The 71,659-nt window shown below is 43.6% G+C and overlaps 3 protein-coding genes and 1 pseudogene across 16 annotated transcripts; 2 read left to right on the top strand and 2 right to left on the bottom strand.

The window, feature by feature from the left end:
* Positions 1-22,858: 22,858 nt before the first annotated feature.
* Positions 22,859-25,868, bottom strand: LOC136537059 (uncharacterized). The gene is made up of 2 exons (XM_066529153.1): positions 25,273-25,868; positions 22,859-22,931 (listed from the first exon to the last, which is right to left on the bottom strand). Exons 1-2 carry the CDS (start codon positions 25,866-25,868, stop codon positions 22,859-22,861), a joined length of 669 nt encoding a protein of 222 aa, XP_066385250.1.
* A 6,603-nt stretch (positions 25,869-32,471) lies between these two features.
* Positions 32,472-64,711, bottom strand: LOC136529852 (uncharacterized). 14 transcript variants are annotated; one of them, XM_066522966.1, is made up of 6 exons: positions 62,217-64,709; positions 60,324-60,818; positions 60,100-60,203; positions 59,615-59,698; positions 58,632-58,776; positions 56,407-57,726 (listed from the first exon to the last, which is right to left on the bottom strand). In XM_066522966.1, exon 1 carries the CDS (start codon positions 63,471-63,473, stop codon positions 62,304-62,306), a length of 1,170 nt encoding a protein of 389 aa, XP_066379063.1. In that variant the 5' UTR covers positions 63,474-64,709; the 3' UTR covers positions 56,407-57,726; positions 58,632-58,776; positions 59,615-59,698; positions 60,100-60,203; positions 60,324-60,818; positions 62,217-62,303. The 14 variants fall into 14 exon arrangements, 13 of the variants coding, with proteins under 13 accessions (XP_066379035.1, XP_066379010.1, XP_066379023.1 ...); XM_066522955.1 differs by having other exon boundaries at positions 60,100-60,323; positions 60,414-60,818; XM_066522960.1 differs by having other exon boundaries at positions 60,100-60,323; positions 60,592-60,818.
* LOC136537058 (5-pentadecatrienyl resorcinol O-methyltransferase-like) lies at positions 36,689-40,313 on the top strand. The gene is made up of 3 exons (XM_066529151.1): positions 36,689-36,931; positions 37,008-37,223; positions 40,260-40,313. Exons 1-3 carry the CDS (start codon positions 36,689-36,691, stop codon positions 40,311-40,313), a joined length of 513 nt encoding a protein of 170 aa, XP_066385248.1.
* On the top strand, positions 40,448-56,063 carry LOC136529930 (5-pentadecatrienyl resorcinol O-methyltransferase-like; annotated as a pseudogene).
* Positions 64,712-71,659: the final 6,948 nt, after the last annotated feature.

Here is a 71,659-nt window from a genome sequence, read left to right as displayed (position 1 = left end):
AACTGCATCGATGTGTTGTTTTCACGTGAGCGCTTTCTTGGTTGTCTCTCCATATCTACTCGGAAGATCCTTATATCAGACCAAAAGTAGTATAGTTTCCTTCTAAAGTTGCAAAGAGGAAAACCTTTGAAGAATAGGTCACTGACATAAATATTAACAGACTACAAGAGATGATAGACAAGTGACTCTACTTGACTGTCCCTATAATGATGTCGATCATCTAGTGAGCAACTTATGTGATCCCCGTTGGATCAGAAGGCAACACAATATTTAAAGTTGGACAAGTTATCAGTTGGATGATAAATGGACTGGGATATTATGTGCTGTAATAGGTCACCTGGTGCTCATGAGCTTCCTATCCAAGTTCTTAATCTTTAGGTGCATAAGGATCATGTAGACAAAAAACGACCTTCTTCGGTGTCGCTCCTTTTCTGCTGACTTCCAGGGTGACTATCTGTTTGCACATCCACTACAATTGTTGCCGTCAAAAAGAAGTTTTGAAGCGTTTTAAGTATTCAAAGACAACTAATTAGTTACCAGTAGGAAGGTTAATCTCTAGCTTGGTAACGACTCTTTGGTAACTATGAAGGCCAGATCTCATTGAACAATGTTAAGCAAAGAAACAGCAAAGCCGGTCATCAATGCCAGTACAACTTCCTTCCCAAGCCCTATGTCATCAAGTCAATTCCATCTTGGACAGTCACACGGATATTGTAGGATGTTGTATCAGCTAAGTAAAGAGCTAGAGAAAGCACATCCCTAGTCTCTGTTAGCATCATTATGTATATGGTGCTATCAAAAGATTTGTTTAGGACTCTATTGGAGGAAGTACAGAAGGGTAGTTGGAAATGGTCCCTTATCTTGTAGGACTGCCCCTCCGCGTGAAGTATGCATTGTGCCCTGCAAAAATAGCCCACTAGTCCAGTGCTTGTGTATCGTTGAGCTGGTACCTAAATCAATGGTTGAAGTTGTTCCCTAGGAAGCATATGAGGAAAACCCTAGCGTCCATCCTCAGCGAGAAAGCTACCACGATTATAAAGAGAATTAGAGAGTGCAGGAAATCTATCAAGGTTTTATTGCACTCCACTAGTTATCTTAAGTCGGGGATTAGTGGCTCAAACATGGTTGAAGTCACACTAAACTTGGTAATTTCATTCCTCACTTAAGGTACTTAGATGTCTTAAGTTGGTTTGAAAATGGGTTGAGTAAAGCATCAGATTTGAGAGATGTTTTGATAGTTTAGTCCCAAAATTTCATAACAAAGTAGTTTTGGTAGATGATTTGTTTGGATAGTCAAACAGTGTCCATTTGAGCTAAATTTGGTCAGTAGTTAAAAGACTCTTGGATCTAAATGCCTAACAAAGCTTGTGCATAATGGAGTCATAGTTTGTGAGAGATGAACTAAAAACCAAGGTGCATATAATCTAGGATTTCTCTATTTACTACTATCATCCCTCACATTAGAAACATTGTGTTTGTAATTGATGCCAAGATTAGCAACATGGTCAATGTTTTACCGTTAGATAATCCTTTAGGTGCCCTAGAGGAGACTCCTTGCACCCCTTTGTGGCTTGCTTTTGCCCTCTCATACAATGTTTTCCTAAATGCTAAACTATAAACAGTCGGTCACCTACTGTTTAGCCATTATTCGGGCAAAACGTCCCATTAAACGGGCTAAATGGCCAATTAAACGGGGTAAATGGGTGATTAAATAGAAATGGTGCACCACTGTGTAGCGTTTACACGGTGTGTAAATGGGCTAAACGACCGTTTAGGTGAATAGTGCTCTCATATCAACAATGCTTGAGCAGTCAAAGTGTTCTACAGGTCAATTTGTGCCTTTGCAAGTCAAAAACAATTTGAAAAGTGTCAAACAATAGATTTTAGATTTTTCTTATGAGTTGTTGATTGACATTAGAAAGGAAGCCTCAATGTCAAAAGTAGTCCCACAAAGCTAATTCTACGACAGTGCAAGTCAACCCAACTTATTATGCAACAGCACCATGAAGGAAAATTGTATTAGATCTTGGTAGTGTACTATTTCTCTGGATGGTGAATAACTGTAACCTTTGTTGTCCTCTAGGCCTCACTACCATCCTTCTTTGGCAAGGATTTCTAAGGTGGACTTGTTCTTTGGTACCTTCCATGTGTTTTTACCCAAGAGGTTGCATCAGATCCAACCCAGATAACTATTGCCGCTTGGATACAAGGATTCCCTCAAATAATAATCATCAAAAACGCTGAGTCAATAGAGTCAGCTATCACCTTCACCGCTCACTCAACGGACTCAGATAATAAAGTGTTATCATTAGAGAAGGAGAACTGCACACATGGAACATTATGTAGTTTTCCATCGATTGGCATCTGAGTGATTGAATAGTTATGACCAGCATAGACATTGTCTATTAGTTACTCTGTTTTGCACAGCCTTAGAGGATGCTTACCCCATCTGGGATCTCATCCCTTATGAAAGGTTGTACTCAAGCTACTTTGGTAGAGAACTGCTTTTCAAACTTTATGAATGAACATGGAACCATTGTAATGAGTAGCTTTCAAAAGCTTGCAGTCTAGTGCAAAGTTCACATGGTCCATGCTATATTCACTAGGGAAATAGAGATTGTGGGTAATTAGTTTATGCTCTGTAGTACTCTCCATATCCTGAGAATGAAGTATTGTGCTGTCTTAGATTCCTCCCAAAGTAACAATGCTTCATGAAAGCCAATGAAGGAAATTATTTGGACAAAACTTACTACGAAGAGCAAGTATTAGAAAGTGTCTTAACCAAATTAGCCCCTCTGATACTCCAAAATTAAGTAGCCTAATGCAATCACTGATGTTAGAAAATGGATGACATGCTTCTCTTCCCTTAAAAGTCTTTCGCACCGAATCTCGGGGCGAGATTCCCATAAGGGGGAGGGCTGTAATACCCTAGGTGTTTGTCACCAGTAAAGCAATGGGTTTGAGCTCAAACATAACATGTTAAGTGGTGATGAAGGTGAAAGATCAAATCTACAAGAGTGAGGTCCGACTTAAACTTGGAAACACACCCTTACTTACATGTGGACCCTTGTTAAGATTATGCAAGAGTAATGTTAAGCATGCTTATTTCATGTACATTACATCAACATGCATCCATCTTGACCAGTGGAAAAGTTTCATGAAGTTTGGAATCAAGAAGTCACATGAAATGATGTTATAATCTTTCTTGGATTGCTTTATTAAGTAAGTGAGAATATGAGATGTTGACCAAACCTTGCTACCTTTCCAAATGACTATAATTGAAGTGTACAGCAAAAGTCATGAAGGGTTCGTGTTGAGAAAATGTCAAGAAAATGCCTCAATCGGTCTAAAACTCTAATTGAAGTTTTACCGTGATGCTATTTTGACCTGTGTTGACCAATCGCTTATATTGCTTGCATGGAGTTGCACCTTAAATAAAAGTTGAAGTTTGGGTAGAGTAGAACAAACTTTGTTTTTGTACCAAGAGCTAGATCAGCTTGTAAGCAAGTCAAACCGAGGCTCAAAGATTGAATCAGCTACTGCCTTAGGCTCCTGGAAAATTTAAGTCTCTGAAGTGACAGCAGTAAGTTAACTTCTTTGCAACATTTTATCATCCAAATTCATATGGTAGCTCAATTGGATTCCTTAAAATGAGTTGAAGTATCTTTCATGGTGAAAACGATAGATCAAGTCTCATCAAATTTGGAGTTCATTTGGATCTTCAAAAATAGTTTTCAAAACAGCAAAAGTTTACTTTGTCACTTAACTGACATTGACATGTCAGCATTCCGCGTTCTCCAAATTTTGTTAAGCAACTTGATTTGGTCCCAAAATAAAAGTTGGAGTATACATGATGGAGAAGAGCATGTATAAAGATCATACTCGTTTGACTTTGTTTTGACCATCAGTTTAGATTTTTGGTTTGTCGCTGTCAATACGTTGACACTATCAGTTTGGAGCTTAATTACCTACTAATCCATAGCTCTAAGAGTCCTGCTCCCTAAATACAAGTCGAAGAGCATCTAGAGGAGAGCAACTTTGCTACAGGCGTCAAGGTTTGAATCTGCATGGAATATGCCAAAAATGGCATCCCAACTCTGACACTCCATCGCCCGCAGGTGTTCATGAAAATGGTGTCATGGCAACCATGCACCAGCAGTGCACCCCACCTCCCATGCCACGCACCCCTTCACCCTACTACCGATGGGGAGAGCCCTGTCGAGCTCTCCATGCCCTCTAGATCTCTCTGGCACTATCTCTTGCTCTGCTCTCCCCCTCTCGCTCTGAGCTTGCTCAGAGCTACTGCCATGGCCATCGGTGGTGCTCCCATGGCCACGGTGCGCTTGCCATCTAATTCTCCTCCCAGGCCAAGCCACCACCAGCCCAGTGACCTCCCTCTCTGCCCTGCACATGCTTACTGGAAGCATCTCGCCCCCGTTGCCACCCGTGCATGTGTCCAGGAGACCATGGACCACCTCGGGCCGAGCCAAGCAACCCTGAGGGTGCGCTCTGCCCCCTAGGTGCTCCCTGCCGCTACCAGAAACCGCCCGCCAAGGCTGGCCAACTCCGCTGCCACCACTGCCAGAGCTGCACCTCTGCGCACCACGCACGCGCATGGCCGGGCTGCCTTGGACCATCTTCAGTCAGGTTGAGCAGCTCGGTGGGTGCGCACGACTCCCCTAGTCCTTCCCCGCCACTCCATCGCCGCCGACGTGCCTCCTCTGGCCGGCAACGGTGATCCCCAGCGTGCTCCTCTGTTCTGACAGCATGGAGGGACCTCACACTCAAATAAGGGAAAAGGAAGGGGCCTAAGTATAGAAATCATGACTTAGTTGAATAGTGCAGAAGACTGTGGGTTGATTCAGGAAAAACTCGGGGGCCTCGATGCAATTATGTTTTCCTTTATTGCATTTACTTGGCTGAAACTTTGGAAAATCATAACAAATTGTATAAAAATCATAAAATAGTAAATAAGGACTTTTTGGAATCCTTGTGAAATTATATATGCAATGGATCTATAATATGGTATGCTTTAGTTTAAATTTTTTGCTGTAAAAATAATTTTATGCAGTTAGGTTTTAATACTAGTTATGTCTTGTCTTTTTCATAACTACAGTTGTTTTGCTCAAATAAATGTGAAAGTTTTATGAAATGCTACTCAGGTGATGGTTCATGTCTTGTAAAAATTTTAGGATTTTAGGCTTGATGGTTTAAGAGCTATAAAAATAACAATTGCCCTATGTTGCTTTGCTCCTATTCTGAATAGGCCTGAATGGTTGTGTTGATTTGGCTCAGATAAGTTATGAATCATGCCTTGATGACAATAAATCAGTTGTAGTACTTTTCTTAATATTTTCAAGAAGCTAAAGGGCATAATTTTTGGTTAAGTAGATTTTTAGTTATAGTTGCTTAAATTTCTTTGACTGTTTCTGCCCAAACCTAGACAGGGTTCCCTTATTGGTAATGTGCGGCCTTGTTAATAGTGGAATTATCTCTAGGTGTTTATAAGAAAGTTGTTTAGAATTTTCTAAGGTTTCTAAAAAGTCTAGAACAACAATTATTGGACATGTGGATCTCTAGTTATAACTATTTTAATTGCATATCAGATTATGTCCATGTTTTGGACAGAGATGTATTTATTAGAATAATTGACCTTGTTAACTGTTGAATCATCTTAAGATGAGAATAAGAAAGTTGTAGGTAACTTCATAAGATTTTGAAAAAGTTATGATTCATGTTTGTTGGAGGTCTAAAATTTCAGTTATGCTTCTCTGAATTTCCTATCAGTTTTTTGTCTATAATTGTACCACTGCTGTTTGGGCTGCATGTGCAGTTTTGCTTGTGAAATTATTTTCGTGGTGTAAATGATGTTTGCTATGGTTGTAGTGAATACCAAGGTTGTAGTTAATTTCATAATCTTGCTTGTATTCAAATGGCATGACCATAGGTCTGATAGTTTAGGAGTTATGAATTTGACAAATGATATGTCATGTTTGGTCTATGCTCTACGTAGATTTGAAGGATTTCATTGTTTGACCTAGTTAAGTATGAAATCATGTCTTAGTGATAATATAAGAGTTATATTTCTTTCCTTAATCTTTACAAATTATCCTAGATCACCCCTTTTGATGTTGTAGAGCTCCAGTTATAAGCTTGTGAAGTTGTATGGCAGAATCTATCGAAGTCTGGATAGAGGTGCTCAATTGTGCTTGATTGACCTTGTTAGTTATGGAATCACCTTGTGATGATAATAAACAGGTTTTAGATAATTTAATAATCTTTTTAGAAAGTTAAGGTTCATGCTTGTTTGATGTCCATAACTCTAGTTATGCATTTTGAAATTACTACTACTTTTCTGTCCTAGTTCTATGCAGATCTAAAACATTGGAATGTTTGACCTAGTTAGATTTGGAATAAGCTTTTGATGATAATAACAATGTTGTAGGAAATTTTATTAGCTTTCCAAAAAGTCTAGGATCACCTTCTTTGGATGTCTGGATCTCTAGTTATGGATAAAACAAATGACTGTTGTGCTGGTGTCTAGATTTCTATACATGTGCTAGGTGATTGCTTTAGCTTGCTCTTGTTTTGGCTAAACATGTTGGTTAGTTTTTGATCGATGCATGTGTGCAATATCTGAACCTAAGTTCACTTATGTGCCATGCCTAATATGCTTGCTATCCCTCTATAATAGGTTGTGTGATGTTTAGTTAAATAACTCTAGGTGTCTATGTCTTGCATGATCTTATGTTTTCCTTGAATGCTATTTTGTGATGCATGTCATATTACTATTCTTCATATTCATGCACTTGCATCTTACATCTCATCTAGGTTTGATAGATGAACCATGTGAAGGACGTGATGTTGGAGCTAAACCCGAAGACGGTGTATGGTGGACCTATCCCGAAGATGGAAGGACTAAGCAAGTGCTGAGATAGGAGATACTCACCAAGCGAGTGTCATCTAACAAATACTAACCTTGTGTTGGATCCTAGGCAAGCCTTGGAGCATTCTAAGCCTCCTATATTTTTTTATAAATATCACTTAAGTTCTTTATGTTTGAGACATTAGGTTATAAGAGTTGATTGGAACCACTTGATGCATAGAACTACCTTGTTCAGAAATATACCCTGAACCCTATGTAGGTCTAGGATTGAATGCATGTTTAGCGATGCTTAGACCAGTAGAAGTCAGGGGATTTCCTATCACCTACGAGATATAGGTCGATACCAAAGCATGGTTGGCTATATTTGCTATCGTGGAAATAATAATGTGTGATGAATAAAAAGGAGACCAGATGGGATTGTGATAGAGACGCAACAAGGCATGGAGGTCTTGGGTGCCTATCTATCCCCATCTATGCCAGTTAAGGACCGATTTGCTGTACGTCCTCATGTCATTTTGAATGCATGCCTATCACTTAGTTGGCTCGATAACTTGTTCTGACCATGAAGCCGAGTAGCTCAACTTAGGCCAGAAGCCGGGAAGTGAAAGTGCGCACTCTAGAGATGTTTGGCATAGGTTTGTTACTAAATGAAACTCCACATGTTTGGCATAGGTTAGTTGCTAATCTTGAGATGAATAGCTATAATTAACTTGGTTACCTAATTGTAAAATGTATATCTCAACTAGTGGCTTTTATGCAAAATTTTGTCAAGCGAGCTCCACCTATAAAGCCTTGCATACTCTTTGGTGTCACTTTATTTCTGGTTTATGACGGCTAAGTCTAGCTGAGTACATTCGAGTACTCAAGGTTTATCTCACCATGTTGTAGGTGAAGTTTTTGGCCTGCTGAAGATGGTGGCTAACCACCGATGGGCTCAGTGATTCTATATTTATTTCTTATCTATATGCTTTTATGAGAGGATGTCACTTATGCTAGTAATATATTTGGAACTTATATTAATGTAATCATTTGAAAGATATATTGTTTTCACCAATTGGTTTTGAAACCTAAACTTGTACTATTATTTGTGAACCCATTTGTAACATTATTTCTGCTGCAACTCTGTGTATGTGATATATATTTGCTTAATCATACGATCTTGGTTGTGATGTTGATTTACCGAGGTCCTTCGTGACACTCGGTGGACTACCGAGTTTATATAACTGAAAGTATGCGCGTGTCAACATGTTAGCGGGGATATCCGTACTTGATCTTGTATAAATTGGGCGGTTCTATCACATACACTACAATCTTCAAATAGAAATATTTGATGTGTGGGGCATTGGCTTCATGGGGCCATTCCCAAAATCCTAAAACTATGAGTACATCCTCGTTGTTGTTGACGATGTGTCAAAATGGGTGGAAGCACTACCTTACCGAGCTACTGACGCTAGGCATGCAAGGAAGATGTTCCATGAAGTGATCTTCCCTCGCTTTAGAACACCAAGGATGGAGATAAGCGATGGGAGATCTCACTTCATAGACAAGACATTCAGAGCATTCCTAAAAGAGCTTGGGGCTAAGCACAACATTGCCACTCCATACCATCCTCAAACCAGCGGTCAAGCCTAGACTTCAAATAAATAGATCAAAAACATCTTACAAAAGATGGCCAATGAGATGGGGAAAAGTTGGAAGAACAAGCTTCATGATGCACTATAGGCATACAGGATGGCTTACAAAACCCCCTTTGGCATGCCACCATTCTAGCTAGTTTATGGAAAGAGCCACCACTTGCCAGTTGAGCTTGAGCATCGAGTACATTGGGCGATCAAAAGCTGGAGTATGGATTTCAAGCTAGCCGGTAGAAACAGACAGAAACAAATAGCCAAGCTAGAAGAATGGTGAGAGAAGGCATACCATAGTGCCAAGCTCTACAAGGAAAGAATGAAAAGATGGCATGACCACTGAATCAAACTAAAAGAATTCGAGCAAGGAGACAAGGTCTTGATCTTTAATTCAAAAGTCAAGCTATTCGGTGAAGGAAAATTGCATAGCAAGTGGAAAGGACCTTACACCGTTATCAACACATCACCACATGGCGTGATCACCATCTAGGATAATGATGGTAACATATTAAAAGCCAACAGTCAATGTTTGAAAATTTTCCCTGAGCCTTCTCACATTATTAACTTTAACCAAGAAATTGATAGGATAGATTTAATCATTTTTTTATCAATTCATTCAAAACTTATAAAAAATTTAAAATAATTATGCTAACATATTCTTTCATTAACTTAAAATATAAAAAAATATTATTTTATCTATCTAAGCAAGTAATCATGGCTAAATGACCTTTATGCCCACACTAGACAAACCATGATCCTTGCTTATTCTTGTTTGATTTTCACTGATCACATGAATATTCACTCATTATTACAAAATCATGTGAATTTTGCAACATGAATATTCCTTTGATTCACCTTGATCATGTGCATCCCACACTATCATTCGCTGATACTACTAAATCAAAACCGAGCATCAGCATCCCTCAAATCCAGGCACATGCATATGCACCTGGATGAAATCTCAGGCCAGGAGGAGGACTAGGGGTGTGGCCGCACCACCCGTGGCTCTACTAGCCCCCAATCCTCGCGTGTATCTCTCTAATCCATAGTGTATCATGGGTATTGCGGTGCTTGATCCTTTTCTTCTCTATAGAGGTTGTAACACCTATTTAAGTCACCCCATAGCCTCTCTTCTTCTCACACCGAGCTCCACGCATTCCTCTCTCGCTTACAAAGCTCTCTAAGCTCTCCTAAGCTCAGCATGGCCAGCCATGCTCTCGCCTTGTACATGGCCTCCTGCTCCACCTATGATCTTGAAGGAGTACTAGCTTTGATTGACCTAGAGCCCAAGAGCACTTTCATGAGAAAGGAAGCAAGGTTGATCACTGAGGAGCCCCTTGCTATCATGCCACCACCAAGCTACGCTACTAGCGGTGGCACTAGCTTGAAGTCTATGGTGCGTTCCAAGGCGCCCCTTTGGTGGCACCGAGGAGAAGAAGGCACCCCCGACAAGACCAACTACTGGCGCCATCGGCCTCAAGAGGAAGGCATCTGAAGTTAGCGGACCTAGCAAACACGCTCTTGTAATGCCTATGGGCAATTTAGTCTCTCATGCTAGCTCATCCATGCATACCGCTAGGCTTAGTCTTTCCTACACTATGGTAGGTGTGTGCAAACCCGACGGGGGATACGGGAAAGCACTCATGTGTAAGCCCGCTAAAGAGATGTACACAAGCCGACCCTATTGGAAAAAGAGTCAGCGGAATCCTTAGGTGCACCTCTTAGGTTCAAAAGCATGGTATTGCCCGTAGGATTCTTCAGCGATAGTGACAGTGAGTATCCATCTAAAGGACCTACGCTCGCCTCACTTAGTACTAGCAACAAAAGCCTATGTGCAAGCATTAGAAAGGCCAATGATTGTCTCACCAAGAGTCTAGTGAAAATCAAAGACCTCGGTGATGAGATTAATGAGCTTCGCCGCAAATTTGGAGAAAGGGTTGCTAGGGTGGCAAAGGCGGCGGGAGTAGAACATGCTCTAAATCAGCCTATCTAGGGCACTCCCGCCAAAATAATTAGGCGCATGTTTATCCTTCCAAGTTTCCATTCCAATCATGTTTAAGTTTTCATCATGTAATGCGCCTCTCATTTTATAAATTGAATAAAGTTATTATTATTAGAAATATTTTGTTGCACTTGTTTTCTTGTTCCTTCTGTTGTCATAATAAAGGCAGGAAAGAAAACAAGTGTGGGGGAGGAACCACACTCACCTCCAACTCAGTTGCACAAAAGGTTGCCAAATTCAAAATTTTGGTTTGTGCAACTCTCACTCTCTCCTTAATAAAAGCTTTAAAACTAAATAAATTTTAAAATGAACTAAAAAGGAAATGCTCCATCTCCATGTCTTCCTATGATTAAGAATTTGCAGACTTTTTATTCCTTGCCAATATTCCTAAACTTGTGAATACTTATTATAGGGAACCCACTTTATCTAAGTAATTGACGAATGAGATATAGTAGGATGACATGACTCTTGCTCATTCTTGCAAAGTACTTGGGATTAATTTCTACAAAACAAAATTCAAAGTAGCATATTCCTTGAATGACATTCAAATACCTACTAAGGCCATATATGATCATACATGTCAAAACCTTCCACATATGCCTCTTACTTTGTATTGAGTATGGTCAAGTTCTGTGACCCCTGTTAAGAGATGTTTCATGCTCTCAAGATCAAAACTCACGTACACGCCATAAATAAACAACTATTCCTACACTAGGAATACGCTAAAACATATTTTTTCCATTGCTCGCAAAAAATAAATACTCCATGCTCTAAATTATGATCTCTCTAGCATATTAAGAGACAGAAAGGCTATGTAGAAAAGTATTAAAAAAGAAAGAAAAAAGGGGGACACATAAAGGTCCCAAAGTATAGAAAAAAATATAGGGACACATGAAGGTCCCAAAAGCATTGACAAAATGAATGAGCACATGAAGGCTCATAAAAAATATAAGCTAGCCATGTCTCCAAAAAGCTACAGATCAAATCAAACCAAAGAGTATATTTCCACCAAATTCCACACACTTGCACAATTTTGATCTAAGACTATGATGCTTCCCTCCGGTGAGGTCCGGAATTTGACTTTACAACATATGCAAGGTAAGTGTGCCTCAAAATTTTCAACCCTACCCAAAAGCTCCACATAAACTTTAGGAGTAGGATGATCAAAGAGAAGTCCAAATTTCAAAATATGCCTTGGTAAGGAACCACTTACAAAGTTGAGTGACTCAATCATTCAAAACCATACAAAAACCCAAGTTTCTAAGCAGGAAATTGTTCCATTTTCAATTACCCAAGATATTTTGGTAGACACTTGGAAGTTCACAAGTTAAGGTAAAGCTTGGAATAACTTGTATGTAGATTTTTGGATCAAGGAGATGAACCCACTTAGTCCTTAAAAAACTTTACTCAAGGACGAGCAAAGGACTAAGTGTGGGGGAGCTTGTTGGCGATGCTTAACTCATATTTCTATCACCAACATTTAAAACAAAATGAACAAATGTCAAGACCAAAACTTCAAAATAGGGCTTTTAACTAACATTCTCCATGAGTTTTAGTACATATGCGTTTTGCAGGGCAACAAATGAAAACACACTAAAATGTGCAATTGAGAAGGTGCATCCAAACAAAACACAAGCAAATCTCAAAACAACCGATGAATTTGGGCCAAGCACTGGCATGGGAGCTACCCAGGCCCAGCCAGCAACCCACTAGAGCAAGGCAATGGCAAGTGGGCTGGCCTAGGGTGCGGCTGCACCCATGGTGTGCCTGCACCACCCTAGCTCAGCTTGGCCCCACCTTGCTTAGGCGGTGCATTCAATGCACAGGGAGGTCGGTTGCATGGATGCTTTCCTAAAATACCTCACCAAACTGACCTCCTCGGGCTATAAAAATAGGCCCCCTCTTCACATTTGAGAGAATGATACACTTGAAGAAAGGAAGAAGAGCAAGCACCACTTCATATTAGCTCATAGCTAGATTAGTATAGGGAGTGAGAGGGAAGAGTCGGCTACCTCTACTTCTTGTACTAGGCAACTTGTACACATAGTAGAAGGAGTGTTGGGACTATCGGCTCCCTCCACGCTTGTACCTCTACAAACCACGTACTACTTGCAGTATAAGGTTCATGTTTATCTATGGTGGTGAGTTTCTACTTGAGTTAGTTTCATTCACTATAATCTTGCAGGTTCATCATTCATCCTTGTGGCGAATACTCTAGTAGAGGAGTCTTGATAAAGACGGAAGTTCCTGACCAACGCTAGAGTAGTAACTGATAACGTAGACATGGTGTCTAAGTTATACACTACTTTCGACTGCCTTGTTCCCCATGGTTAAGGGGTAGGCGATAGGTGGTGATAGACATGTCCATCCTTTGTAATCCCCCACGTTCAGGTTTGGCATAGAGCTACAGGCTAGCCTTGTCTGGCAGACCAAATGTGATCCGGTGCCTGAAGCAAGTTTCTAGTGGAGTAAACTTTCATCACATAGATCCTTTATCCTTAGATAAGCCCCACTACCCGAGTTATCCTTCTTCCCACCTTCTTGGGAGAACTAGTTAAGAGTCTACTTACACCTCTGTTCCTCATGGAAATATGATACCCTGAATACTATCGGGTGAAGTGCTACAACGCTATTTCCGTACGCTTGTGGACTTTTCTGCTTATGCTAAGAAGCACCAACAGACGATAGTTAGGATCAATCTGTTGTGCATATCATGTAACAAACTATGAATCCAATCTCTTAGCCTAATCGCCCTCTCTGTAACCCTACCCCCTCTGCCTATATAAAAGAGGGTAGGGACCTCGGGCTTGGGATCCATCTTCCACCATTCCAATCTACTACGTAGCTAGGAGCAACAGCCCTTGTAATTGAGCATATGAATAAAAGAGCAGCCACACCACTAGAGTAGGGTTTAGCGCGCCACCGCGCCTCTGTCGATATTTTACCACTGATAGCCTACCACGGGGGTACCCGAGATAGTTGTTCGAGCTTTGGTGAATAGTGGAACTCAGCAGTTACGCAAAGAGACTCATGATTTATACTGGTTCGGGCCCTTGACTTGGTCGAGTGATAACCTTACGTCCAGTTCGGCGTTAGCCTGTTTGCGTCGTATTGCTTTGAGTATTGGGTATGTGTTTAGTTGTTTACAAGGGATATCCTCACCAGCCCTTTATAGTCTAGGTGCTGAGAGAAGTTGTTTGTGTTCTACTCGGATACAAGGTCAAAGTCCTAAGCTATGCTTCGGGCACCTTTCCTTGTATAGTCTGAATTGGAGTTTTGATCTCGCACGTTGCTTTGCTCTATGCTCTTCTTGGCGATTGGGCTGTGGGCCTTGTTACCAAGGCCCACTTCCTTGTAGTATGGTCTATGGGGGGCCCATAGGGTTCCCCATCGATAAGCCATTGAGCATTTCATGATTGAGCTTCAAGGGGAGAGTTGTTGCAGACTTGATCCAGGTTCTTCTTGAAGTGAAATCTTGAGATGGTCTTCTTTGATTCTTCTTCTGACTGATGTGCACTTTTGCTGAAAAAAGTGCACTCAATGAGTGCAGCCCCCAAGCCTCAGCTGTTTGGCACAAAAAGCTAGAGGGTCTTTCTGCCTTGATGTCCTCCGAGTTCTTTTCCTTTGAGTGCAGCGAGTGCAAAATTGCACTCATTGAGTGTAGCCCCCGAGCCTCTTGTTTTTTGGTACAAAAAGTTGGAGGGTCAAAAAATTAAAAATGTACTTTTCTATGGTGGGTACTTGCAACCCCCAAGCCTTCTTCGGGTTCTTTTCTTTCGAAAAGAAATCGGATGAAGGGTCTTGATGTGTTGTCATTTGTTGTAGTCTTGAGTTCTTGTATTCTTGGTCCTTCATCTTTAAATCCGAGCCCCCGAGCATAGTTGAAGCTAATGCCAAACCCCCAAGCTTAGTGTTTGACTAAGCCATGATGTTCTTCTGAGTTGTTTTTATTCATCCAGGTCGTTTCTAGACTTCTCTGGTTCTTGATGTACCTCTTCTAGGTTGTTTGCACTTTGTCTAGGTTCTTTCTAAACTTGTATGTACCTCATCTGGGTTGTTTTCTGATCACTCCAGGTTCTTTTTTGTCTTGATTTCTGTTCCCAACTTGTCTGGGTTGTTTTTCTTCAATATGGGTTCTTTCTGATCTTGACTTGATCTCTGTCTCTCCTTGTTTGGGTTCTTTTCTGATCAATCCAGGTTGTTTCTTGACTTATCTAAGTAAAGTAGCTCTCAGGAGCATGTTTTTCCTAATCTCATGGTATAGATGTAGCTTTCCATCTTTGTTGGTTGTGGTTCCGCCTTGAGTAGGAATTTCTTTCTTCAATTCAATTCTTTCCTCATTCATAGATATGCTGCTGTGTGAGGTTGAGCAACCGCCGGGCTTTTGTATACTTGATAACTTTCGCGTTGGAAGTTAGAAGAGTTCTTGTGATGTGGCTTCCATGCTTGCTCTATCTGCCTGTGGAGGGTTGCAACCTCGAATTCCACTGGGTTCTTTGCTGCCACTCTAGAATGATCTCTTTTGCTTTCTTTATTGAATTTATCAAATCTTGTACTCCATTGTAATCTCAATGTTATCCGAGTGAAAGAAATAATGAATAAGATGGTTTCTACTAGAGGCCGAGTTGTCTATTACTGTATCCGAGTTCTTCTCTGTATCTGCATGCTTTGGCTGTAGTGTAGTATTGTTGCCAACTTGTTGTATCCTTTCTCTGCATTGCTTCCTTGTGAACGGTTTTGGCATCTAACCGTTGAGATCTGAAAGGACCGTTGCTTTCTTTTTCCGTTGTGCATGTCATTGATTGCGGAATAGTAATTTTTGGTGACCATTTTCACATGGGTTGCATGGGCCGTGTATTTTTCCCTTTATAAAAATGACTGCCCTATTATTGTTGCTCCACTTGCCTTTGCTATGAAAATTTCCTCAATCCTCGTTGCTGAAAAAACCTTAGCATTGCATCTGTCGCCTCAAATCTCTTGCTACTGCTACTTCATCTGGCCCTTGCTTTCAATTGATGGTGAAGAAGAACAAGGGCAAGGGTGAGTTTGTTGACGAGGAGAAAACTCTTAAGCAAATTGACAATCCTGAGTTTATGGCCATGAGACGGATGCAAAGGCAGTTCCCAAAGCCATCGACGCAGGAGGCGGAGCTGGATATGCATGTTGTGCATGGGCTCATTCAGGAGAAGTTTCTTTCCAATTACTTGCTGCTTGGCGAGCATGTGATTCCGTCCCCTTCTCCCGATCAATCTGTTTTGTTCATTCCTTTTGTGCGAGCGGGGCTCTGTTTCCCCCCGTCCAATTTCTTATTAGAATTTCTTAGATCTTATCAGATTCAGCTTCATCATCTTACCCCAAATGGGGTTCTTCTCCTTTCTACCTTCACACGTCTTTGCTAAACTTTTATTGGAATCCCGCCTCCTCTTCTCCTTTTTTGTTATTTCTTTCATATGCAGCTGTCTGATTCTAAAAATCCTCCTTTCTTTGGCTGTTGTCTCCTTCAATCTCATTAGGGATGTAAAGAAACTTTCCCTTCTCTTACTCTTTCTGATTCCGTAAGAGATTGGGCCGAGAAGTGGTTCTACGTCCCGAAACTGATCCCTTCTTTTTCTTCCAATATCTCTCTCACTCCGACTTCTCTTCCTATTTGGAAGGATAAACTTTCTTTGGTTGAGCTCATGGCACTTAAGCCTTTGCTTACTCGAATTAGCCTACTAAAGCAGGCTAGTTTGACTAGCAATGGCATAGTTGCCAGCTTTCTCCATCGCCGGGTGCAACCTCTCATGCAGAGGGTGCACTTTGGTTTTGAGTACACTGGTTCCCCAGATCCTTCTCGGCTTATTTTGGACACCGAGTTGTCTAAAGAAATCGTCCTTGAATGGTTGGGGTGGATTCTTAGTGGTGTCTCAGTGATGCCCGCCCATGTGGACGAGTATGATGCTGCTCATCCTCCTCCTGAGGTATGCGTATGCCTTCCTGAGTTCTTTTGTATCGGGTCTTTTTGATCTTATACTGATTTTGTCTCTTTTATGCAGGACTATGGTCGGGCTTTTAAGCTCATTGTCCCTATTGCTGCTACTGCTGATGTGGCCGAGGAGGAGGCTAAAGAAGACGATGCTGTCGCTGCTGCTGGCAACATGGTTGAAACTGTTGTTTCAGGGCCGGGTTCTTCTTCTGCCAGGTTGTCTATTGGCTTATTTGAAGGTCAACACTCCTATGTTGAGTATGTTCTTGATCCTCAGACTACTCGATATATCTTATTATCTAGGAAGCGGCGGACTAAGGCTACTTCTAAGCAGTCTTTGGCCAAGAGGCGACGTTCAGCTCGTCAACACCCTCCAACAGGTAATATTCTTGTAGGTGAGCTTGCGCTGAGCCTTTCCTGAGTTGTTTTCCTAGCTTTGTTTTGATTTGACCTACTTTTGTGTATTCATCCGAGTTCTTCTTATCTTCTAATAGATGGTCAGTCTGTTGCTGTTGATGAGGAGGTGACTGATAATGAAGTCCCCCTTAAACTTCGTTCGTAAGTTTTTACTTCTCGAGTGCCCTTGTATTTTGTAAGATTTGCTCTGACTGTGTTCTTTTTTTCTATAGTCGTGCATGGGCTCCTTGTGTCCCAAATGTAACAATTGCTTCTGCTTCTGTCCCGAAGGCCATCCTAATCCCTTCCTTTGAGGTGGTTGAGGATGATTTGTTTTTCGTGCCACTTCCCGACTTCATTTTCTCGGAGGTGGCTGGTGATTTTAAGAAGGTCATCAAGTAAGTTTTTCTCCTGGTTGTTCTCATTTTGATATCTTATTCTATTTTTGATAGACCCGAGTTCTTTTTCATTGTAGGCCTTCTAAGGATGCCTCGTCTTCTCTAGCCCTTGGTGCTGAAAAAGCTTTACAAGAATCTATTGTTTGTGAGCTCTTGTTCTGCCTTGCCTTTCTATCTCTTGTATAATTTATGTATTCTATATCCTTGTAGACTTATAATTCTACTTTTTGTAGCTTCTCCTCCTCGTGTTGCTCCTCTTGAGCCACATATTGAGGAACAGAATGTTGGGGCCCTGGTGTCCTCTCAGGAGGAGCACCGGGTTGTGGATAGTCCCTCGGGCATTTTTGCTGTTGCTCGTCTGCCACTTGGGTCGTCTCTGTTGTACTCCCTCGAGGCTGCTAGTCGAGTTGATGTAGCAGTGGGTGAGGGTTCTGATAACTACCCTCCCCCTGCTTCTGCTGCTGATGCTGATCGGCCGTTAGCATCTGGGTCGAGTACTCTTTTGCTAACTCATTCAGGAGAGGAAATGGCTCAGATTGGTCGAGTTGAACGGTTGGCCAAGTTGGCTTCTTCTTGGGAAACCTTTTCTGGTGCTTATGGCGCCGAGCTCAAGGTATCCGAGTTCTTTTTTGTCTTTCGATATTGGTTTCTTCTACTTCTGTCTCACACATTTTTCTTTGCAGTCTTTACTTCAAGATCAAGATATCTTGTTCGGTCCTTATGAGGCACAATTTACTGCCATTGCTAAGGCTAGTTTGAAAAGAAAGGAAGACGAGCTGGCTCAGGCTAAAGTTGTCCTGACTTATGAGAAGGAGCAGCGTGCTCTGACGAAGGCCACCCTTAATGCTAAGGTGCTTGATGCTGAGAAGGCGCGTGATACCGCTCAGGCTGAGAATTCTAACTTAAAGGAGAAACTGGCTGGTAAGTTGATCTTTTTGTTGATCGACTGCTTTTCCCTTGGTTTTGCTCTTTTTTCTTTTCTAAGTTGTTGATTTGCTTTCTTTCAGCTCTTGCTCGTGAAAAAGAAAACTAGTTGAAAGATAGGGAGGCGATGACTGGCACCCTCCGTACTTCACAAAATCAGGCTGAGTCTATAAGTACCCTTACTAATTCGAAGTTGAAAGAAACCCAAGATATTCTTGCTTAGGCAAAATTGATATGATCTGGCGCTGACCAAGATCTTGTTCAGGCCATAAAATCTATTCGAGATCTGCAGGCGAAGTTGAAGGCTACCCATGAGCAATTCCGGGCTCTTTATGCTGTAGTCGCTCCAATCATTGCTTTAGTCTGTCGGTGAGAAGACAGAGATCTGGGCCTTGGAGGCATAATACTGGTGCTTTCTTCCTGGTTTTATGATTTTGTAAGGGGTGGCTTTCACCGATGCATCAACAATGTGGTTTTATATGTCTGGGTTGTTGCTCCTGATGCCCCTCTTGAGTGGATTACTGAAGCTTCTGTAACGGCTGAGTTTTCAAGACAGTGGGAGGAGGCCAAAGTAGAGCTTAGTGGTCTATCAAACCAAATCTTGGAACAGATGAATGTGCTTCCTGCTGTGCCTCCTGCTCCTTAGATATTTTGTGTAATGAACTTGTGGTTTCTTGTAATATATATTTGTTTCTGTGAATATGATCAGGCTTTGCCCTACTTTTGAATCTATCTTTGACTGCTATGAGCAGGCTTTGACCTGTCTTTCTTTTACTGCATTTGTGTAATTTCTGAGTAGTCCTTCCACTTTGTGTGACTGGTTTTGTCGCTCTTCGGATAACAATAATGAACTGCATGTTGATATCCGGTTTGTAGAGTTGTTTTTTGCCACCCTTTTGAGTGTGGGATTTGATCATACTGCTTTCTTGAGTAGATAGCCATCCTTGTAGGGTTGTTTCCTACTGCTTTTGGGGCGAGTTGGTCGGCCATTCTTGCCAGATTGTACAATTGTTTCGGCTGCTCTTGGGCCGAGGTAGTTGGTCATGCTATTCTTGGAATCTGTAGCCAAGTTGACTTTGATCATGCTGCTTGTTGGGCGAAGTTTGTCAATCATACCGCTCTTGGGGTAGGCGACCGAGTTGTAAATTTGTAGATGCCGCTTGCTAGGCGAAGTAGTCGATCGTATCGCTCTTGAGGTAGGTGACCGAGTTGTTGGAGTGATTGTACCGCTCTTCGGGTGAAGTAGTCAATTGTACCACTCTTGGGGTAGGCGACCGAGTTGTTGGAGTGATTGTACCACTCTTGGGGCGAAGTAGTCGATTGTACCACCCTTGGGGTAGGTGACCGAGTTTTCTTTGTTGATTGTGCTGCTTGTTGGGCAAAGTTGTCAATCGTACCGCTCTTGGTGTAGGCGACCGAGTTGTATATTTGTAGATGCCTGCTTATTGGGTGAGGTAGTCGATCGTACCGCTCTTGGGGTAGGTGACTGAGTTGTTTTTGTAGATAGCACCGCTTGTTGGGCATAGTAAACGATCGTACCATCTCTTGGGGTAAGCGATCGGACCCGTATAGCACAACCGTTTCCGAGTTGGCTGTTTGCAGGGTAAGTAAGCAATCATACCAGCTCTTGGGGTAAGCGATTGCACCCGTATAGCAACAACCGTTTCCAGGTTGAGCTATCTGCGGGGCTATCCCTTTTTCCCCAACCTGATTATGGGTTGGTTCTATCCGTTGGATAGGGCTGTCAGTCGTACCATCTCTTTTTATGGTAGAGTGACAAATGCTAGCTTGGGTCTCCTTACCCAAGAAGCTATTTGGCCATTGGCCGTCCGTCAAACCATCTCCATATGGTTGAGTGACAAAATTGCCCATGTAGCGCAACCGTTTCTGGGTTGGCTGTTAACAGGGAAGCCCCTTTTTCCCCAACCTGATTATGGGTTGGTTCTATCCATTGGACAGGGCTTATATATTTGAAGTCGTTCTTCTTGAAGAATTTCTGCTTTATTTCTCTTGAAGCTTGAGTACAATATGTTGTACTAATTGTAGAATCTTTTGAGTTGACTGATATGCCAAGTATTCTTCACTGGTATTTCATCTGGAGTCATCAACTCGTATGTGTCGGGTCCTATTGCGTTTTTCACAATGAAGGGTCCTTCCCATGGAGTGAGTAGTTTGTGTCATCCATCTTTCTTCTAGATTAGTCTTAATACTGAGTCCCCTGGCTTTAGTAATCGGGGCTGAGTACTTTTGTCATAATGTCTTCGTAGTCCTTGCTGATATCTTGCATTTTGGATTATTGCACTGTCTCTTATTTCTTCTATTGAATCAATTTCTAACCGCCTTGTTTCTTCGGCTTTGCCTTCTTCATATTGTTCTATTCTTAGAGATAGCCATATCAAGTCAGCTGGTAGTACTGCTTCTGATCCGTAGACCAGAAAGAAAGGTGAGTAGCCGGTGGCTCTGCTGATCTGGGTTCTTAAACCCCATACTACTTTTGGTAGTTCGTCGATCCATTTTCCACCATAATCTTTCAAATCTTCATATAATCTTGGTTTTAAGCCTTGTAATATGAGTCCATTTGCTCTTTTGACTTGTCCATTGGCCTGTGAGTGTGCTACTGATGCAAAGTCAATTTCTATCCCACAATCTTTTGCCCAGTATTGAAATTATCTTGCTGTAAATGGTGAACCAAGATCTGTGATTATTCTGTTGGGTATGCCGAACCTATGCATGATGTCTTGTATGAATTCCACTGTCTTTTTTGCACTGTATTTGACCAAAGGTTTATATTCAATACACTTTGTAAATTTGTCGATTGCCACAAATATGTATTCGAAGCCTCCTTTTGCTTTTTTGAGTGGTCGTACTTGATCCAGCCCCCAGCATGAGAACGGCCAAGCTGGTGGTATGCATATCAAATTATGAGCGGGCACATATGATTGTCTGGCAAACATTTGGCAATTCTTACATGTTTTGACGAGTTCTTTTGCATCTTTGAGTGTTGTTGGCCAATAGAACCCGGTTCTGAATGCTTTGCCGACCAGTGTCCTAGAGGCTACATGATTTCCACAACATCCTGAGTGGATTTCATCCAAGATTTCCTTTCCTTTATCTGTTGGAACACATTTAAGTAGTACTCTAGATGATGCTGCTCTTTTGTATAGTTTGTCTCCCACCAGAACGTAGTTTTTGCTTCTTCATATAACTCGGGTTGCTTCTGCTTTGTCTTCGGGTAGTTTCTTCTCTTTGATAAAATCAATGTATGTTTGTCTCCAATCATTTTGTATGACCATGATCTATCTTGATTGGTCTGCTTCTTCTGCTTGATCTATTTCCATTGGATCTGTTGTTTCCTTTTCTTTTTCTGTGTTCCCGAGTTGTTTGATGGATGGAGCTGTGAGTTCTTCTACAAATATACTAGGTGGTACTTTTGCTCTATCTGATCCCAATTTGGCTAGCACATCTGCTGCAACATTGGAATCCCTTAGTACATGATGGATTTTGAGCCCTTGGAAATTTTTCTCTAATTTTTTGACTTCTACATAGTACGCATCCATATTATCTTTTGTACAATCCCAATCCTTGTTGACTTGATTGATTACTACAGTTGAATCACCGTAGACAAGTAGCCTTTTGATCCCAAGTGAGCTTGCAACTCTTAGACCATGTATTACTGCTTCATATTCTGCTTCATTGTTAGTCGCCTGCCAAAGTATTTGTAGCACATACTTTAACTATCTTCCTTCTAGTGATATGAATAACACTCCTGCTCCGGCTCCTCCTAACTTTAGGGAACCGTCAAAATACATTTTCCAATGATCAAGTATTGGTTTAGGTTCTTTTTGACTGATTTCTATCCATTCAGCAATGAAGTCGGATAATGCTTGAGATTTGATTGCTGTTCTTGGTTTGAAGTCTAGGTTGAGAGCACTGAGTTCTACTGCCCATTTTGATATCTGACTTGTTGCATCTTTGTTGCGTAGAATGTCTTGAAGTGGAAAATTGGTTACCACTGTAATCTTGTGTTCATGGACATAATGTCTCAGCTTTCTTGATGATATCAACACTGCATAAAGTAGTTTTTGCATGTGTGGGTATCTCACTTTTGATTCTGTTAGTACTTCGCTTATGTAATAGACTGGTCTCTGCACTTTGTAAGCGTGTCCGGGTTCTTCTCTCTCAACCACAATTGCTGTGCTGACAACATTTTTGGTTGCTGTAATGTATAGCATTATGTCCTCTTTGCCTTTTGGTGGTGTCATTACTGGTGATGATGCCAGGTATTCTTTTAACTTTTGGAATGCTTCTTTTGCCTCTTCTGTCCATTCAAAATTTCCTGCCTTTTTCAATAATTTGAAAAAAGGTAGCCCTTTTTCTCCTAGCCGGGAGATGAATTTGTTGAGTGCTGCCATGCATCCTATAAGCTTCTGTATGTCTTTAACTTTCTTTGGAGGTTTCATATCCATGATGGCTTTAACCTGCTTTGTACTTGCTTCAATTCCTCGGTTGCTGAATAGAAATCCGAGTAGTTGTCCTGATGGGACCCCAAAAACACACTTTGTGGGGTTTAGCTTCCACTGCCATGCTTTTAGATTCTTGAAAGTCTCTTCGAGGTCTTCTATCAATGATCCGGGTTCTTTTGTCTTGATTACTACATCATCAATGTATGCTTCTGTGTTTCTTCTGACTTGATTCCCCAAACAAGTTTGAATTGTTCTTTGATATGTTGTCCCTGCATTTTTAGCCCAAAAGGCATTGATTTGTAGCAATATGCCCCAAAAGGTGTAATGAACGATGTCTTGCTTTGGTCTTCTTCTCTAAGGGATATTTTATGATAGCCCGAGTAGCAATCCAGAAAGGATAATAGGGCTGATCCTGCTATTGAGTCGATGATTTGATCAATCCTTGGTGGAACATATGGATCTTTTGAGCAATTTTTGTTGAGGTCTGTGTAGTCAATGCATATGCACCATTCTTTTGAATTCTTCTTCTCAACTAGGACTGGGTTGGCAAGCCAATCCAGGTTGATTATTTCTCTGATGAATCCCGCTGCCATGAGCTTGGTGATCTCTTTTTTTATTGCTGCTTTTCTATGTGGAGCGAATCTTCATAGCTTCTGCTTAATGGGTTTGGACCCTTTGTTCACATCAATTATGTGCTCAACCAACTTTCTTGGGACCCCTGGCATATCGGCCGTCTTCCAAGCGAAGATATCTTTGTTGTCCCGAAGAAAGTTGGTGAGCGCGAGTTCCTATTTGGGATCGAGATTTGCACTAACGATTGCCGTCTTCTCCAGGTCACTAGTCAATAAGTCAATAGTCTTGGTAGCGGCTTCTTTTGGTGGTGCAAAGTTGCTTGGCTTCTTAGCCGGTATTTGAATCTCATCTGGGCTCATTTCGTTGGCTAGTATTGCAATCTCCTTTCCTTTCTTTATGTCTTGTAATCTTTCGAATATTTGTATTGCTTGTACGTCGCAATCATGTGCTTTCTTTAGATCTCCTTTCAATGATAATACGCCCTTTGTTGTTGGCATCTTGAGTAGTAGTTATGGATAGTGTGGCACTGCCATGTATTTTGTTAAAGCTGGTCTCCCAAGTATTGCGTGGTAGCATGATTCAAAGTCTACAACTTCGAATTTGATGAATTTCGTCCGGTATTTGTCTGGTGTGCCAAAGGTGACTGGTAGGGTTATCTATCCGAGTGGCATAGCTGCTCTGCCAGGTACTATTCCATAGAATGGTGTGCTTGTTGGTGTCATTAGTTCTTCACAATTCAGATTCATCCTTCTGAGAGTATCTATGAAATTTATGTTGAGCCCGGCTCCTCCGTCGATGAGTACTTTAGTTACTACCACTCCTGCGATAGTTGGACCTAGTACCAGCGGGTAGCATCCTATGTTTGCTGCACTGGTCCATTGGTCTTCTCTTGCGAAGTGGATGGGGTACTCTGACTAATCTAGATATCTTGGGGTGGCTGGTTCAGCTGCCATGATGGCTCTGTGAGCTAGTTTTTCTTGCCTTTTGCTTCGTGTGTTAGGAACACCTAAAAATATAACTGCTAATTGGCATTTGGGTTCTTGATAATCTTCTTCAGCTTCCTTTTTCTTCTTGGATTCTTCTTGCTTTTGCTCTGAGTTGTTTTGATTCCTGTTTTCTCTCTTCATGAATTGCCGCTGAAAAGTGTTGCATTCAACTAACTTGTGTCTGGTTCCTAGGTGTATGTGACATGGCATGTTCTTTATGTTTTCTGGTTCTCTTCCTTGGTAGTTGTTGCTCCGATAGTTGCTATTACTGTTGTACCCGCTGTTGTTACTGTTGTTGTTATTGTTGTAGTTGCCATTGTAATTGCCACCGTTGCTATTGTCATTGTATCTTCTCTTGGTGTCTGTGGTTGCCACCAGGTTGTCCTACCTTGGCCTTTTGTCTTGCTGTCTATAATCAGGTCTTCTATTTTCTAGGTTGTCCCTAGCAAACCGATGCCGGGTTCTTTCTTCTGATGAAATCAGCTTTTCAACAATCCTCTTGAAATCTTCATTTGTTCTTGGGTTCTCATTGAAATAGTCTTTGTATTGCCAGTTTGCTAAGATTCCTTTCGCAAAGGCTTCTATCACTTCTCTATCGGTAATGTCGTGGACTTGAGCCCTGAATTCTCTGAATCTTCTAATGTATTCCCTTAGACTTTCTCCTCTCCTTTGCCTTACTCCTTTCAACTCGGCTATGGTCATTAGATGGATAATAATGCCTACAAAGTTGTTGCAGAAAGCTTCTTGCAAGTCTTCCCAATATCTGATTGATCTTGGCCTCAATTTGTCAAACCATTGTAGTGGCATTGCTTCGAGGGCCATTGGGAAAAATAGAGCCATGATGTCGTCATCTCCTCTGGCTAACTCAATAGATTGGGAATAAACTCTTAGCCATTGTCTTGGTTCTACTTTGCCATCGTACTTGGAATGATTTGCTGGTTTAAATTTGTGTGGTAGCTTCAATGTTTGTAGTCTTCCTACGAAACAAGGGAATATGTCGTATGGTTCCGTTCTTCCGTAGCCTGGTGATCTTGCCCTTCTATAATAAGACCTGTCTTCTTTTAACTCGGACTCTCCGTAGTCATCTTCTTTGTCAAATCTTCTTGATATTTCTTGGTAGTGTTGGCTCAATTCTGGTTTGCCTCTTTCTTGTTGCTTTGAGTAATGTTCCTGCCTTCCATTAACATCAGCACTCTCTACTGGTCCTAGCCATTGAAAACTTGATTTTTTGGGTGGTTCCTCTCCTTGTGGCTCCTGTGGAACTTCTTTGCCGGGTTGTTTTTCTGATCCCCCGTCTTCTTTCTTCTGATCTTCCTTTGTTTTTCCGTTATTCGTGAGGGTGTGCAACTCCTTTGTTAATTCTTCAATTCTTTCCCTTTTTGTACTTTTTGCGGCTTCTCTTTCTGCCTTCTTTCTGTTGTATTCCGTTAGTTTCGCCATGTACTTATTCCAGATTTGCTTCCTTTGTTTAGCCCTGTTCCTTCTTCCAGCCTTCATTTTATTCTTCTTTAGTCTTGCTAGCCTTTGCTCATCATTTTCGTTGCTATCACTTTTCTCATCTGGTGAGATGTTGCCTTCTGATTCATCTGAAGATTTTATATCTGGTATCTGTGGTGGTTCCAAAGGTTGTTCTAACTGCTCCACCATGTATACAGTGTACTTCTTCTAAGCTCTTCTTGTACGGTACTTCATCCTTCATTTGGTTGAGCTATCGGTAGTTTCTGAGCTAGATCCGAGTTCTTTTCCCTCTTGATAAGGTAGTTCTTCATTGTACGTGCTAGTCTAGGCTTTGCTTGAGGTGAAAGAACCCGGCCAATGCACCACACAATCTTGTGGGGTAATTGTCATGATCATCCCTTCTTGTGCTCCCTCTAGGAGTATTTTTCTTGCTGAGTTCATCTTGTCTTGGGTAAAGTGTTGGTAGATTGATGCTGTGTTGTATAGTACGTACGTTCCTGAGTTCTTCTTAGAGTCGTACGTGTTGTATTCCATCACGATCGTTGTTGCGTCTCCAGGTCCAATTAGGCTTGGCTCTTTCGCTGTGAAGATTGTCTTGGAGTCGGGTTGCATCTCTTTCTCAGAGTCAGTTTCGTATCTGCTTTCTTCTTCATTCTGAGTTGGATCCGAAGTTGAAAGTTTCATCATCTTCTCGGCGAGTTCATATTCAACTTTGTTGTCGAGTTCTTTTTCTTCTTGGAGACGGGTACATAGCTTGCCATCGTTGTTAGCCTCATAGATCCAGGATCCGAAGACGAAGGTTGTTTCCGCCGGAAAAGCCATCTTGAGGTCGAGGTCCGCCGAGCTCTCGAGAAAAAATTTGTCGAAAGCCCCTACCTGGCGCGCCAGTTGTTGGTGTTTTACCACCGATAGCCTGCCACGGGGGTACCCGGGATAGTTTTTCAGGCTTCGGCGAATAGTGGAACTCGGCGGTTATGCAAAGAGACTCACGATTCATACTGGTTTGGGCCCTCAACTTGGTCGAGTAATAACCTTACGTCCAGTTCGGCGTTAGCCTGTTTGCGTCGTATTGCTTTAAGTATTGGGTATGTGTTTAGTCGTTTATAAGGGATATCCTCACCAGCCCTTTATAGTCCAGGTGCTGAGAGGAGTTGTTTGTGTTCTACTCAGATACAAGGTCAGAGTCCTAAGCTATGCTTCGGGCGCCTTTCCTTGTATAGTCTGAATTGGAGTTTTGATCTTGCACGTTGCTTTGCTCCGTGCTCTTCTTGGCGATTGGGCTGTGGGCCTTATTACCAAGGCCCACTTCCCTGTAGTACGGTCTATGGAGGGGCCCGTAGGGTTCCCCATCGATAGCCTTGAACTAGTATAAATCTCTGTGTCTCACGTGCTACCATCTCGATCTATCTACATGATCACGTTGCTAGGCATTACTATAGCTAAATCATCTTACACTCTCCCCCCTCCGCAACCTGCTACCCAACGCCCCTAGTGACCCGGCTCCTGCTCCCCCCACCAGCGACTTCGATGAGGTAGGTTGGTCTTTCTCTAGATATGAGCCCTCCTCCTCCTCTAGATCTGAGGGGATGTGGTAGTGGCTAGGGTTTTGGCAAGCTCTAGAGCCCTATTTCCTCCTCTCTCCGGCGAGCTTGAGCTGATGGGTCAGGGGCTATTTTGTATGCTTTTTTGTTGTTTCTCCCGTATTGCAATGGGTTTTTTTGGATGTTGCAACAGATGATTTTTTAATGTTACAATGAGATTTTTGGGTCGTTGCAACAGATGTCTTTACGATGTTGCGGTACTACTGCTTGAGATGTTTCAGTACACAATTTTTGATGTTGTAGCACATAATTTTCGATGTTGCAGTATATTTTTTTTATGTTGCAGTTGTAGTACATATTTTTTTATGTTGCAGTACATAATTTTCGTTGTTGCAATACATATTTTTTCGATGTTGCAGTACATATTTTTCAATGTCGCACTACATATTTTTGATGTTGCACTACATATTTTTTTCCATGTTGCAGAATTCATATTCTGATGTTGCACTACATAGTTTTTCCATGTCTTGAGATGTTGCACTTGAAGTATTTTCGTGCTCCTGGGACGGGGGTGCAGTGGGGGAACGGGGTGATGCTAGGGGGAGGAGTGTAGGTGGGATCCGTTCTATTCCTGTGGGAGGTCGGGCGGGTTTGGGAAGAGAGCGGCGTTCCGTTCTATTCTCGCAGGGAGCGGATGGGTTTGGGAAGGGCGCGACATCCGGACGTGTCTCATGCGCCAGACGTCCGGGCGCTAGGATTAGCGAATTTCCTTTGCTCTTGGTTCCTCCGTTCCGGACACCAATTTGTATAGTTTTTTTTATTTTTCCATTTCTCTATTTTGTGGATACATTTCTGTGTTATTCTATGTTTTCTTTTTTTTTATTTTCTACTAGAAAAACTATCTAATGATAAGGTAAAACAAGTCTTGCTAGAATTTTTTTGTTTAATCATAAGGCACAAAGATGTATCCATAATGATATCATAACTTTAACTTTATAGTATCCATGTGTTGGTAGATATCGAGTTTGGTGACTCTTTTAAAGGACTCATAAAAATTTGTCAACCCAAATTTTCTTTGGTTATTGCGGTTCCTCAATATCAGGAACTAAATTTTTTGTTTTTGGTTCTTTCGGTTTTGGTTAATTATGTTCAGGCCTACAAACTTGTATAGACGTGTTTTGTCTTAGAATCAGACTCTACAGTGATTGCATCATCATTTTCATTTCATTTTGAATCAAACTCTCTACCATGCATGGATGCGGATTTCTCTAACATGGACATTAGATATTTTATATTATATTATATATATATATATATAATATGCAAATTAATCTAATATATACAATGCCATGGTTTTACACTTCTTTTGTCCGGTAAACTCTAAGGTGTCAACTACTCGTTGAATATAATTCTTTATTATAGATCATATAAAACATGTGGTACGATGCCGTTACTTTTCTATTATCTATCTATTTATTATAATTTATATGATTTTCTATTATTTATTTATTTATATAATATATATATATATATATAATATGGGATCTTGGTGTACTATCCCTGGCTAGCTTGTATTTTTTGCTTTTTCCCCACAGGTGTACGAGTAGGCTTGTGTTTTTTTCCGTTTTCTTTTGACAGGTGTTGGCGGTTTCCTCACTGAACAGAAAAGAAAATAAACAAAGAAATTCTACTCTTCTTTCCTTTTATTAGATTTCTATTCTTATATTTTTTATTTGGATTAAGATTCCTATTCCGGTTATTTAGAGTTGGAGAGATCTAATTAGATTAATATAAAATTCCTAGTTATCCATATTATTATATTTTTTCCTATTTGGATTAAGATTTTTATTCACCTGAAATCGGAGAGATCTAATTGGATTATGATTCCTAGTTATATATAGAGAAGGGCTATATACGGTTTTCCACATTTACAAAGTTAGTTAAGGGATGGTCAAACCAAAATATAGGTGGAGATAAATTTTGTCTCATTATTATTAAATATAGATAAATAATTTATCGATTAGTTTGAGTCCTATCCTAATTTGATACAGACTCTAAGAAGACAAACTGGAGGACAAAAAAAATGTAGGAAAAAAATAATACGGATAGAACCCGAACTAGAATAGAAAAAAAAATATACAAACATACCGGAGTGAAAAAAGAGGCCGAAAAAAAAAGTTATGGCAGAAAAAAAAGTTATGTCCGAAATTTTATCTTTTTATTACTAGGTGTAGATTCATCTGTTCCAAACCAGCCCTCCAGATTTGGTGTCTTTCACCACAGGATAAATCTGAACTGCTTTAAAGCTACTGTTCTAGAAATTTCCTGGGTTCGTTCCTTCTAACCACTGCAATTATTGCCGCTACTTAATTTCCAGTCAATCCTGGTATCTCGCCGCTGCCGCCGATAGTTTATTCCTTTTTTTTTTTGGAACGCCGATAGTTTATTCCTGCCAGTTTGAAACCGAGGCACGATCGTGGACCATGGCTATAAATTATTTGTCTCTGTGGCCAACGAGCGATCGATTGAGCTCATTTGCGTGCCAAACTGCCAATTTTCTTGGCACATGTTCAAAATTTTGACCTTATTAGCAACATATTCTCCGTCACATGTCCGCTTGCGAGAATAGCATGACCACATGAGGCATGCCCGTGATGCTCGGGATTCATTTATTTATTGTGTTTTTAGATCATGTCATTACAATTCTTCAAGTTTTGAGATAGTTTATTACAATTCGCCTATTCAGAGATCTGTCATTATAATTCCATATCTCCCTCATTTAGACCATTTTCTACACTTCTCGTGTATATGGGCACACTATTAGGCACGTATGCGTACAGACCCACTGCGTGCGAGGCAGGGCAGCCGCGGTTGACCGCAGCGGCCAGCGCGCAAGACGGAGCGGTGGCGCTTACCCGCGACGGCCTACCTCATTGGAGGAGCACGCCGAGCACGGTGGACACGCACACCATGGCCACCTATAGCAGCACCACCATCTCCTCCGTGACGGAGCCAGCCAGCGCCACCATCACCATCGCCACGACATATCCATGGGCATTTGGCTAGTGCCGCTGGTGTCTGTTGTTGGTATTTCTTTTGTCTATTGGATGATTCCGCAAGCGCATAGAATATAGCACTGTAGCACTTCACCCAGGAGTATTTCAAGATATCGTTATTTATTTTATCCCAAGGAAAATCGCTAGCTAGGAATGATAATATAGTAAAAGAGAGATCCTTATATATACCACAACTTAGTATCAACTAGTGTAAGGGGGTAATCGAAATATAATAGAAAGGGTTGATGCAACAAGCCAAGATAAAGATAATAAAAGATAATTAGTAAAGTATAGCTAGGTGGGAGGACAACGAGCAAGTAAAGTAGTCCTGTGCTTCAAACTCTACTCATATGAACTTAACTTAATCACACAATTGTGATCTATAGATTGATACCTTACAACATGTATGCTAGGCGATAGGCGAACAATAGGAGACAAAATCCTTATCCGAAGCGGCTACCTTGTAATGGGGCCTTACCTTTTAAGAACTTGCCTACGTGGTGGAATACAAAGACTATACAAGGTTATCACCACTTGCTAGCTACCACATTCTATCCATGCAACAAGCGATAACCAATTAAATGCATGATAATGTATAGGCACCACGCTTACACCTTATCTCACTACTCTAATTGTGCACACACAGATCAATTAGAGCACCCTATGATAGGCGATAATTGCATACAAATGTGGGTTATAGGATGACAATCTAGTATATAACAACTATATGATAAGGCACAATAGTACTATAACAAATATAATATTACACAAGTAAAGACTAAGTAAAGTAAAGCAAGAATATAACTATATTGAATAAAGTAAAAGTCTTACTAAAAAGGGAAAGGTATAAGGGCTATACCAGACTCTCTAGAAGACAACTCCAGAAACCTCGAGCAAGCTCGACTCAACTCTAACTCCCACACTAGACTACACTACTAAGACGATAGAGTGGAACTACACTAGTCTTCACTTGGAGCTTGAAGGCATGAGTTGAAGGTGGAGAAATGAGCCTCTATTTGTAGGTGAAGATGGGGTAGGGGCTACTCCTGTGCCACATCATCGTTCCAAGTGATCTTCATCATGAGCCATTGGATCAAACCGCCATTGAATCAAGGGTGGAGATCACCGGAGTGCATGGAGGCATAAGGCGGTGGAGTGAGGAAGGGTGTCGACCGAACCCCTATGACTCGTGGGCCTCCTCCCTTCCTTCTAGAAGGGTGGCCCACATGTCATAGTGGAGGTTGGACACCTTAGATGATGTTGTCATGTCGGTTTTGCTTCCTTGTAGGCCCATGGATCTATGTGACTTGATCTTGAACCGTTGAGAGAAAACACAAAGTGGATCCAAGGGCTGAGGATCATTTTGGGATACTTCACATGGATCATGGTGACTTGGCATGGTTTGGTGGGCCCAAGGGGGGTTCGGTCGACCCCCCTATGGGGGTCCCACGGGCTCATTTGTCCCCAATTTCATACCCCATAGAAAAATACCCCAAGGTACAAGTGGAACTTGTTATTGATAAAATATGCTCATGTCATGTTATTCTTCTTTTGATCTGAGGCTGTTGACGGTGTTTTGAGTGTGTATATTTATGACATTTTCACTGTCAACACCTGCAAAGTCCAAAATCGTCGCTGTGCCACGGTTGTGGTCCGTCGCTGGCGAACCACCGAGGTTGGGCGTCGGTCGTCGCGCGTTCCCCCTGCGCGCGTGACAGGTGCCGGCTGGGGCACTGTCGCGACCTCCAAGGAAGCTGCGGTTCCACCAGGGAGCTCTCCTGGCTTGACACTGGCAGTGAGCTCTCCTGCCTGCTCTGCGCGACGGGGTGCAGGGAAGCGCCATGGCCGACGCTGCCATGCCCTGTTGCTTCACGCAGTGCAGCTCCTGGGACCTGTCGACGCGGTTGTTGCGGTCTGCGTTCGACTGCATGTCCATCGCATATGACTCCTCCCCCAACGGCGTCGCAATGGTCTGCTGCAAGGCATGAATAGGGGCACACTCACCTTCGTGACGCAAGTCAGGACGCACCGGTTCACGTACTGCATCTCTGACCGAGACGACGCCGGCATGCTTCTCCTCGGCCACAACGTCCTCGCCATGGACGTTGCGGAGGAGATGGTGGCGTTGCTACAGGTGGCCATGGCATGCGTGTCCACCGCGCCCAACACGTTCCTCCCTTGAGGCAGGTTGTCGCGGGCGAGCGCCATCACTCCGCTCGCGCGCACTGGGCCTGTACTCATATTTCTGTAGGTATATGTGCATGACAGTGGGCCCATGTTCGTGAGAGGTGTAGAAAATGGCATGGATTGAGGAGTGATGGAATTATAATGAAAGATCTCTGAATAGGTGAATTGTAATAGTGTATTTCAAAACTTGGAGAATTGTAATGGCGTAGATAAAAAAAAACTTATTTATTAGCCAATGTTTTCTTTTTACCTAATTATTTTAATTATTTCACTGTTTATTTTCTAGAACAAAATCAAGTGTTGTGACTTTTTTTCAAATTAAATATGATACTATGGAAGTACTTCCCAAGACAAATCCATATATAAGATTTTTTTCAAACTAGATATTTTGGAAACTATTGATAGTATTTTTTTTAAATGACCATATGCCAATCAAAGTATTAAGAATCTATGACCAGAGGAAGTAATCTTTTGGGGCATGACTTGCAAGCATCAATGTTGTATCCCAGAATTTTGATTTCCTACCGTCGCCAATTGTGAATTGGTAAGCTAACATGATGATACTACCAATCATATACCGTGCCCGCCCCACCCCCCCCCCCCCCCCCCCCCCCCCCCCCCCCCCCACACACACACACACAAAGAATAAGCGTGTTTGGCTGTGAAGTTTTTTTTAGGTATTGGAAAAATACTACAGTTTTGTAGGTTGTTCAAACTGTGTTTGGATTCATCAAACCTGTTAGTTTTTAAAACTACATATATAGTATTATATAAATTGTGGTTATTTCTGGAGTTTTAGTAAATCCTCTTGAGTTTTTTTTTTTGTAAACCACGGTTTGCACATCTTTGGCTTATAAAACTACTGTTTTTTATACCATAGTTTTTTAGACTAAAACATCTAAACATGCCCTAAGAGTAGTTGTTAGGTTCAGCCATTTGACCTACCCGTGAATATTTTTCACCGCACCTCTGCCTACAACATGCTCCTTCTATCGTGAAATACAAGGTATCCAAACAATTTTAGGATCAAATAAGGAGTCTGGCAAAAGACGCCACACATCACAATGCATCACTCTTTGCTAATTAAGCTAACTCATGAGCAAGTCAAGTGAACGTGTTATCTCAACCGATTTATTTATTTAAAAAAGGCTGAAATACAAGGTGTTCAAGCAATTTTAGGACCCAATAAGAGTCTGGCAAAAGACTTAATTGGCGCACACATCACAATGCACCATTCTCTTTGCTAATTAAGCTAACTCATGAGCAACTCAATTGGACGTGTTGTCTCAACCGAATTTTTAATTTAATGAAAAAGCCTCATCCTAGCTAGTTGTAAGTTTATTTGTTATGACAATAATATTGTCTATACTCTATTGCACATTTTCTAGAATAGTATCTATACAATATCATTTCAAATTAAAAGAAAGCCTAGAATTATTATAGGAATTGCTATATCTGCCAATAGATTTAGATGGCCTGTATCTGTTAGATTTTTTAGTCATTAGATGGAAACCAAAAGGTGTGGGTCTCTTTATCTCTTGCAGTCTTATACCTTCCCCTCCTCCTCATCCACCTCCTCCTTCTTTCTCCCTCTCGCGGTCCTGCCCTTGAAGATACCGGCCTCCACCATGCACAGCAAATTCATCCGCTCCTTCCAACGCCGCAAGTTTGTTAGAGCTGCTCCCTCTATCGCTCTCTGGAGCACTCCACTAAAACCGCTGTTGTCTGCCGCTACGAGTTAGCCAGAGCTGCCTACTTTCACCACCTTATGGAGAACTCTACCTCCCTTGAAGCCGATGCCCTCCACCACACCTGAAGCCATTGCCCTCCACCAACGCGAGTTCCCACTTCCCACCATCCTCTAGCGTTTTCTTCTATGATGTCGCGAGTTCATCGAAACCAAGTAGGCAAACCCTTATTCTTGCCATCGTCGGTGCCAGCAAGACACCTAGCAGCCGAGGGCCGCCACCACCCGGTCTCAATAGGTGGGAAGACAAAGGAGTTTGATGAACATGCGCGCTTTGCCTAGGGAGAAACAAGAAGGAGAAGGGTTGATGACAGATATATGTTAGCTAAAGGCATGTTTGATACATTAATACTAAAAATTTACTTGCTAATAGCTAATACTGTTTTTTTTAGCTAGCTAATTTTTAGTAGGAGGTCTTGTGGATTCACCTGCTAATAGGTAGTTGGACAGTGAGTTTAAGGATGTATATGAAGTATTAGCATCTATTAACAACTAATTCAGCTAATAAAATTATTAGTTAGGAGGCCTAGCTAATAATTAGAGGGTTTATTAGCAGATCTATTTAAATTCACTAGTATTAATTTTAGCTGATAACTTTAATGCTAATGGTTTGAATATTTATATTAGATATATGCACGTGCATCACATGGGGTGACAAATTTTTGCCCACCCCTACAACAACGCACGTGCTTGTATCAGACGAACATATTAAGAAATTTATAAATCTAATTCTCTAGAAAATATAAAGCTCGTTTCATAATCTTTATCACCTATATATTGTGCAGATCTAGTTTATAGAAATAGAGTATCTCGAAGAGTATCCAATATTTTCTTCCAAAAAACATAGAGTTTTACAACTCCTAAAAAAATATTGGAAGCAACAAAGAAGGCTATCTTTAAGAGTTTCTAATAATCCAGTCCTAAAATATAAAACACAATTTCACATTAGGAATCCTATACTATTTCTAAATTATCCTAAGCACTTTTATATATTCTTTATCTCTTGTACATTTACAACAGGAACCATTTCCCACTCTTTATTCTTTCCACGTCATTTCACCTTTAGATTCACCGACAAACACGCGCGGGGAGAGAAGATACGCACAAGTCGGAAACACATAACTTTACGCGGAACATGATGACTTTTCCAAGTTTTAAAAGATTAGGAGGATGAATTAGGAGTTATTGGAGATGAGTTTTTTTTATCTCATTTCGCTAAAAACCAAGGATTAGGAAGGGATCTAGAAAACTCTTGGAGTTAGAGATGCTCAACAAAATTGGTTTTACTTTTTTTAATACAGACATGATTTATCTCAACACCTAAAAATATGAACGGGAGCTGATAAATTTAAATTAGAGTGAGATTGAAATATAAATATAAATTAACTTACTAACAAAACCAACAAGTAGTTCTCACAAAGACCAAGAGCAACACACAAGAACAGTCGCCTGATAAATTTAACACAAAGAAAGATTGTAATACGAACTTTATACTAAAATCTAGGATGGCCGATCAATTTTTGTGCACGTTGTCCGGTAAGCAAGCACAGAAACAAACACGAACTCTTAAGCCAAAAGCGAATTCACATCAGCCATGTCGAGCGTCTCCCTCCACCTTTGGTCCTAATCATGCACGATCCTGTGCCACTTTAGCCTCCGGCGCACGCTTTCCGCGGAGATTTGCGCAAGGTGCCTCGAGGTCGACGTGCGGTAAGGACTCGTTTGGTATAACTCTGATTTATTGGTGAAGTATTTTTTTTCTAGCTTTGCCAGGTCAAGCAGCTCCACTAGTGGATTTTTTTTTTCACGATCAGGCATATGGACTAGTTTTTGCTCCGGCAGTGGAGTTAAAGCTTTTTTAGAAAAATGTTTGGTAGAATAGCTTCTTCTCGTGGATTAAAACAACAGATTGTCTATACTGCGCTTCTATTTTTATTTTCTCTCTTTTTTCCTTTTTTTCCTTATTTGTTTTACTTTACTCTTATTCTCTGACCAGGGCGAGATAGCACCGCACACGAGCATATCTCTTCACCGCACACAGGCACGCTGACTGTGTACGTGTTTTTTTTACGGAGGTGGGGCTCGACACGGACCCACGCTGGCGGGTCGACGCTAGAGCGTGCCGGGTTCGTACGGACTCGCGATTAATATAAGCTGGGGGCGGAGCGATTAACTTGGCATTCGATGATAACGAGTGGAAGAGATATGAGAGAATTTTAGACTTTTAGAGCACCTCATCAAGCATAACACTATATATGTCCTGTTTGGCTTACCTCATATTCAACTTGTTCGACTTTTTTTTTTCAGCCGAAACAGTATTTTTCTCTCACAACAATTCAGCCGGAACAATATTTTCAGTCAGTTTTAGCCAAGTTTCATACCAGCGAACGAGACCATAAACTGCCTAGCGCTAGCAATCGAGAACCCGAATTAGCCAGCCAGCAGCGTATAGATACGGGACATAGATACGTGGACGCGATGGCACTCGTGGAGGAGAGCAGCCAGGACTTGCTCCAAGCTTACGTCGAGCTCTGGCACCAGTCCCTGTGCTTCGCCAAATCGATGGCTCTCGCCGTGGCGCTGGACCTCCGCATCCCGGACGCGATCCACCGCCACGGCGGCGGCGCCACCCTCCCCCAGATCCTCACTGAGACTGCGCTCCACCCAAATAAGCTTGTCTACAGGCTGACGGCAGCCTCCCGCTTCCTCGTCAGCGACGAGGTGAGCTCGGCGACCTTGGCTTCCTTCGACCAACGAGTTGATCCCACGAAACACCTCGCCGCACTTCCTGAGCGAGTGCGGCGAGGTGTTTCGTGGAATCGACTCGTTGGTCGACATCGGCGGTGGGCATGGTGGCGCCACCGCCATCGTCGCCGCTGCCTTCCCGCACCTCAAGTGCAGCCTGCTTGACCTCCCGCACGTTGTCGCTGGTGCTCCATGTGATGGCAACGTGCAGTTTGTCGCAGGCAATATGTTTGAGAGTATTCCACCAGCAACCGCTGTTTTCCTCAAGGTACATCCGTCACTGCTGACTGCTCCCTCCATTTTTCATTGTTTTTGCATTTTGAGATCCATGTCAAACGTCAAATTTGACTATCCTTTTTCTTGTCTTGCATGAGATGCTCACTCCATCACCTTAAATCAAACTATCTTAAATTTAATTGACTTTATAGAAAAAAGTAATAACATATGTGACATCAAACACTTATATATTGAAAATATATGTCATGATGTATTAGTGTCGACAAAATATCGCCGGCAGTCCACCAAGGGGTATCCCGCGATGGTAGATTTGTCGGTGGGGGTGTGCATAATCAGGAACCGGATGGTGACATAAGACGCAGAGATAGCGATTTAAACAGGTTCGGGCTGTCTGATCGACGTAATACCCTACGTCCTGTGTCTTTGGTGTATTGTATTGAGATGTAGTAGATAGATCTTGTCCGCTAAGGGACTCCTACTTCTCCTTATATACTCTGGAGGAGGTAGGGTTATAAGGAAAGTATCCTATTTGGTACTATACAATAGTTTGTGGAGCACGCCGAGCAACGCCGTGCACGTCTTGATCTTATGGGCTGGGCCACCTCTGATGGTGCGACCCATGTCTTGGGGGTCATACCCCCACAGCTAGTCTCCGAGGCTGACAGTTGGTGACGTAGTCACGTGGTGCCAGGGTCATAAAGTAGAAAACCAGCCGAGCAGGCAGCCAGTCCCTGGGCGTAGCCTCGAGATGAGAACAAGCACATTCACCGCAAGGTGAAGTGTGCCCACTTAGTCCCTGAGCCTGCTGGAAGATGAAGAATGAATCTTGTAGCAGGGTCAAAGAAGTCTGAAAGCTTGCCGACGTCGTCTGACATGCGCGTATCAAGATCCCAGATGTGCTGCCCAAGATCAGCACCCTGATCCGAACAGCATGGAACAGCTTAATAGCACACCGATGAGACGTAGCAAGATCCGAGCACCAAGGAGACCTCGGCGTAACCGGCGATGTCCGACCACCTAGGGAGTTCCCAGCGTAGCTGGCGATGAAGCATGAGCGACGAACAGTCTGGTCAACTGCTCGACGACGAAGTGAGCATTGAGTAGAAGCAACCGACGAACAGTCCAATCAACTGGTTGGCGACGGAATCCATGAACCAAGTGGTCCGACCAGTTGATCGGTGGAGAAGTCCGAGCACTAGGTGGTCCGGTCACCTGGACGATGAACCTGCAATACAAACATGTAGAACGGGTAGTACATGATATAAAAATAAATAAACTCTGGAGAAAAATCAGCAATGGTGATGAAACAACGTATGTAGTTCGGCGATCAGTTGACGTGAAGATATATTTATATTTAATATAAACCGTCCGAACAGTTAGTGTGTAGCTGAGTCTCGAGCCCTAGCTAGCCCATAGTCCATAACGTCGAGCGCGGAGCCCGTGCACGTGTAGAAGGAACGGGCGTGACCAAGGAGCCGCTGCCGACCACCCATAACGCAGAGCGCGGAGCCCGTAGCACGTGTAGGGAGGAGCCAAAGACAGGGCCGTCTCTAGAGGCATCCGAGCATCAACGTGACTGTTCGAGAGTTCGGAAAATCGTTTGGAGAGCAAATATGGAGAAAACAGTTCGGAGAAACATTATGGCGATATACGAAGGTTGAAGAATATTTAGAAAAATATTAAAGCGTGACTTAGCTTTAGATAGAAAGTCTTGTCGACGATGTATGGTGTTATCTGGTTGGCGTTGACGGCGAGCACCTGGCGGGCGGTGAGTTATTGGTGAAGGCGACCTCGGAGGTGGTTTCGAGATCGGATCTGTTGTAGCGGGGGCTGGTGTAGCCAGCGATGAATCGTCGTTGTGGACCGGCATGGATCTCCACGAGATTGATGACGAGAACGCGCTGTTGATTTGAGGTCCATCTGGCTCGCCATGGATCAAGCGCACACCCCTACCTGCCGCGCCAAGTGTCAACAGAATATCGTCGGCAGTCCACCGAGGGGTATCCCGCGATGGTAGATTTGTCGGTGGGGGTGCGCGTAATCAGGAACCGGATGGTGACACAAGGCGCAGAGACAGCGATTTAGACAGGTTCGGGCCGTCTGATCGACGTAATACCCTACGTCCTGTGTCTTTGGTGTATTGTATTGAGATGTAGTAGATAGATCTTGTCCGTTAGGGGACCTCTACCTCTCCTTATATACTCTGGAGGAGGTAGGGTTACAAAGAAAGTATCATATTTGGTACAATAGCTTGAGGATGGATTAGGAGTTATTGGAGATGAGTTTTTTCTCATTTCACTAAAAACCAAGGATTAGGAAGGGATCTACGAAACTCTTGGAGTTAGAGATGCTCAACAAAATTGGTTTTACTTTTTTTTTAATACAGACATGATTTATCTCAACACCTAAAAATATGAACGGGAGCTGATAAATTTAACTTAGAGTGAGATTGAAATATAAATGTAAATATAAATTAACTTACTAAGAAAACCAACAAGTAGTTCTCACAAAGACCAAGAGCAACACACAAGAACAGTTGCCTGATAAATTTAACACAAAGAAAGATTGTAATACCAACTTTATACTAAAATCTTCGATGGCCAATCAATTTTTGTGCACGTTGTCCGGTAAGCAAGCACAGAAACAAACACGAACTCTTAAGCCAAAAGCGAATTCACATCAGCGATGTCGAGCGTCTCCCTCCACCTTTGGTCCTAATCATGCACGACCCTGTGCCACTTTAGCCTCCGCCAAACGCTTTCCACGGAGATTTGCGCCAGGCGCCTCGAGGTCGACGTGCGGTAGGGGCTCGTTCGGTATAACTCTGCTCTATTGGTGGAGTACTTTTTCTAGCTTTGGCCGGTGAAGCAGCTCCGCTAGTGGATTTTTTTTTTCTCGATCAGGCATATGGACTAGTTTTTCTCCGCTAGTGGAGTTAAAGCTTTTTTAGAAAAACGTTTGGTAGAATTTAAAACAACAGATTGTCTATACTGCGCTTCTATTTTTATTTTCTCTCTTTTTTCTTTTTTTCCTTATTTGTTTTACTTTACTCTTATTCCCTGACCAGGGCGAGATAGCACCGCACACGAGCATATCTCTTCACCGCACACAGGCACGCTGACTGTGTGCGTGTTTTTTTTTTTACGGGAGGTGGGCTCGACACGGACCCACGCGGGCGGGTCGACGCTAGAGCATGCCGGGTTCGTACGGACTCGCGATTAATATAAGCTGGGGGCGGAGCGATTAACTTGGCATTCGATGATAACGAGTAGAAGAGATAAGAGAGAATTTTAGACTTTTAGAGCACCTCAACAAGCAGAACACTATATAAACTGCCTAGCGCTAGCAATCGAGAACCAGAATTAGCCAGCCAGCAGCGTATACATACGGGACATAGATACGTGGACGCGATGGCACTCGTGGAGGAGAGCAGCCAGGACTTGCTCCAAGCTTACGTCGAGCTCTGGCACCAGTCCCTGGTCCCTGTGCTTCACCAAATCGATGTCTCTCGCAGTGGCGCTGGACCTCCGCATCCCCGACGCGATCCACAGCAACGGCGGCGGCGCCACCCTCCCCCAGATCCTCACTGATACTGCGCTCCACCCAAATAAGCTTCGTGCCCTACGCAGCCTTATGCGCGCGCTCACCGCCTTGGGCACCTTCAGCGTCCAGCCACCACCAACCAGCGGTGATGATTCAAACGTCGACGCGCCGGGCGAAGCTGTCTACAGGCTGACGGCAGCCTCCCGCTTCCTCGTCAGCGACGAGGTGAGCTCGGCGACCTTGGCTTCCTTCGACCAACGAGTCGATTCCACGAAACACCTCGCCGCACTTCCTGAGCGAGTGCGGCGAGGTGTTTCATAGAATCGAAACGTTGGTCGACATCGGTGGTGGGCATGGTGGTGCCACCGCCATCGTCGCCGCTGCCTTCCCGCACCTCAAGTGCAGCGTGCTTGACCTCCCGCACGTTGTCGCTGGTGCTCCATGTGATGGCAACGTGCAGTTTGTCGCAGGCAATATGTTTTTAGAGTATTCCTCCTGCAACCGCTGTTTTCCTCAAGGTACATCCGTCACTGCTAACTGCTCCCTCCATTTTTCATTGTTTTTGCATTTTGAGATCCATGTCAAACTTCAAATTTGACTATCCTTTTTCTTGTCTTGCATGAGATGCTCACTCCATCACCTTAAATCAAACTATCTTAAATTTGACTGACTTTATAGAAAAAAGTAATAACATATGTGACATCAAACACTTATATATTGAAAATATATGTCATGATGTATTAGTGATACTAATCTGGTATCTTAAAATAGTTTGACTTAAGACAACTCTATAAGTTAATTTAGGTTGTGTTTCATGGGGATCTAGATTTTTGTAGAAACGTTCCAGATCTATATTATCTCATAAAACGTTTTGGGTGATGAATCAGAATGACTTTACAAAACCGTTTGGTTATGAGCTTAGATCCTTATGCCCACAAGATTCTTTTTACATAAAAATCATATGAATGAAAATAAGCTTCAAAAAAATTCCAAACTTTGTGTGGACAACGAACAACTTAAATATTCCATCCGTTCCAAATTATAAGTCGCTTTGACTTTTTTGGTTTCTCCATTTTGCTATGTATCTAGACATATATTATATATGGATACATAGCAAAATGGATATACAAAAAAGTCAAAGCAACTTATAATTTGGAACGAATGAGTACAGTCCATTATAATTTGCTGCACTTAAAAATGACAATTCAAGAAAAATATAGTCGCTAGTGTATAGCCAGGGGTGGAGTTGGAGAAAATTTGGGAAGGTGCGCTTACCTTGTAAGTGCATACATTTTTATAGGGATGCGTATATGATAAAAATTTGATCATAATCATTGCTTTTTCGTTTTTAGGTGGGTGCGCCCGCACTCCTTGCCTAGGGCATAGATCTGCCTCTATGTGTAGCAAGCACCAAAATGGAATCCTTCGAAACTAGTGTCTAGGACCGTTTTCACATGTGTCTGAAACCAAAGGCTACGTAATATTTGTGTTTGGCAGTGATTCTAACGTTTTAGCATAGAATTGGAGTCGTTCTAGCATTGCCAAACAAACTCTTAATTTGGAATGAATGGAGTAGAAGTAAAGGGCTCTGACATCATAAATGTGCTATTATCTTTGAATCCAAACACCAAAGACCCTTTTCTTCATTACCTATCGATTAGTTTGATGATTACCTATGCCAGACAACCTTACATGACTAGAGTGACTAAAAGCATCTAGGCCCCTAGTTGGGTTTCAGTGATTAATGACAATACATGATTACTGTGACTAACGTGTGTTTTGTAGAGGCAATTAAGTTAGGTCACGGTAATGGAGATCGATTGGGCTATCATGGTGGTCATGCCCCTACGATGGAAATCATTTTGGTTTTCAAAGGATGGACGACAAGGTAAAGGATGGACTAGTTCTAAGTGTCGTTTGGTATTGAGGAGACACTTAGAGTAGTTTAGGACTTTGTTTTTCCTTTGGCTGTACTATTAAGGGGGGTATGGACGGGTAGCTTGACCTAGGTGAGTCTAGTGAGTTAGGTGTGGTGCACACTTACTAAATCTAGCACTAGGTAGCTCCTAAAAAGCCCTTAGATCCATTGGAGCAAACTTCATTCACGTATGATCGAGAGTTGGAAGTGAATGGGGGTCAAATGCTGACCGGATGCTTGTTTCGGAGTGACCGGACGCTAGCGCAGAGTCTGGTCAGTTCATTTGATCAAGGTGATATTGTCCGGACGCGACCGGACGCTGAGAGGTGAGTGACCAGACAATGGGTGCTAGCGTTCGATTGACTCCAGTAAGGTTCCAGAGAGGGAAAATCGTGACTAGATGTGTCCGGTCAGTGCTGACCGGACGCTGGGGAGAACTGACCGGAGCGTCTGGTCAACATGACCGGAGCGTCCGGTCACCCCGCAGAGGCACATAACAGTTCGTTTTTCAACCAAGGTTATAAATACTTCCTCCATTCGTGTGAGGGGTGACTTTTGCTCATTCCAACAGCTGAGAAACACCTTTGAGAGTGCCAAGAAGAGTAAGGTTCTAGTGAGGTGATTGAGATTTGAGAATCCCAAAGAGAGCCCTCATTAGTGAAAGCAAGAGTAGCAAAATATGCATCCACCCTTCTCATTAGGCTTGTCGTGGTCAAGTGAGAGTTCGTGCTTGTTACTCTTGGTGATCGCCATCACCTAGATGGCTTGGTGGTGATTGAGAGCTTGGTGATCATCTGGCGGAGCTTGTGGATGACCCAACTCAAATTGTGAGCGGTTGTGGGTGATTCACCGCGATGGAGTGTCAAAGAATCAACCCATAGAGAGCACTTGATCCTTGCGCGGATCAAGGGGGAGCTACACCCTTGCGCGGGTGCTCCAATGAGGACTAGTGGGGAGTGGTGACTCTCCGATACCTCGACAAAATATCACCACGTTCCTCCTTCTCTCTTTACTTTGAGCAATTCAATTCTTGTCATTTACATTCATAGAATTACTATGCTAGAGTAGGATTGAAACATAGGTTGCTAAACTTTTGTGTGGTAGATCAATAGAAATACTTTCTAGGCACAAGGGGTTAATTGGGCTAACCGTAGGACTTAATTATTGTAAAGAAATTTAGAATTAGCCCAATTCATCCCCCCCTCTTGGGCATCTTGATCCTTTCAATTGGTATCAGAGCTTCATGCTCACGTATTTAGGCTTAACCGCCTAGTAAAAGATGTCTTACGGGGATGGACCTCCTCCTATCTTTGAGGGGGGTGATTTTCCTTATTGGAAAATCTGCATGGAGACGTATTTAGAAGCTCTAGACGTTGGAATACTTAGAGTCGCCTCACAAGGCTTCCCAAAACCTTGGGATGCTACACACCTATAAGGTGATGAGGTAAATTACGAGAAATGGAATGCAAAGGCTCGAAACACCATCTTTAGAGGCCTTTGCAAAGATGTGTTTAATCGGGTGAGGAACCACAAGGACGCCCACGCACTATGGTCGGATGTTTGTGCACTCCATGAGGGAACAAAGAGTGAGCGTGAGGAACGCTATCATCTTGTCATGAAAAAGCTTAACTCGTTTGAGATGCTTCCTAAAGAATATACTAATGAGATGTACTCATGTTTGAATGTTCTTGTAGAGAAAGTCAATGGACTTGGACTCACTCAAATGCAACCATCCGATGTTGTAAGAAAAATCTTGAGTGTCCTCCCCATTGATAAATATGGCCATATTGTGATCGTGCTTCATCAAGGTGATCTTTTCACCGCTACACCAACACAAATCTTGGGAAAGATCAATGCTCATGAGATGTACATGCACATCACATCACAAGATGGCTCATTCTCTACTAAGAAGAAAGAAAAAGACTTAGCATTCAAAGCTAGCCAAGAGAAGGGCAATGCAAGGCTTGAGTATGAGAGCTCAAGTGATGATAAAGTTGATGATGTAAGTCTTGCTCTCATGGTTAGAAGAACCGCCAAGATGCTAAAGAAGCTCAACAAGAGTGGCATCAAGTTTGATGGCAAGAAGAAGAAGTTCTTCACTAGCTCTAGAAGGAAGACAATCTCTGAGATGGATTGCTACAATTGTGGAGAACTTAGTCATCTAGCACACCAATGCACCAAGCCCAAGAAAGACAAGTTTAAGAACAAGTACAAGGGCAAGGGCAAGAAAGATGACTCAAGCAATGAAGAAGAAGATGAGAAGAAGAAAAACAAGCCATATAAGAAGAGAGATGGCAAGAAGGACTTCCACAAGAAGAAGCAAACTGAAAAGGCATACATCATCGGTGATTGGCTCACAGACATTGATTCATCTAGTGGCTCATTCGATGATGATAATGACAACAAGAAGGTGGCCGCCATTGTTATTGACTCTTCATCATCTTCACTGCCACCACCACCATCATCCTCTACACACCTATGCCTTATGGCCAAGGGTGATCGCAAGGTATCAAATGATGATAGTAGTGGTGATGAACATGCTAGCAATGATGATAGCGATAGTGATGATGATGAATATGAATCACCTTCTTATGATAATCTTGTTAAATTGATAAATCAATACACTAAGATCATTAGAAAGACTAGAGCTAAGAATGAAAAACTAGAAGCTAAGAATGATTATCTTTTAGCTAAATATGATAATGCCGAAAAGACTATTGAGCTTAGAGAAGCAAATGATGCTATATCATCTAAACTCGAGGAGCTCAAATCTTCTAAGAAAGAGCTTAAAGATAAACATGACAAACTTGAGAGGATACACAATGAGCTCGTCACTAGCCACAACATGCTAAAAGAAGAATATACTACTCTTAAGATTAATCATGATAATCTTATCATTGCTCAAGAATATTTATCTAATGAGCCACATGATGCTACTAACAATGTTGTTAAGATTGATATAGCTACATCATGTGATGATTTGATCATTGAGAGCATTGAGCAAAGTTCTAGTAGCAAGGTCAAGCAAGTGGTTGAGACCGATAGTTATGATGAGTATATCAAGCTCAAGAATGACAATGAAAAGCTTAAGAAAGATCTTGAAGAGCTCAAAACCACCAACACCATAGTGCTAGAAACTCTTGATCATGATGGTGATTTGATTTTTGAGAATGAGAAGTTAAAAGAAGAGAACAAGAAGCTCAAGGAAGAGAAAAATAATGATGCACTCAAGTAAGAGAACAAGAAGCTCAAATTGGAGAAAGAGCATCTCAAGATTGGATTGAGCAAGTTCACAAGAGGCAAGCATCTTCAAAGTGAACTACTAATAAACACCATCATGAAGATGGATAGAAGTGGCATTGGGTACTTGGCAAACCAAGAGAAGAAGGCTCAAGCTCAACAACAACACAAGTCAAAGCTAAAGCCAAAGAGATGTTTTGAGTATGGACAAGAAGGCCACTTTACCCATGAGTGCCAAACTCCACCACCACAACTCTTGCCCAAGCATGCTAGACCTTTTGCCTTCAATGCTCATTACATGCTTAGAAAGGACTCTAGTGGAAAGATGAAAGTCATGTTCTTAGGACCTCCCAACAATAATAGGCCTAAGAAAATTTGGGTAGCAAAGTCACTTGTTGAGAAGGTGAAAGGCCCTCAAGTTTGGGTTCTTAAAGCTTGATCTCTTGTGTGTAGGTGAACTACAAGACCGGTGGAAGTCATTGGGTTATTAATAGTGGTTGCACACAACATATGACCGGTGATCCTCGTATGTTCACCTCACTAGATGAAGAAGTAGATGGATAAGAAAAAATCACATTTGGAGATAATTCAAAGGGCAAGGTTAAAGGATTGGGCAAAGTGGCAATATTAAATGATCATTCTATCTCAAATGTGCTATATGTTGCTTCATTGTGCTTTAACTTGCTATCCGTTGGACAATTGTGTGATCTTGGTTTCCAATGCTTGTTTATCGAGAAGGAAGTTGTTGTATCTAAGAAGGATGATAATCAAGTGATATTCAAAGGATTTAGATACAACAACCTATATCTAGTATACTTTACCTCCGAAGATGCTAATTTAAAGACTTGCCTATTCACCAAAACAACACTTGGGTGGCTATGGCATAGAAGACTTGCTCATGTTGGGATGAGCTCACTCAAGAAGCTAATGAAGAATGATTTGGTGAGAGGGTTGAAGGATGTGAAGTTTGAGAAGGACAAGCTTTGTAGTGCATGTCAAGCCAGCAAGCAAGTTGCAAATACTCAACCAACAAAAGCTTTCATGTCAACCACAAGAGTGCTAGAATTCCTTCATATGGACCTATTTGGACCAACAACATACAAAAGTTTGGGAGGAAATCTTTATTGTCTTGTAATTATTGATGACTATTCAATATACACATGGGTATTCTTCCTTTATGACAAATCCGAAGTTGCATCTTGCTTCAAGAAGTTTGCCAAGAGAGCACAAAATGAATTTGAAGTGAAGCTCAAGAAGATTAGAAGTAACAATGGTAAAGAATTTGACAACATAAATATAGAAGCCTATTGTGATGAAGTTGGGATCAAGCATGAGGTCTCCACAACATATACTCCTCAACAAAATGGTGTAGTTGAGAGAAAGAATCGAACATTGATCACTCTTGCAAGAACAATGCTTGATGAGTACAACACCCCCAAAGCTCTATGGGTGGAAGGTATCAACACCACTTGCTATACATCCAACCACCTATTCCTTCAAAAGTTTTTTGGTAAAACATCTTATGAGTTGCTCAATAGGAAGAAGTCAGACGACTCCTTCTTTAGGGTGTTTGGTTGCAAATGCTACATTTACAATAAGCGGCAACACCTAGGGAAGTTTCAAAGACATTGTGATACTAGTTTTTTTGTTGGTTACTCATCAAAGTCCAAAGCATATAGAGTATTTAATCATGCCATCGGCTTGGTTAAAGAAACATATGATGTGGAATTTGATGAATCTAACGGCTCCCAAGGAGCACATGAGAATCTTGATGATGTAGGTGATGAACCATTAAGGGAGGCTATGAAAAACATTCCAGTTGGAGACATTAAGCCTAATGATGATGAGGATAATGTACAAGTGATCAATCCACCTTCTTCATCAAGTGTGCCACAAGATGGTGAAAAAGATGGAATAGTAGAAAATAAAGACACTCATGTCTCCCATGAGCAAATGGTGGTACAAGCATAAGATGTTGATGCTCCACAACCTCCCCCTCAAGTGGTTGATAGAAGAAATTCACCTCTACTTCAAGCTCATCCACAAGATCACATCATAGGGAGTCCATCAAAGGGAGTAATGACTCGCTCACAAAAACCTGCTTCATTTATTAAACATCACTCTTTTGTCTCTTGCTTTGAGCCTACTAAGGTAGAAGAAGCTCTTTAAGATCCAGATTGGATAAATGCCATGCATGAAGAGTTAAATAACTTCACCCATAATGAAGTTTGGACTTTTGAAGAGCGACCACAAGGTGCAAGAGTCATTGGAATAAAGTGGGTGTTCCGCAATAAGCAAGATGATCAAGGTGTTGTTGTAAGGAACAAGGCAAGACTAGTTACAAAGGGGTTCTCTCAAGTTGAAGGTTTGGATTTTGGAGAGACCTTTGCACCGGTTGCAAGACTAGAAGCCATCCGTATCCTCCTTGCATATGCATCACATCATAAAATGAAACTATATCAAATAAATGTAAAAAGTGCATTTTTAAATGGCTTTATTAATGAACAAGTCTATATTGATCAACCTCCCGGGTTTGAAAACCCTACATATCCTAATCATGTTTATAGGTTATCCAAGGCGCTATATGGGCTTAAGCAAGCCCCAAGAGCTTAGTATGAGCGTCTTTAGGACTTCCTCATTGAGAAGGACTTCACCATTGGGAAGGTCGACACCACACTATTCACCAAGAAGCTTGATGGACATATCTTCATTTGTCAAGTGTATGTTGATGATATCATCTTTGGATCATTAAATGAAGATTTTTGTAAAGAGTTTGGTGAATTGATGTTGAAGGAGTTCAAGATGTCAATGATTGGAGATCTTACATTCTTTCTTGGTTTTCAAGTCAAGTAAATGAGAGAAGGGATTTTCATCTCTCAAGAAAAATATACAAATGATCTTCTCAAGAGATTCAAGATGGATGAATGTAAGCCAATCAAGACACCAATGCCAACTAATGGACATCTCGACCTAAATGAGGAAGGTAACACAGTTGATCAAACTCTCTACCGCTCTATGATTGGTAGCTTGTTATATTTAACCGCATCTAGGCCCGACATCATGTTTAGTGTGTGTGTGTGTATGTGTGCTAGATTTTAAGCTAATCCTAAGAAAACTCATTTGAATGCCGTTAAAAAGATCCTTAGGTATGTTAACCACACACCAAGCATTGGCCTTTGGTATTCCAAAGGAGCTATATTTGAATTAGTTGGCTATTCCGATTTGGATTACGCCGGTTGCAAAGTTGATAGAAAAAGCACATCCAAAGGGTGTCATTTGCTTGGTAGATCACTTGTGTCTTGGTTCTCCAAGAAACAAAATAGTGTGGCTTTGTCCACCACCGAAGCGGAATACATTATCATGGATGCTTGTTGTGCACAAATACTTTATATGAAACAAACTTTGCTAGACTATGGTGTAGTTCTAGAAAAAGTACATCTTTTGTATAATAATGAAAGTGCGGTAAAACTTGTAAATAATCCGGTTCAACACTCTCGCACCAAGCACATAGATATCCACCATCACTTTCTTAGAGATCATGTTGCAAAGAATGATATTTCATTAGAAGGTGTAAGGACCGAGGATCAATTGGTGGATATCTTCACTAAACCACTAGATAAGGCGACTTTTTATCGATTGCGGAATGAGCTCAATGTGCTTGATTTTTGTAACTTCACTAAAAATTGAGCTTGTGTTGTCCCTTGCATTGCATTATAATATACAACATGCTTACTTTTTGGTAATGCTTATAGGGCTTTTCTAACCTGGTTAAGATAACTGTCGTAAAGCATGTGAAGAAGCTTAACCTTGGATCAAACTTTACAAGCAACTAGATTTACTTTCAAGTATTGCATTGCATATGCATGAATGTTGTTTTATCGTTTATCTTCAATTGCCCTCTTATTGCCTATTTTCTTAAAAAGAATTATAGCCTAAGGCAAAATATTTTGAAAAATTTGAGGGTTTGAGAGAGGTCACTCACATTAATCCCAATTGGTGTTTATTTGGATCTTATTGGAGTTGGGACTTGATTGGAAATAGGCAGCATGAATGTCTTTGAAAATTTATTAGAAAAAGAGTGACCGGACACTGTACCGGACTCTAAAGTCTAGCGTCCGATCAGTTCATAGGAGGTCAACCTGCTGTGATGGAGTGACCGGACTCTGCTGTTCAGCGTCTGGTCAGATGATGTTCTTGCGTCCGGTCGAGCGAAGACGATAGAGATAGGATGGACTAGACTCTTGCTGTGTCCGGTTAGTTATGATTGGACGCGTCTGGTCATGATTCTAGGGGTTTTGCACCTCTCTGGAATCGACCGGACGCTAGGTGGTAGCGTCCGGTCGCTGCCACCGGAGCATCTGGTCAATAGGAAACGTGTGGTTTTAGGACTTCTTCCTCGTTTCCTTATCTGTCACGGTGGGCCACCTCATATAACCGCAGCACTGCCTTGACATTGCCCCGCATCGCGCTGACTTCGTCATCTCGAGCCGCCACGCCACGCCCTAGCCGTCGTATCTGCCAGCGCTACTCCTGCCCGTGCCACCTGCTCCGCGACGCCTACCCATAGTCGTGCCACCACACCCTGCATGCGCCATGCCCATACCGCTCCCTACGTCGCTGTGCTGCACAGCCCCACGCCATCCACGCCCACGCTGTGCTCCAGCGCCGCTGCCCATGGCGTGCCCTAGCGCTGCCGTGCCCCTGCCCTACCTCAGTGCCGCATCTAGAGCCCTACCGGAACCCTACCCGCTGATCCATGCCCGATCCAGCGCAACATTGTTTCGCCAAACCCTAGCCTCGCATTGCTGATTCGGTGGTTCCCCGATTCGTTCCTCTTCTCGTCGATTCACCGGTTTGTAAGGTAGCAAGCCCTCATTTCCAATTTTGAATCTATTGCTTGCTTTCTTAGGGTTTCGTATCTCTAGATATATTGTATTTATTTGTATATCTTATCTATTCGATTATGCAGCGAGTCAATGTCATTGTGGTCCCATTGGTAGTTGTCAGTCAACTTGAGACCAAGCTCACGAGTACGGATCGAGGCCAAGCCTCGAAAGTGACAGTTGATAGTTGATTCTTGTCAGGGCAGTTGTTCTTTTCAGCTTCATCAGATGGCTCAAGTCAAGAATGTCGGAGGAGGTCCCGGTGATGAGGATCTGAGGCCCCCGCCTCGCCAGCCTACAGATACAAAAGGCAGGGTGACAAAGAAGCTAGCAACAAAGAAGCACAAATACCCTAATGTAGATACAGCGAGAGCAGCCGCAGTTGCAGAGGTCACAGAGCGTGCAGAGAAAGGAGGTACTTGGAGTGGTGTTGTTATTATAGATCAGCTTTCTTCATCTATGAGGGCTGCACTTGAGCAGGTTGAGTGTCGTCATGGTGGTCTAGCTGGGACTGTCATGGTTGAAGGACGACGTGTGGCTATTGATGAGAGTCAGCCTCAGGGGGAGTCACAGCAGCAGCCACAGTTAGCAGAGCAGACTCAGGAGGGAGAGTAGGCCGAGGAGGCAGAGCAGACACATTAGTGACAACTTTGCCACTCTGGTCGTACCCGTGCTCTAGTCACACCGAGGTCAGAGACACAGCGGAGGGGTTCTCGTCCACTGCCTAGACCACAGGGTCCGCCTCCAGTGACTCACTTAGATTTGAGGGCCACCACGGCCAAATAGGTGCAGCAGCTCAGATTTGTGGACTTTGAGCAGTGGTTCCCGTCGAGGAGCGATGACCAAGCTTCAGAGGGTTTCTACACACCACTGCAGGAAGATTTTTATAATGCATATCTTAATAGTGGGGTAGTATTCAGATCTTAGAGGGTGTGCAACATTGAGTCCATTGTAGCAGTAGCTAGAGAGCATATTTGCCCTTACCTAGCTTACCTGCCAGGGCTGACCGATTTACTTGGACGGACAAGCTTATATGTTCCATCTTGGGTCCGTTAGTTCTATGCTACACTCTGGATTGATCCGCAGCACAGATTCATTCACTTTGCTTTTAGAGATAGAGATTACAGACTGATGAGCTCAAGGGTCAGAGAGATTCTTAGGCTTTAGAAGCAGCCAGTCTAGCTTCATGAGGTTTGCTATGGACAGACAGCGCCTCCTAGACGCCCTCATGGCGGTATGGTGCCCTCTACAGATCTAGTCTGCCATTGCTTCACAGAGCCTTTCGGCGAGGGGTCGAGTAGGACACCCAGTGATCTCACTCTTACTACTAGAGTGCTTGATGCTATTATGAGGAGGACCCTGCTTTCGAGGATGGGGTATCGCGAGGGCTTGACACGCTTATAGCTATGGCTACTAAACTATCTGATGCAGCAGACTGTGTTTAACATTTAGGATCTCCTTCTATCAAAGATGGAGGATACTATTACAGAGGGGTTCAGGGGTCACAGGCAGCTGCCATATGCTCACTAGATTATATTCTTGATCCATAGGACAGTTACTGTGAGGCCACCTGAGATGATGGTAGAGTATAGTGGTGCTACTATAGAGTTCCCTGCATACAACATGACTCAGATGATCCGCCATAGTGTAGTGAGGACACCACAGCCGCGCCGTCATCCAGAGGTGCCAGAGACTGTAGCCCAATAGGATGAGACCATCAAGGGCATAGTAGCTACAGAGGAGGAGCAGTTAGATGCTCAGCAGGAGGGGATGGTCGAGAGCGACCCCAGTGATAGCTCAGATGATAACTACCATGATATCCCTCAGATGCCTCCACGATGACATGACCATGAGGCTGGTAGCTCCAGCTCAGCTCCACCTACACCACAGACAGACCCCGCTCTACTTGCCATACTTGAGCAGATGAGGCAAGATCAGGCTCGCCAGGCTCAGGAGACCGCTGCTACATTTGCATAGTTTCAGACTCGGCAAGATGAGTTCTAGTGGCGCAACAGGCAATCCAGTAGTAGCAGGCTATATAGCAGCAGCAGCAGCTTCTCATGCAGCAGCAGCTACTTGGGTTTATGCAACATGTAGTGATAGCTATTGGGGCTCCACCGCCACAGCCTTCACCCTAGCTTGGTCAGCTTGCCACCACTTCTATGACTCCAGTTGTACAGCCCAGTGGGCTTCAGAGTCAGGGACAGCTAGTGCCACAGTTTCCTTCACCTACAGAGAAGGTGTCCCAGTGGTTTGCTTCATCAGTGCTAGCCCCGCAGTTCACTCCTCTTCATACGGGCTTTACTCCACCTCAGAGTTCGTCAGTGATCACCCTAGTTTTCAAGAGCCTTGGTGCTTCATTTAGTGAGTTGATAGGGCATCCTACACCGCTAGAGCTACATGTCCTAGTTCTTTCCACAGTTGCACCTATTACTGAGACTACCGAGACGCTCCCTTCATCAGTTGCATCATCAGAGCAGGCAGCGCCACTTATAGATCTGACCCAGGCCGCTTCAGCATCGCTTCCTGCTATAGAGGGTCAGACTGCTCAGAGTTCAGGATCAAATGATGATGGCGCATAGTTCCAGCTCGCTCCTCGTACCTCGGTGCCCGACTCGTCCACTGCAGCCCCACCGACCGACCCTTAGGTTTTGGTGTTTGATGCTAAAGTGGGAGAGGGATCGAGTATGCTAGTCTTAGGGGGAGCGATACATTTAGGGGGAGTCTAAGCGATACATTTAGGGGAGTCTATCTATTAGCTTATCTATTACATTTGGAGTTTTATGTGTGATACATTTTGCATTCATATTTACTATTATGCATTGAACTACTAAAGTGTGATCGTAATCGTGATATTAATGTGATCGTGATATTTATGTGATATGTGACATGTGTGCTCTCTACTTTGAATCATTTATATGCCATATCACTTGTGTTATGCTCATTTGCTTTGCTTTCGCGTTTTACTCCGATGCAAATAGGCTTTATTACTTGTACTCTTGCTTATTTCATATCTTTTGAGTACATCATGTTGGCTTGGGTCATATAAGCATGCCTAACTCTTTTGTTCTTATTGTCAAAGGCTTATATGAACCAAGCATATTAAAAACCTCATCTCTTTCACATACTCGAGGTGGTATTATCATCAATCACCAAAAAGGGGGAGATTGAAAGCATCTAGGCCCCTAGTTGGGTTTCGGTGATTAATGACAATACGCGATTTTTATGACTAACGTGTGTTTTGCAAAGGCAATTAAGTTAGGCCACAGTAATAGAGATCGATTGGGCTATCATGGTGGTCATGCCCCTACAATGGAAATTGTTTTGGTTTTCAAAGGATGGACAACAAGGTTAAGGATGGACTAGTTCTAAGTATCGTTTGGTGTTGAGGAGACACTTAGAGTAGTTTAGGACTTTGTTTTTCCTTTGGTCGTACTATTAAGGAGGGTATGAATATGTAGCTTGACCTAGGTGAGTCTAGTGAGTTAGGTGTGGTGCACACTTGCTAAATCTAGCACTAGGTAGCTCCTAAAAAGCCCTTAGATCTATTGGAGCAAACTTCATTCACGTATGATCTAGTGTTGAAAGTGAATGGGGTCAAATGCTTACCGGACGCTGGTTTCAGAGTGACCGGATGCTGGCGCAGAGTCTGGTCAGTTCATTTGATCAAGGTGATATCGTTTGGACGTGACCGGATGCTGGCACTGGGTGCCAGCGCCCGGTCGACTCCAGTAAGGTTTCAGAGAGGGAAAATCGTGACCGAACACGTCTGGTCAGTGCTGACCAGACGTTGTCTAGCGTCTGGTCACAACTTAAACACTGGAGATCGGAGAGAACTGACCGGAGCATCCGGTCACCCCGCAGGGGCACATAACGGTTCATTTTTCAACCAAGGTTATAAATACTTCCTCTATTCGTGTGAGGGGTGACTTTTGCTCATTCCAACAACTAAGAAACATCTTTAAAAGTGCCAAGAAGAGCAAGGTCCTAGTGAGGTGATTGAGATTTGAGAATCCTAAAGAGAGCCCTCATTAGTGAAAACAAGGGTAGCAAAATGTGCATCCACCCTTCTCATTAGGCTTGTCGTGGTCAAGTGAGAGTTCGTGCTTATTACTCTTGGTGATCGCTATCATCTAGACGGCTTGGTGGTGATTGGGAGCTTGGTGATCATCCGGCGGAGCTTGTGGATGACCCAACTCAAGTTGTGAGAGGTTGTGGGTGATTCACCGCGACGGAGTGTCAAAGAATCAACCCGTAGAGAGCACTTGATCCTTGCGCGGATCAAGGGAGAGCTACACCCTTGCGTGGATGCTCCAACGAGGACTAGTGGGGAGTGGCGACTCTCCAATACCTCGGTAAAACATCGCCGCGTTCCTCCTTCTCTCTTTACTTTGAGCATTTACTTTGAGCAATTCAATTCTTGTCATTTACATTCATAGAATTGTCATGTTATAGTAGGATTGGAACATATGTTGCTAAACTTTTGTGCGGTAGATCAATAGAAACATTTTCTAGGCACAAAGGGTTAATTAGGTTAACCGTATGACTTGATTATTGCAAAAAAAAATTAGAATTAGCTCAATTCACGTCTCCTCTTGGGCATCTTGATCCTTTCAGTGACGATGAGTGTGTCAAGATATTGAAGAAATGCAAGCAAGCCATATCTCCACGTGATGCAGGAGGGAAGGTAATAGATGGGAAGGTAATAATCCTGGACATGGTAACTGGATATGGGGAGCCAAACATAAAGCATCTACAGACACAAATTATGTTTGATTTGTATATTATGTCGGTTAATGGAGCTGAGCGCGACGAGCAAGAGTGGAAGAAGATTTTCAATGAAGCTGGATTCAAAGACTACAAAATCCTGCGCGTTGTTGGCGCTCTATCGGTCATCGAGGTCTACCCATGACTGCTTGGTGAACGAAGGCCTCCGTAATAATAAACTGAAGATGCACCGTGAAGGTGCTGACAGTTTTATGAACTGTTCTTTTTAGTGTAACCTGTTCACCCCCTTACCCAATGTTGTTGTTGTGATGTCTGGGTTTAGCGGTGGCCCATGTAATCTGTACACCTCACTTGTCAATGGAGTCCAGTTTGTGTTATCTCCTGGTGTCTCTTCTTTTTTATGCATAAATCGATCTCGTTGCTCTCTTGGAACGTCCGCGGTCTCGGCCAGGACGATAAATGTGATGATGTCCTCTCCGAGCTCATCAGCGCCGCGTCCATTTTTCTATCATAGCAAATTAGCTTCAGTGAGCTTTAATACAGCCTCGTGAAAGCTCGCTCGTTCCTCCCCGTGCGCCTCTCTGAACACATCTGCCGCGATCCAGCTGGAGTTGCAGGTGGGATTGTTCTCGCCTTCGCCTGGGACCCTACCGCCCTCGCTCTAATCAGCTCTTCGCAGAGCCCCTATTCCGTCTCTGCTATGCTGTCTTTTCGTGCAGACGGGAGCACCTTCACCTGCACTTGCATCTACGTCCCCACTGCACACGCAGACAGACAGGCTTTCCTAGCCGACCTGGAGCAGCTCGCCCCACCTGACAACCAGCCCTGGATGGTCTTTGGCGACTTCAACCTCGCACGATTCCCGTGGAGAAGAACAACAGCGCCTTCCACTCCTCCGAGGCCGCTCGGTTGAACAATATGTTAGCAACCCAACTAGGATTGCCCTCAGTTACTTGATTCAAGTAGCAAATAAGCAGGTACAGAAGACTTAGGACGAAGACGAACAGTACAGCTAATAGAAGGAAAAGATATTCTGTTGTATGATAATTTTATTGATGCCGAATGCCCCCTTCCTTCCTCTTGTAGCTGCTGCTGGGGCATGTTGCGAGGGCTTGTTGCGAGGTGACTGGGCCGTGGCCCATAAGAGAGGCAGCCCAACTGATGCAGGTACCTGACATTCCCCTCCCCTTAGGCGGCTTGCCCCCAAGCCGCTGATATTGTAGCCAACCATATGATCACCAGAGTCTTCAATTGCGCAGAAAACCATAGGATCAGACATTTCAAACCTTCCGCTATCTTGGGAATAGAGTTGGGCTTTTTATCCGATTCCCTGAATAGTAGTAACTTGGACTTCCTATCAGCTGCATAGCAGTAGAAGAACGGCCATTGGGGCCACAGAACCACGCCAGCTTGAGGGAGACGCAGAAGCACAGGTGGCGGCCAAGGGTGCTTCAAAAGCATAACAGAAGGAGAATCTCCCACATCACTGGAACCCAAAGCAATATGCTGATGTCTGACCCTTGCAATAAAACTTCGGAGCATAGCAAGTGAACGTGCATCAATCAGGGCAGAGCAATTGCAACTGAACGTGTGTATGTTCCAAATCAAGTAGCCAAGCACCATCTCCTTATCCATAGGTACAGGCCAACTGGATAATGCCAGAAACCACTTCAAGGTCCAGTACCCATAGATAGGAGCAATAGCCAAAAAGAGAACCCAGGAAATTCCATCATCTATGAATTCAGCCAATGCAGGTACCTGCCATGGTGGCTTCCAGAGTAAGTGAAAACACAGCCAGTTAGAAAGCCAAACCACTACTGTAAAGAACCCAGTTGTTGTTCCAATTTCAGCTCTGTCCAAGAAGCTGAACTGAACACCATCAGCCTGCTCAAACTGCACATCAAGTAAATATCCCAAGAATACTAGACTGGTTGCACCATTGCCTTGGCAGCATCCACCAGCTGCTGCAGGGTTGCAAGAAGCACCATCTGTTCTGGTTTCTTCAAGGGATTCTTTGCCACCATTTATCATGTTTCGAAGCTGAAGAGCTTGCTTCTGCTGCTCCTCAGATAAACCCATCTGCCCCTTCCATAGATGGTCCACAACTTCTCCTTGTCCAATATGTTTATGCAGCAAAACAGGCACATCATCAGGAACAACATATCCATACCCATGACCAAGCACTTCTCCCTTGGCATTAGAACTGAAAATGATGACGTTTCCTGCATTCATAGTATTTGGAAGATCTTGCGTGTTAGCAAACACGAGCAACACAGCGTGACGTGACTCATCCTCATTCAGCATTCTGAACTTGAATCCTTTGTCTCGGCTTAGTACCGGTAAGACAGTCACATGTTGTCTTGTATAACTTTCCAGATATACTAGAAACACCGGCGCGGCATTGCCGCGCCCAGCTCGGAGGAGGCCAGCTGCCCAGCCCATTGGAATTTTTTATATATGTCGTTGATGCTTTACTTTTGTAAAGAGTACTCTAATTTTCTGGCTATCTTTGAACGCACCAATTTGTTGCATCGGCTGATACAATTGGATTATAGTAAAGAGTAGAGATTGTTAACAGGGATATTTGTTCTTCCTTTATTCGGAGTGAATTAGTTCGCATATGTTTCATCAGTAAGAGTATTTTGGATGTATGGATTTCACTGAGATTCTTAAGTTTTTTTCTGAACTGAGTGGACTTTGCTTTGAATGGGATCCAAGTGAAAGCACTCAACAAACAGAGTTTGCCATCCCATTCAACGCTCGCTGAACAAACTGAGATAGTATGGTCTTGTCGTCAACTCTGAGGTGAAGATAACGTCACCACAGCGGGCAGCCGACGGGAGCAAGTCCGGGGACTGAGCTAGACGGAACGTATTGGTGCCAGTCGGCAAGCGCCTGCTACCATGGTTGCCACGTACCTGTTCTCACTGGGGCTAACAGGCAGGGTGTGTGACAATTCTGTAATTCAATTAACAGTTACAGATTTGAGGGCGTGACTCATGGAGACAGCTGACTGACATAAATGCTACTAAGAGAACAGAAGATTTGTTGCATGCAATGGTGATGTAGCAGCAGTCAAAGTTGACAGTTAAGGTGTTCAACCAACAGTTTGAGATGTGCAAAGTACCTTTTGTGGCTTTGAGCAGCCTGTTTTCCCTCTTTGCTTTGGCATGGGCACGGCGTCGACACAGAATGGCATCATATTGCTTATTGTTCACTTAAATTGGTGCTTCTGTTGGCATATTCAGTGGTATAAACATTCGCGCTCCAGGCTGCACTGACAAACACAAATGGTGGAAGATAAGCAATAAGATGTACTTTTATAAATATTGTACAGATTTCCTATTTGAAAATGGAAGCATCAAATAAAGATTTCTTTGCAGATCCTCATTTATTAGAAAGCAGGCCATGTAAAAGATATTGCTTCAGCATAGCATCTATAAAGAAATGTCATCAGATTATAGCTATACTATTTGTGCCCACTTAAAATAATACAATTTTGAAGTGGTACAGTGTTAGGTTTTTATATATTTTGTAGATGATAATATTGGTTTTCAGTTAATCATATTCCTTTCGTTTCATAGAGCAATTACAAATGCATTGATCCTTGCGAAAATGGGGTCTCAATTTAGGCAGTGCATGGCACACAAACGCTACAGATGTACTTTTATAAATATTGTACAGATTTCCTATTTGAAAATGGAAGCATCAAATAAAGATTTCTTTGCAGATCCTCATTTATTAGAAAGCAGGCCATGTAAAAGATATTGCTTCAGCATAGCATCTATAAAGAAATGTCATCAGATTATAGCCATACTATTTGTGCCCACTTAAAATAATACAATTTTGAAGTGGTACAGTGTTAGGTTTTTATATATTTTGTAGATGATAATATTGGTTTTCAGTTAATCATATTCCTTTCGTTTCATAGAGCAATTACAAATGCATTGATCCTTGCGAAAATGGGGTCTCAATTTAGGCAGTGCATGGCACACAAACGCTACAGCAAAAAAGATCTAGCAAGCAAATGGTATCGAATGTGTTAAAAACCATGAATCTCTGCAGAATAGGATAAATGCGTGAAAAGTATATATTATTGCCAGTACTTACCTTGGAAGCACCAAACATATTCGCAGCATAAATATGAAAATCCCTTGGAAGCCAGAGAACATCATTGTCAGGTCCATGGAAGATCTGCAGAATGGTAATATGGGAAACAACATCTTCATCAGGTGCGAAGAAAAAAATGTTTATTTTTTAACTTTAATAGGCAAAAGAATTATGAGAACTCTAATGTAGCCTAATGTCATGAGAAGAAGTGCCGGCACCCTGTAACTAAACAATAGTGTTTTTTTTTTTTTTTTTTTTTGGGGGGGGGGGGGGGGGGGTCCATCAAATATTTAATATTAAGTTTGACAAACATAGTTGGAAAACAACATCATTAATACTGGGCAATGAAAGTATATGGGTACGTGCTATTTTATTATTAGTACCATGTTAAGTATAAAGTATATATACATTGTGAAGAAAAGGAGTGCATCCCAAAACTGGAGACTGGAGAAACATGCAAAATAGAAAGAGGAGGCATAGCATACCTAAATTCGGCAGCTAACTTTATAGTAATCGAAAATGAGGTAACCGAAGAACTTGGTGACCCAATAAAACTATTTTGCTGCTGGTGCATATGAGGAAACCTTGACTGCCAATATGTGTATCAGTAAATCAGTTTGAGGAAAGCACCAATGCATATATGACTATATCATTCACGCAGTTATCATCCATCAGGTAGAGATCATGTGGAGCATCTTACGATTATTACCTGAAAGGGGAAAAAGCATCACTAAACTATTCAGTGTTGGATTTCCTCTCATTGTAATCATAGAGCACATATTCAGGGTCAGAGTTGTACATGGTAAACCCATAATGATCAAAGCAATTCAGCTAAACATATTTTAGAGACCCAGTGAGAATTGGGGACCGTAAAAACTGACATCATTCCGTAAGCCTGAATGGCCTAGGATTGGGTGATTTCTCTGAGCCTCTCCTTGCTCTTCTGGTTCTGCATTTACCTACCTGCATTTACCTACCTGAATTGAGAAAAGCTCCCTTTTTCAACACTGGCCATTACTCTTGACTCTGAGCCATTCAACTAATCGTTACAACAGAGTCTTCTAGGATGAAGCGGTCCTCCTTGACCTACAGTGTAGCAGCAGAGAAAAGCTCCCTTTTTCAACACTGGCCATTACTCTTGACTCTGAGCCATTCAACTAATCGTTACAACAGAGTCTTCTAGGATGAAGTGGTCCTCCTTGACCTACAGTGTAGCAGAAACACAGGGATTTTTTTTATAAGGTGCCAATCTGAGCAATGTATTGAAATTAAAAAATGTGACTGAAATTGGAAGAACGGCAATTGTACTATTCAGATCCGGCACCAAGGGAGAGGAAGAGTGGGCGCGCGGAGTGGATCCGGCAGCAGGGCCGGCCGCGGAGCAGCGGAGTGCGTCGCAAGATGGAGCCGGAGATGGTGGGGGCGGGCTCGCGGCGCCGGCGGCCTCAAGGCTACCAGCGGCGGCATGGCGACCTCGGGGAGGGAGCGTCTGTGCCGGGAGGCAGCCACCGGCGGGGCACCACCGGGGGCTGCGCCGCCCAGCCTGGGAGCCACCGGGCTGGCAGTGCGAAGCGTGCGGAGGTGGCCGCGCGCAGGCACAGGAGAGCTAGCGAGGGTAGCACGGGCCGGCTTCCAACCACGCCTCGTGCTCCTCTGCATGCCCCTTCCACTTCTGCTGCTACAGCCAGGAAGGAAACTGACCCTGATCTGATCCCTATCCCTACTCCCAGAACTAGAGGAGATGCTCAACCTGCTATGGCTTTGTAGGTCACTGGCGCCCTATTTGTAGGCAGGCAAGCAGCCTGCAGCAATGGTGGAGTAGTATTGATTCAGTGGTGCTCGCTCCAGTAGTACTAGCTGGTAGTAGCTGCTGCAGCGCCACCACGTCGGGAGAGAGAGAGAGAGAAGAAGGGAGGCTGCGGCGGTGACGCGAGCGGCGGAGAGGCAGCGCCGGGGACCGGCGGGGGTTTGCCACGGCGTTGGTGCGTAGGCAGCGAGAGAGGAAGCGCCGGGATGGGGAGGATGGACCCGTTTTTTTTTCGTGTGGGTCGAGGGCTTTTTTTAAAACAAAACTGAGAGGAGGCCTGAACTGCGGGTTGATTCGACTAAAGTTCGAGGGTTTTTTTTGTAAAAAGACCGCGGCTCGCCCGATCTGAGCCGTCCACGCGGCCGATCGAACGGCCGCGAAAAGCGGGCGACGTGGCACGCTGTCCGGCCGCGGTTTGGGCGCAGGATTCATATAGAAAGATGAGCTCTGGACCAAAATGCTGCACATAAGCTGAGCAATGAACCTCATCCAGTGACAGCAAAAACATAAGGAACTGAGTAGTTGATTTGCAACACAATGTTGGCTGCTCAATCAGATGATGTAAATCTTGATTGCACTCTGCTGGTACAGGCTTCACAAACTGACTAGTCATTTGATTTGGTGGTGGCCTCACTGACATCAACAAGACCACGAACTCTATACTGGCAATATCAAAGTGCATATGCAGAGACCAAGAATATCGATTGATACGACTACCCATGAGATTGAGGAACCCCAAAGCACAGTAACCCAACCACCCAGAGAATTGCCATGTCAATGTAGCACCTGCAGTACCTCATTGGTAGCTCCACATTTCGTTGAACATCTGTGCTGCAGGAACGGAGAGAGCACCAGACTTGCTCAAATCAGCAGCCAGTACCATCATGGATGCATCTCGTGGAGGAGTAGGGATTGGTGAAGCCGTTGTCGCATCCCGTGGTGGTAGGAGAGTCGGGGCTGCTGCGTGGTGGTGAGCTCGGACACGCCGTGGAGGCCGGCGATGGACTGCGTCGCGGACCTCGTGGAGACCGGCGCCACCGTCATCAGGCTGGGCTCGGCGTTCCATGCGGACATGAGCGGGCCCAACCTCACCATGCGGCCGATGCCGGATCCGGATGCCGGGGCGGAGCTGACGGAGTCGGACTTCCTGGCGAGCGTCACGCCGGTGACCGAGGCGCTGGTGTTCATGTCCATCTCCTCGGGGCCGCTGGGGCTGATGGGGACAGAGGTGTACCCGGGCCAGCGCCCGGACACGGAGTAGTGGACGAGCGAGTGTAGCGCGGACGCGCTGGCGGAGTTCTGGACGAGGTTGGAAGCGGCGGAGACGGAGACGGGCACGCCTCGGTCGAACTCGAGGGCGAAGTACACCATATCCGCGGCGGTGTCGACGGAGACGAGCACGTCCTGGTCAAACTCGAGGGCGAGGAGCGCCAGACCCAGCGTGCGAGCTGCCGTTGGCGCGCGGCGTCCGCGTAGTAGCCGCAGACGAGGCGGGGCGGCCTGGTGACGTTGGTGGCGCAGGAGAGCGCGGTGGTGCACGCGTGGGGAGGCGGTTGAGGACGGACTGGCGCAGCGGGTACATGAACGACAGCCTGGGCTCGTCGGTGGAGGCGACCTTGCCCGCGGTACCGGAGAGCTCGGAGTCGAAGGCGGCGTCGGGCGCGGGCGCGGGCGCGACAGAGGAGACGCAGAGGTGTGGTGGCCTGGCGACCGCCCGCATCCCGGCCTCGCGCTTGGTGAGCGCCTCCTCGAGGCCCGCGATGTTGGCGTCCTGCAGCTTCTCCTCGAGCTCCTGGATCTGGTGCGGGTACTCCGCGGGGAGAGACTCCTCGGGCTCGATCTCCTCGAGCACGGCGGCGGAGGTGACGTCGGACGCGGGACGGGCCCGTGGGAGAGGGCGGCCCAGTTGTCAGCAACGACGAGCTGCGTCGCGCCGGACTGCTCGAGGCCGCCGGTGCGGAGCTCGGCGCCGGCGCCCCACCGCTCCAGGCTGGCCAAAGTCCGCGAGAAGCGCTGCTCCCCAACTCTTGTTCGGCTAGACCCGGTCTTCATCGACGATTGTTGGGACTCCTTGTTCCCCAACACCACTCTCTCGGCCCGCACCCGTATCGTCTCTGACCATGCCCCCCTCCTTGCGGCTATCTCCACCAAGCTGTCCAGATCTCCTTGCTTCCGCTACGAGAAGTATTGGGCCAACCAGCCTGGTTTTCGTAGACCTTGTCTCCGTCGCCCGGACCGGCCCTGCCTCCGGCGCGGCAAACCGTTCTCTCTATTCCCGCATCAAGGTCTGCCGCCATGAGTGCAGACACTGGGTGAAGCGGCTCAAATCCCCCCGGGTAGCGGGAAAATGACCTCTGAGCCCTCATCGACTCCCTTGACCTCCTCGAAGAGTGCCAGCTCCTCCACCCGCTCGAGCGTAGCCTCTGCCTCAACCTTCCAAAATGTTCTCCGAGACAAGCTCACCTATTGGCGCCAACGCTTTCAGCCTAAAACTTGCCTTCGAGTGGGATAAAACTCTCATTTTTTTCCACGCATCTACTTCCGGCAGAGACGAAGGAAGCACATCCCGGAGCTTTAGGACGGCGACTCTCTCTGCTCTTCCCATGCTTCCAAGGCTATTATCCTCCACAACTTCTACTCAAACCTCCTTAGCCTCGCCATGCCAACTCACTGGGACTTCTCCCTTTCGAACCTTTACCCATCCTTTGCTGTCAACGATCAAGCCCTTACTGAGCCTTTCTCCCTCGATGAGGCCGCCGCGACGCTCTTCGCTATGGACTCAAATTCTAGCCCCAGGGCGGACGACTTTGGTCCAGCCTTCTACCGTTCCTACTGAAGCCACACGAAACATGATGTCCTGGCCTCCCTGAACTCCTTCCACGGGGGGTCCGCCGATCTGGATGGCCCCAACCCGCGCCCACCTTGTCCTCCTCCCCAATAATGACGGAGCAAATTCGGCAGACACCTTCAGGCCAATCTCCCTCCAAAACTGTCTGATGAAGCTAGTTACTAAAATCCTTGCAAATCAACTCAGGCCCTACATCTCCGCTCTGATACCGGACCAGACCGGCTTTGTCCACGGGAGGAACATTGCGGAAAAATTCATCTATGCCGCCGACCTCCTAAGCTGCTACCACAAGAGACGCAAGCCTACCGCCGTCCTCAAACTTGATTTCAAAAAGGCTTTTGACTCGGTCTCTTGGGACAGCCTCGATCGTATTATGCGTGCTTGTGGCTTCGGTGACTTGTGGCGCGACTGGATTTCCTGCACCCTTCGCACAGGCAAGACATCCATCCTCCTGAACGGCGTCTCGAGTCGCTGGTTTCAGTGCCGTCGTGGACTCGGCCAAGGCGACCCCATCTCCCCATACCTCTTCATCAGCGTTGCAGACGTCTTGCAATGCCTGCTGCAGAAGGCTGCCACCGATGGTCTGGTCTGCCACCCCATCATCCCTCCCTCCCCTATCCGGTCCTCCAATATGCGGACGACAAGCTCATCCTGATAAAAGGCGACATCGATGGTTTCACAAACCTAAAGAACGTCCTTGACAGCTTCTCACCCGCCACCGGTCTGCACATTAATTTCCATAAATCCACCTTCATCCCAATGCAATTGATGGGGATGCTGCTGGGCTGATGGCCAACCACCTGGGTTGTGCGGTCTCTTCCTTCCCCTAGCCTTATCTCAGGCTCCCCTTGTCGCTGCACAAACTCAGGGTCTATGACTATCAACCTCTTATCTCGTCTTTCGATCGTTGCCTTGCCGGATGGAAGGCCAAGCTTCTTAGCTCGAGCGGCCGTGTTGTCCTTGTGAACACTATCCTTAGGAGCAGGGCCGAGCACAAGCACGTGCGGCCGGTTCGGTCGAACAGGGCCCCAAAATAGGAGGGGCCCACCAACCGGTCAGGTGTAGTATAGGTATAGATGTACATGTACTGTACAGGCCTGTAGCCCTGTAGGTGTATTGTAGGCCAATCGATGGCACATGACAGGCGGCCAGGCCCAAGGCCCCAAGCCCCCAAGCGGTAAGCGGCATGCCCTGCCCCTCTGGTCCTCTCTGGTCCTCTCGCAGTCTCGCATCGCAGGCACAGGTAACGCGACGGTACAGCACTGCAGGCCGCATCATCAATTCATCAGTTCATCACGCCAGCCGTCAGGCGCCGCATCGACGTCCAGGACGCATCCGCAGACTGCAGGGCGCCGCGCCGGCCAGGCAGGACGCCAGGACGGCAGGACTCCATCGCACTTCGTGCACATCGCAGTCTCGCAGATCCCGTCTCGTCCGTGATCGGTGATCCATCAGTCCGTCTCGTGTCTCGCACCTCGCGGCAGATCGGTATACTAATCTGATTTCCAAAAGGGGGAGATTAAAAGCTCTAGTTTGGTTTTGGTGAATTGATAAAACCCTAAGTGCTAACCTAGTTTATCAAGTGATCATGAAATAGGTAGCACATTCTAAGTGGTGAAGCAAATGAAGATCATGACATGATAATAATGATGCCATGGTGATGATCAAGTGCTTGGACTTAAAAAGAAGAAAGAGAAAAACAAAAGGCTCAAGGCAAAAGTACAAATGGTAGGAACTATTTTATTTTGGTGATCAAGACACTTAGAGAGTACGATCACATTTATGTTTGATAGCCGTACTATTAAGAGGGGTGAAACTCGTATTGGAATACGGTTGCCAAAGTGCCACTAGATGTTCTAACTCATTGCACATGCATTTAGGATCTAGTGGAGTACTAACACCCTTGAAAATATTTATGAAAATATGCTAACACATACGCACAAGGTGATACATTTGGTGGTTGACATATTTAAGCAAGGGTAAGGAACTACAACGGCGGAGTGTCTGCCCGTAGAGTGCAGATAGTCCGACAGTGCCACCGGCGCCCTAGACAGAAAAGACGGAGGTCACTATAAGTGACCGGACGCTGGTCTCGATTGGACCGGCGCGTCCGGTCAGTGGCAGCAGAGGGCATGCGTTTCGGTCTCATGACTGGATGCTAGAAGGCTGCGTCCGGTCATGCTGATGTGGCAGCACAGAGGAAGATACCGTGTGACCGGACGCTGGCTGTGTCCGATCAAGCATGACCGGATGCGTCTGGTCGTGAAAAATCGTTTCTGAAAGCTTACTAGAAACGACCGGACGCTGGGGGTTCAGCGTCCGGTCACTGTTAGCTTCTGCGTCCGGTGGTCTTCTGACCGTTAAGATCGAGCGCACATCATTTGAAGAGAGGGACACATGGCGTGCATCGCGTGACCAGACACTGAGGTCCAGCGTCCGGTCGATCTGACCGGTGCGTCCGGTTGGCCCGTGTTCAGCCCAGTGAAGAGGTACAACGGCTCTATTTCATGGGGGGCTTCTATTTAAGCCCCATGGCCGACTCAAGCTCACTCTCCTGGCCATTTACATTGACATAGCAACCTTGTGAGCTTAGCCAAAGCCCTCCCACTCATCTCCATCATTGATTCATTATCTTTGTGAGATTGGGAGAGAATCCAAGTGCATTGCTTGAGTGTTTGCATCTAGAGGCACTTGGTGTTCGTGTTTCGCTGCAGGATTCGCTTGTTACTCTTGGTGGTTGCCGCCACTTAGATGGCTTGGAGCGGCGAGGATCATCGAGCGGAGGGTGATAATTGTCTCTGGCTCCGATCGTAGTGATTGTGAGGGGTTCTTGACCTTTCCTCGGTGGAGAGCCAAAAGGTACTCTAGTGGATTGCTCGTGGCTTGTGTGATCCTCATCTTGTGTTGGTTATGCGGCACCCTATTGAGGGTTTGGCATGTGATGCCAATTAGCGCGTGAACCTCTAAGTGAGTGAATTACCATAATGAGGAGCAGTTTGCTGACAAGCAAGTGAACCTCGGTAAAAATCATTGTGTTTATTATTTGATTCCGAGGTGATTGGTCTTTATTGTTATTCATCTTTGCGATTGATTGGTTCCTTCATCTACACGGCGGTATAACCTTCTTGATCACTCTTATTATATTACCACAAACTAGTTGTCAAGCTCTTTAGTATAGCTAGTTGTGAGAGCTTGCTTATTTGGTTGGTGTGGCTCTTTAGTTAGCCTTTGAGAGCACACTAGCATAGGGTAGTGTCATAGCTATTGTGTGAATAGATACTATATAAACTAGAATTGTGTTAGGTGGCTTACATTTTGAGTAGGCTAGCGCAACACTTGTTTCGCCTCATAATTATCTAACCATTTTGTTAAGTGTTGTTGTAGAAATTTTTTATTAGGCTATTTACCCCCTCTAGCCATTAGGACCTTTCAAGTGGTATCAGAGCCGAGGTCATCGTGATTTGAGGCTTAACAACCTTCGATGTAAAAATGGCTCAAATCAACAACACCAAGAAGCCACCCCAATTTAATGAATCAAATTATCCATATTAGAAGTTAAAGATGACCACATATATCAAGTCAATCAATAGAAGATTGTGGAAGGTGGTAGAAACCAAAATTGAGATTGAAGATCCGGAGAATCCCACCGTAGCCGAAGAAGTGCTTCTCCAAAACAATGACATTGCTCTAAGTGCTATTCATGATGTAATTGATGAAAGAACATTTGAGCAAATCAAGAATATTGAGATGGCTCATGAGGCATGGAAGAAGTTGGAAGAATCATTTGAGGGCACTCAAGCCGTGAAGGGTGCAAAGGCATACATCCTCAAAGAGAAGTTTGCAAGCTTCAAGATAAAGGAGGATGAGAGTGTACTAGAGATGTTCCATAGGCTTCAAGTGCTTGTCAATGATCTTAAAGCACTTGGTGAAGAGGTGAAGGACAAGGACTTCTCACATAAGTTCTTGAGATGTTTGCCTTCAAGATTTGGTACATTGGTCACTATTCTAGTGAGAAACAGTTTGGACACCATGACACCAAACCAAGCATTAGGGGATATAATGACCGATGATACATATAGAGATGATGATGAGAAGGAAGAAAAGAAGAAGAAAGATGAGAAGAAGGATGACAAGAAGAAGAGCATGGCATTCAATGCCACATCATCTAAGGGCAAAGCTAAGCAAGAAACATCAAGTGAAGATGATGATTCATGGGATGATGATGATGATGAGAAGATGGCTCTCTTTATCAAGAGATTTGGTAAGTTCATGGTGAAGAAGGGCTATCATGCTAGGAGAAAGAAGTCTTCATCCAAGAACAAAGAAGAGTCAAGAAGATGCTTCAAGTGTGGAAGCAAAGATCATCTTGTTGCTCAATGTCCATATAATAAGGACAATGATGATGACAACAAGAAGAACAAGAAGAAGAACAAGAAGAAGGAAAAGAAGGAAAAGAAAGAGAAAAAAGACAAGATGGCCTTTAAGAAGAAGAAGGGTGGTTCATATGTAGTCACTTGGGATAGCGATGCTTCATCAAATGATGATGATGATGATAGTGATGATGACAAAACCACCAAGAAGAAGGCACTTGCAAGCATTGCTATTAATAAGAAGTCTTCTCTCTTTGACACTCTATCATGTTTCATGGCTAAAGCCACTAAGGTACAAATTTGTGATGATAGAAGTGATAAGGAACATGATAATGAAAATGAAAATGAAAATAAAAGTGATAGTGATGATGATGAACCTACTAAGGATGAACTATTTGACATGCTAAAAGATGCTAAAGAATACTTTGATATCAAGAGAAGGGAATGCAAAAGCTTGCGTAAGGAACTAATAGCCCTTAAGCAAGCCTTTGATAAGCTCAATGCATCTCATGAGAGGCTAGAGGAAGCCCATGCGAAGCTTGGCAAGGCTCACAAAAGCTTGAAAAGGCTCATTCCTCTTTGCTTGATGAGCAAATTAAAAAGAAGCATGTTGAAACATGCAATGTAGGCTTAACTTGTGATATAATTGATGAATCATTATCTATGCCTATCATTGTTGCTCCCGCTAACCCTTCTTGTAGTACTTCTACTTCCACCTCATCTAGTAGTGATGGTTTCACTTATAATGCCTCACTAATAGATGAAAATGAGAACCTCAAGAAGGAGGTCAATAAGCTCACTCACACCTTGGCTAAGGCCTATGGTGGTGATGACCGCTTGCTTATGTGCTTGGGTAGCCAAAGAGCTTCTATCTACAAAGAGGGATTGTGCTATACCCCCAAGAAAGGCAAGGCAGCCTTTGCTCCTCATAAGACTAGTTTTGTGAAGAACAATGGTTGATTTTACACTAGTTGCAAGCAAGTTGGTCATGTAGAGCAAAAGTGCATGAACAAGAAGTCACAAGCTAATGTATCCTCTATTAAGCTTGATTCTTTCTATGTACTTACCAAGGGTGCAAATGGTGTAAAGGCTAAGTTCATTGGTAAACCATGGATGGGCTCAAAGAAGAAAGTCATTTGGGTACCAAAGAGCTTAGTGACTAACCTTCAAGGACCCAAGCAAGTTTGGGTACCTAAAAAGAATTAATCTTCCTTTGTAGGTAAATTATAAAGTCAGAGAAAGGCATTGAGTTCTTGATAGTGGGTGCACTCAATACATGACCGGTGATGCAAGAATGTTCAACTCAATCAACACCAATGGCAATGATGGTTATGATAGTATTACATTTGGTGATAATGGCAAAGGCAAGGTCAAAGGGCTTAGTAAGATTACAATATCCAATGACATGAGCATTTCCAATGTGTTGCTAGTAGAGACCTTGAACTTCAACTTGCTATCCATGGCTCAATTGTGTGATCTTGGATTCAAATGCATATTTGGAGTAGATGATGTAGAGATCATAAGTGTAGATGGCTCTAACTTGATCTTCAAAGGCTTTAGATATGAGAATCTATACTTGGTTGATTTCAATGCTAGTGAAGCTAGATTATCAACATGCTTATTCACTAAGTCTAGCATGTGTTGATTATAGCATAGAAGGCTTGGTCATGTTGGAATGAGACAATTGAATAGATTAGTTAAGCATGACTTGGTTAGAGGCTTGAAAGATATTGTGTTTGAAAAAGATAAGCTTTGTAGCTCTTGTCAAGCCAGAAAACAAGTTGAAAACACTAATCCCAAGAAAAGCATGATGAGCACTAGTAAAGCATTTGAGTTATTGCACAAGGATTTGTTTGGGCCAACACAATGCACTAGCATTGGTGGAAATAAATATGGCTTTATGATAGTGGATGATTATACTAGATACACTTGAGTATTCTTTCTAGTGGACAAAAGTGATGTGTTTGTAATATTCAAATCATTTGTCAAGGGCATTCACAATGAGTTTGAAACAACCATCAAGAGAGTGAGAAGTGACAATGGTAGTGAGTTCAAGAATACTAGAATTGATGAGTTGTGTGATGAATTTGGAATTAGACATCAATTCTCGGCCAAGTACACTCCATAATCAAATGGCCTTGTTGAGAGGAAGAATAGAACACTTATTGATATGGCAAATCTATGCTTAGTGAGTACAATGTGAGTCAATCTTTTTGGGCCGAAGCTATCAACACAGCTTGCTATTGTAGCAACCGCCTCTATTGTCACCCGTTGAAAGAGAAGACACCATATGAGCTCTTGAATGGTAGAAAGCCCAACATTGCATATTTTTGGGTCTTTGGTTACAAATGCTATATCTTGAAGAAAGACACTAGATTGAGCAAGTTTGACAAGAAATGTGATGAAGGATTCCTACTTGGTTATTCCACTATAAGCAAAGTATATAGAGTTTGGAATTTGGATAGTGGTTCTCTTGAGGAAGTTCATGATGTTGAATTTGATGAAACCAAGGGTTCACAAGTAGAGAATGAGAATTTGGAAGATGTTAGAGGCATTCAACTTTCAAATGTCATGAAGAACATGGATATTGGTGAATTGAGACCTAGGCAAGTGAATGATGATGAAGATGATTAAGTGCAAGTGCTCTCTAACTCAAATGTGCAAGATGATACAACTCAAGCTAGTACAAGTGGATCTCATAATAATGAACAAGATCAAGTGACTAGTACATCATCTCAATCCAATGATCAAACAAGTGCAAGTAATCAAGTTCCAATACTCTAACCAACTAATGTTGCAAGGGATCATCCATTGGACACTATCATTGGTGATATTTCTAGAGGTGTATAAATAAGATCAAGATTAGCATTATTTTATGAGCATTTCTCATTTGTGTCATCTATTGAACCAAAGAAGATAGATGAAGCATTGAAGGATGTTGATTGGGTGAATACTATGCATAAAGAATTGAATAACTTCATAAGAAATCAAGTATGAGAATTAGTAGAGAGACCAAAAGG

The sequence above is a fragment of the Miscanthus floridulus genome, chromosome 2 (genome assembly GCF_019320115.1).
Source record: "Miscanthus floridulus cultivar M001 chromosome 2, ASM1932011v1, whole genome shotgun sequence".
NCBI lineage: Eukaryota > Viridiplantae > Streptophyta > Magnoliopsida > Poales > Poaceae > Miscanthus > Miscanthus floridulus.
This window is presented reverse-complemented; position numbering and strand designations above follow the sequence as displayed.

Coding starts and splice junctions, on each gene's coding strand:
- LOC136537059 (XM_066529153.1), bottom strand. CDS start 25,868: ATGGTGGAGCAGTTAGAACAACCTTTGGAACCACCACAGATACCAGAT. Junction 22,932..25,272: donor TCCGAGTTAAAAGAAGACAG/GTCTTATTATAG, acceptor CTAAAAATGCAG/GGACAACATATCAAAGAACA.
- LOC136537058 (XM_066529151.1), top strand. CDS start 36,689: ATGGCACTCGTGGAGGAGAGCAGCCAGGACTTGCTCCAAGCTTACGTC. Junction 36,932..37,007: donor GCTTCCTCGTCAGCGACGAG/GTGAGCTCGGCG, acceptor TTCCTGAGCGAG/TGCGGCGAGGTGTTTCGTGG. Junction 37,224..40,259: donor CAACCGCTGTTTTCCTCAAG/GTACATCCGTCA, acceptor TTCCCTGACCAG/GGCGAGATAGCACCGCACAC.
- LOC136529852 (XM_066522970.1), bottom strand. CDS start 63,473: ATGAAGACCGGGTCTAGCCGAACAAGAGTTGGGGAGCAGCGCTTCTCG.